The sequence below is a fragment of the Ptychodera flava genome, chromosome 3 (genome assembly GCF_041260155.1).
Source record: "Ptychodera flava strain L36383 chromosome 3, AS_Pfla_20210202, whole genome shotgun sequence".
NCBI lineage: Eukaryota > Metazoa > Hemichordata > Enteropneusta > Ptychoderidae > Ptychodera > Ptychodera flava.
This window is the reverse complement of record NC_091930.1, coordinates 41972251-42044339: the sequence shown is the minus strand read 5'-3', so window position 1 is coordinate 42044339 and position 72089 is coordinate 41972251. Positions and strand designations below refer to the sequence as shown.

General features: G+C 37.6%; 2 protein-coding genes across 4 annotated transcripts; both read left to right on the top strand.

Annotated features, from left to right (window-relative positions):
- The first annotated feature begins 54133 nt into the window (after positions 1–54133).
- On the top strand, positions 54134–59891 carry LOC139130060 (uncharacterized). Its single transcript, XM_070695777.1, has 5 exons — positions 54134–54199; positions 55487–55616; positions 55863–56027; positions 56877–57041; positions 58690–59891. Exons 2-5 carry the CDS (start codon positions 55496–55498, stop codon positions 58956–58958), a joined length of 720 nt encoding a protein of 239 aa, XP_070551878.1. The 5' UTR covers positions 54134–54199; positions 55487–55495; the 3' UTR covers positions 58959–59891.
- Positions 59892–61070: 1179 nt separating this feature from the next.
- LOC139130062 (ankyrin-3-like) lies at positions 61071–70522 on the top strand. 3 transcript variants are annotated; one of them, XM_070695778.1, is made up of 7 exons: positions 61071–61167; positions 61896–62031; positions 62280–62443; positions 64028–64087; positions 65169–65324; positions 67118–67279; positions 69771–70522. In XM_070695778.1, exons 5-7 carry the CDS (start codon positions 65234–65236, stop codon positions 70058–70060), a joined length of 543 nt encoding a protein of 180 aa, XP_070551879.1. In that variant the 5' UTR covers positions 61071–61167; positions 61896–62031; positions 62280–62443; positions 64028–64087; positions 65169–65233; the 3' UTR covers positions 70061–70522. The 3 variants fall into 3 exon arrangements, 2 of the variants coding, with proteins under 2 accessions (XP_070551879.1, XP_070551880.1); XM_070695779.1 differs by lacking the exon at positions 64028–64087; XR_011551769.1 differs by lacking the exons at positions 64028–64087; positions 65169–65324 and having other exon boundaries at positions 61072–61167.
- Positions 70523–72089: the final 1567 nt, after the last annotated feature.

Sequence of the window (72089 nt, the reverse complement as noted above, 5' to 3'; positions counted from 1 at the left end):
TCCAATGCCAACAGCATGTAACGTCGGAATCCATGTTGGAATATTGTAGTTTGGTACACAAATGACACCTCCGTTGAATGGTCCATCACCATCTGTTACGTTTGAAGTATCCATGTGTGCCAGGAAGCTCTTCAAACTTGTGGAGTTGTGTAACTTCGGAACAAGAAACTTGATATCTTATCACGTTTGCCTGATGGAGAAAATGCGTATACTTTAACGATTGAAATTGGCTGACAGAAACTGAAAAAACGTTGTTCATCTCGCCCAAGCAAAGTCTTTTTTCTGGCCATTTGGCTACTTATGGTTCCTTTTTTACGAATGAATACAACCTTATCCATGAATATAAACTTATGATGTCAAATGGAATACAATACTGGATTTTGTTATAACCAAGCAATTAGACAGAGGGCTCTATGGAAACCCTACGGATATCTCCTCGGCCTCAAATGTACAGACACTTTCGGATTAATGCATCCGCATGACAATACAAAGAGCAATTTAGTGAAGCTTCCGTGGTATATTCATATTAGTCCGTTTTACCTCAGCGGTATAGTTTCAAATGATTGTCCCATATTACCATTATGATATAACCTCTCTATTATCTCTTCGCAGGAAGAAATGCGTCCTAGTGATTAGAACATATGACATTTTCGATTTTCAAATGTTAGCAGAGTTCATCGCAATTCGACATTCGATGTCAATAGCAATGTCTTATCAACAACAGTAGTCTTGTAATACCTGAAGAAATTGAATAAAGTAAACCGAAGCTGAAGTAAACAAGATGAAAATTGTGGATGACGTGTAGAATAAAATATATTACCCTTAAATGATACCGTATTTCAGTATATGTTGCAGTTGTCTGCAAATTGAAATGTTTGAAATTTTAATAAAATTCACAAGAGACCAATTCAGAGAATCATTAATATACAAATATGTAATAAGCGGATGTGAAACCACTAAATGCTTATCATTTCTTTGACTGCAGTCATTGAATGATCACTTTACATATTAACTGTAATTCCTTTGGTCAGGTCTTTCAAGCTTCACCAAGTCTTTCAAAGCCAATTAAATATGCAAATTAAAAATCAGCCAACACCAAAAGATGAAATAAGTTTCACTTTATAATTTTATCATGAATTTACATACTATATCATAGCAACTTTCCTCAAGTCCGTCTAAAATGCCTAATTTGAAATGTTCGTTAAATTGCAGCCCATCATTTACCTTATTGGAAATGCAAAGGTTTTTCACTAAATCAATATCCACAATAAGTTTCCTCAACCTCAATAATCTTCTTTCTGTCTCCTTGGTTCAATGGGAAAGTTCCTTAAATATGCAAATTAGTAATTAGCTGAATTAAAAATGCCAAATAAGTTGCAATGATCTTATATCATTGAAGTTTCCATGGACATAGCAAGTTTCGTCAACTTTTATCAAGTCAATCCCGATATATAGCTGATTAGGACAATTGTTTCATATGAACGGATAGTAATTACCCGTCCCGAAACACAAAGAGAAATCATAAATAATGTACTGTTGTATCTTCATTGAACATAGCAAATTACATAAACTTCGATCAAGTCACTCTAGATAATGTATTCCTAATAAGAAAATTTCATTAATAGGACAATATCTTTACTTGAACTAAAAATCCTAAAAACGCTCATATTGGTTGATCTCAAAAGTGCTCAACACTGTCATTAATGTTACAAATTTGTCATTTCTTAACTTAAAAATGTAAACTTTACATTTTTATGTGACTTTTCATAGTGGTTGATTTCAAAAGTGCTTAAACCTTATAATCTCCACGGCTGATATATCGTAGTGTGAGTAATATTTATACCCCTTAGTTCAGACCTTTTTTCCGTCTTAGGAGTCCCTTCACCATGAACTTGCTCATTCCGACCCTCCACTCCAGCTGGTACAGTTCCACTCTCCGCACCCAGGTCAGTTTCATCCCATTGTACCTTTGTTTCAACCACCATTCTTGTTTCAAAAGGCTCATTGATCTTTAATTTTTAGTCATAGCCCTTTCACTGTTTTTTATCACTACTGATTTTTAATTTCGTTCCTTACAACTGTAGTTGTGCTGTTTTCACTCACTGTAATTCCAGTTTTCACAAGTATTGTAATTCTCATTTTATTTCGTTTTTACTCTCAGTTTACTTTTTTATCAGCCCGATTTTTATTTCTGTTTGTGCTCATTTTTATTTGTCAGCTTTTGCCCTGAAGAAGGCAACTTGTGTGTTGCCGAAACGTCGGTATTTTTAAATAAGATCATTAGACAAGGAGTACTGGTTGAACTGCCTTCTTTATTAATTTATCTATGCCATGATCCTGGTGTCTTCCCGCACTCTACGTGTTGCTTCTATGGTTGTAGTTGGACTGACTCTTTTTAGAACACTCTACTTTACAGCAAATCTTATTCTCATCGTATATATCTTTTTTCTAACCAATAATTATGTAAATAAGTATAAAGTATGTAAACCACACTCAGCAATGACTAATGAGTTGTTGCCATATCAAAACAAAATCTTTGTACCAGATTTCATTTCATTCCTACCAGCAGTTCTTGCAATATCGCAGGCAGACAGAAAACATCGCTGCGATACTATATTATGTGTTTTTCAGAGCTAATAGGCGTGAACCTATGATTAGATAATATAAAGTCGTCCCTTCAAGAACACAGGTTAAAAATTATAGTTGATATACCCCTTGATATTTTACAGGTGATTGGCAAGGAGGAACACATTTCTACAAGAGCAGAGTAAAAAAAATGCATCGTGAAGGAAAGGAAACGATGAGCAATACTGACCTTATAAACAACTGCTTCATCGACTGTGAGAGTGACAGACAGTTGCTCATCCTGCCATGGCTTTTATACAGATCGTATCAAAATAAGTGTACAAAGGTTGTCAATCAAAAGTCATTTCTGCGACCTCACTTCTGATTGGGACACAATTTGACAAAACAAAAATGGTCGCAGCTGGAACTGTCAAGGTTGTCAATTAATTGTCCGACATCACCGGAAAGACCGATGGTCATCACAATCACGTGCATGTGCCTCACTGAGCTTGTGTAGAGCAGGAGTAAAGGTGACTTTACCTCGTTTTGTCCCAAATTAACAGTGTATATTATTAACTGTATGCAACGACACGTCGAACGACAGATACTTAATATACCCTTCATTTATTAGACTTAAATAATTAACAAATTAAATGAGTGATACGAAATATCATATTATATATGCAGCTCATGGAAATGTTTTTCAGGAATCTTTTGACCAGTTAGACGCATTTCTTGTACGTACATTATAAGTTTGACAATTGCGCAAGTAGAGCTTTGAACGAGGTCTAACATACAAGGAAAAAATCGTGCATATTCAAAACAATTAATTAAAGCAGCATCGCCTTAAAACACTGAACGGCTGAGGAGTGCACTGAATAAGAAATTTGTCACAATCGCACAACAAAGTCAATGGTTTTTGCAGCACTTTCAATGATGTTACACAGTTAAAGCTCTGAGGTGAGAAATTTCATACCATATTAAGCCTCTTGTTGTCATTATTTTACTGTATAATCATCATTTTATCTGTGTCTCCTCTGTTTGCATTTGGTTCCTGTTTACTAATCAAATAGTGCTCTCCATCGGACTTCATTGGTTATCATTTTGTTGCATTTAATTATTACGTTTTTGCTTCATCATGCTTGAATAAAATAGTGTATTACAAAAGTGACATCCGTGCTGCGAAATAACCGTGTCTCGACAAGCGAAAGTAGAACAGACACGTACAACAGCCACAACCCCTGAAACTCATGTTATAACGCACATTTTCTCTACAAAATGCATACCAAGGAATTGAATAGCACCATTGTCTTTAGTCAAGTTTACAGTGGTCAAGTAGAGCAAGACTGTAACACGCAATTTATGGAAAACTAAATTTGCATTTTTGGCCCAGGGGCGGGGCGATGTTGCCTGTTGGCGTGTGTTGTAACATTTGTAAATGTGTGTATGTGTCTTTGTCTGTGTGTTATTGATATCATGCCTTCGATACCGCAAAGACTTCTTCATCAAATAACGTAACGTAAACAGAATCATCATGGTTCAAATTATACCTAATTAGGATTTGGAAGATATTGGTTGCATAATTAAGCATAAAATGTTTGAAGTAACATATCTTATTGAAATTATCCGCTTATTTGTGTAGCAGGCTGGGATGAACAAAATAATTAGGAATGGAGTACAGAGGACTTGGACAAATAATAATGCTAAGCAGCTTTTGACTCATAAGACTTAACTTCCTTGTATATAGAAATTTTCTGAAACAATTTACATCCGTTTTCATTGCTCACAGGTTCTTCGAAAACAGTTTCAGTATAACGTTCATCGAGTATGCCATTTGTTGACAAATTATTCACTGACACGGTGGGTCTGTTTGTTGCCTTTAGTCCAGGGACATAGATAGTTAACATTGATATAAACATAAAATATCGTAAAGTAACGGCCTGTGGGGGTATTGTATCTTTGAGTATAGCCATAGTTAATAGAAACACATACCTGATGTCATTCGATGTAGCTCACTGCATGAAAACCCAATAATACTTACGGTATTAGTATGGATTATTGTCTATATTTTAGCTGAAGAGTGCATATACAGATTAACACAGTCAATAATCCATTGCTTGTATTCAGCAAGCCTGTATTCTTGTGGATTCATATGTATTATTCTATAATACAGTCAAATTTTTAGTGTGAATTTATCTGTAGTATTGCATTTTGAAGCAGTGTTGCTTGGGAGCAACTATGTTTTACTTCAAGTAGGATAATTGATGAACATTTACGGTGGCCTTGCATGGGCAAGTGATTGGCCTTCTTTACATAAATGACATCGAGAATCAAAATGGTAGTACATGTGTGTTTACCTTCTCTTCCGATAATCCCATCAGATTATTTGACATTTACTGAAAACTTTAACGTCGCTGCACGACGAATGATTCAATGTAAGCGTTCTAATAATCTCCGTTGATGTCAAACATTGTGTGGAACACTGAACTGCTGTTTGCAATTTCCTTGGAAACAGGAAAGAGGTTGAGCAGTTGAAACACTCACAGTGATGGAACAATAAAACATGGTCGGATACAATGAATAGAACATCATTCAAACAAAAGTACCGGGAACATGACCACACCAATACTGTTGAACTATGGTATTTGAGAGAAAAGCCATATGACAATGTACCCTGGGGAGTTGTTTACAAGGAGAAGCCATAGATATTTAGACGTAAGCAATTGATGTTCAAGATGGTTGCTTGATATCTCCTTAACGGGGTTTTCCGTTGGAGGGGGGGTGTCTACATAACTTGAAGTTGACTTAAGTAAAGTTAGTGAAGTTCTCAACACTGTCGATGCAGTATATTACATCGTCCCTATGTCCTGTAATTACATTCGGGTAGTGCGAGATCAGATATAAATATTGTGTGGCACTGAAAATCAGCGTTAGAAATTACGTAACACATGATCAAAATGTTTGAAAAGCTATTTGAACGGATTTGCATGTCCCCATCTTAGAGGCCAATCGTAAAGAAACAGATGGCCGTGGTAGGAAGTGCAACATCTTATGGTTCGACCCTCCTATAGGTAAAAATAAATTTATTCAATTATACTATTATTCTGTATACAAATTATCTATAAATTTAAGTTTAAGAGAAGACATCCAAATTTTCAGGGTTAGGATGGGTGTCAGTTATATGGAAAGTCAAGACATGATAATTTTACAACAAAGGTACCTATGCATTTTGAAAAATGGTCAGATTTCACTGCGTAGACTGCCCTTTTAGTTTTACTCTAGACCTGACATGCACTACTATGTAGTTGTAGACGTTGTTTTGGTGATGTCTTTGTGGCCTTCTTTTCGGATGCGTTTCAATGTCCTTATTATTCAATAAAAACTGACATTCATTTATTTCATATATATTTTGACATCCAATTACATCTCCTGAAAAGCCATAGAGAGCAAAATTTATAAGTTGTGGCCAAATTGATGTGTGCAGTGTCTGAGATCACTTTTTTTTTAACATTAAACCATAAAAGCACAGGCAATAATGACAACAACTGCATTTTGTTAACTGGTTCCAAGACACTTCCCACACAAACCACTTCGCACCATACCATCTCGTCCCATACCATTTCGCACCAAAACCACTTCGCCCCAAAAGTCACATCGCGCAAAACCATTTCGCCCCTAAAGCAACACTAATTCGCCCAAAACTTATCCCCAACCAGTAAAGCTAAAACCAACAATTGATCTCGAAGTTTGCATCACCTTTCTATCATCCCAGGACTGAAATCTTGAAAGTGTACACATTCCGAGAACTGCAATTCCGCGCACGGCATCTTAGTTGTAACATTTAGTAGCTTTTCTAATATACCATTTATGGTTTCATGCAAGAATAATTGGTTCGTGGTAGCCAAAATGTCCTGACACATTAATGCTTTCCAGTTGCAGGTAAAAACATGTCGTGGTATCGTTGATTGTTGTGGTATTGGGATGGTATTATACTGGGGCGAAGTGGTTTTAGCACGAGGGGGTGGTACTGGAGGCGAAGTCGCGTTGGGCGAAGTAGTACTTGGGACGGGGTGGTTTTGGTACGAAATGGTTCGGGGGCGAAGTTGTGTGGGGCGTGCTGGTATTGGTGCGAAGTGTCTTGACCCGTTGTTAACTATCATTTAGTCTTGAAGAAAAGAAACTTTTCCTACCTAAGACCTATGACATGGATGAAAAAAGTTGCATCAACCAGAAGGAAAAATGTCTTGTCATTTTGCTTTTTCTAAAGTACGTAACTGTGTCAAATTTATTGTGAAATGCTTTCTTATACTATATTCTCATAGAGAAAACAATATTAGGAATTTGTCATGCTTTTCATAGTAACTGAACATTTTGCGAAACACTTTGCAAAACATTTTCGCTTTGCAAACATAAAAATATTTCTGACATACATCTCTGGTTTATTAAAGTACTGAGCCCTTCGCGCCCGTAAAGATATTAAACATGAAGACATCTCTGATATAAATGCTTTATATATTAAAGTAATGTGTCTGAAAGGCGCGCCGAAAAATGTCTAATATATTACAGTTACGTGCACGAAGGGCGCGCTGAAAAATATGTCACATGACCCATCATCAAAGTAAAAAAAGAGGGCGAGTCCCCATGAATCTATCGCCCCAAGGGCAAAGAAGCTGATCAGTCCCTAAAAGATTTGAACTTGGGCAAAATCCACCTCTACTTTGTGCAATGACTACTTAGCCTGCAGTTTTCGGAACAATGACATGCAGAATACTCATGTATGTATATTGTGTTGTGAACAGTTAAAGGTATTATTCCTTATAACGTTTGAATGCTGCAAGCATCAAAATATTTTAAAATAGAAAACCATTCAATTTTGATTGTCCCTTAACGAAGGATTATTAGGCAGAAGATGTGCGTCGATGTAACGTAGGCTAAACTTCAAATTGCACCATGAACTGTAACTTTGCGCTCTTCTCGATCATTAAGTGAGTGAAAATGTTACTGTACAGTGTCAAATTTTGTTCATAAAAAGCTAAGTGTGCGACCTCGTCATATCTATTGAAGTAAAAATTTCAAAAATAGCAACACTTTACACTCTGCAACACACTTTGAAATTAACAACTTTTTTTTACAATGCAAATGTCTCTAAACCTGTGTATTATTGTACGCTTGGTTATTGATATTAATATACATGATTAGACTAGGGTGGTTACGAGTCCATGTGTTTGCATGAAATTCGATTTTGGATTTTCACAAAAATGTTGATTCACTTTACATTGCAGACTATGAGAAAAACTACAAACAACACATAGGTTATCATCTCCGAATAGTAATTCAAAGATTGTTCGACCTAAAAGCTACAGTTGAAATTAATGTCACTATGCACTATGCATAGTTTGGTTATTGATATTAATATACATGATTAGACTAGGGTGGTTACGAGTCCATGTGTTTGCATGAAATTCGATATTGGATTTTCACAAAAATGTTGATTCACTTTACATTGCAGACTATGAGAAAAACTACAAACAACACATAGGTTATCATCTCCGAATAGTAATTCAAAGATTGTTCGACCTAAAAGCTACAGTTGAAATTGATGTCACTATGCACTATGCTAAATATTTGTATTTGTTCGAAGTTCTCATGAAATAAAAATGTACATACGGCGACATGAACGTTTGACACTGACCTAGACCTATTGTATTGTCAGTGGACGAATGTTATCAAATATCAAAAGTCTCCCAAATTGTGATTACCACGTTAACACTGCATGAAAACCCAATAATACTTACTGTATTAGCATGGATTATTGCCTGTTAGCTGAAGAGTGCATATACATATGAATACAGTCGATAATCTATCGCTTATATTCAGCAAGCCTGTATTCATGTGGATTCATGTGTATTATTCTATAATACAGGCAACTTATTAGTGTGAATTTATCTGTAGTATTGCATTTTGATGCAGTGTAAGTTGTAACTTTTAGTCATTATAGAGAACAGTTTGGCACAACAGAGGGGCAAGGTAAGTAAAAATCATGACAACCTAAATTTTTTGCCCACAGGTGGCTGCTTGTATCAGCAATAGATTCTTAATAAGCCTAGAATATGTGCTCTGAAGTGCGCGCCGAAAATGGGAATGACAGGTATTGTGAGTGCCGGAAGGTATTTGAAAAGGACTTTGTTATTCAATAAATTTGCTAGGCCTCCCCCGCTTTTGTAATGTCATTTTTTTCAGATCACTCCTGGAATGTTATAATTTTTTCAAGTCTCCCCCTGAAATCTCCCGCCCCTCCAAAGGTGTTTGTGAATGCAGCCTTGCATGAACTCCTTGAGACATGCTAACTCCCAGTTACATAAAACATAAAATCAGTGCATGACGAACATGGACACTTGAATCTTGCAACAAATGAATGTCAAGTTATATCCTGCACTACACGATGAGAATTGTCGGACTAGACTAAGTCCATTGCCGATAAAACTCTATTCCCTTGAATTAAACTCTCATGTGGTCCAGAGATATTATCGACTATCGTGGGGATCGCGAAAACGCCTGATTGCAAGGTGAGTCCCTCCACACTGATGAGATAAATTGACGGTTTTTTTTGCACGGTTACTCTAGCTGGTACTGGTGGTTGGCGGATGTAGTCATAATTGGACGTGCTATTATATTTCTTAGGGCGCTTATAAATGTGTAACACTGGCTTGCCATTCTCCCTGTGCTGCGAAGGGAAAGCAAGTAGAGCCGACTTGCATAGAAAGAGCGGGCACAATTCAATGAACAAGTTGAGCTTATACGCTGTTTGAGAATGGTCGCAAAGACGTCAGGAAAGTCGCCAATCTTCTCATTTGCACGCCAGGTGTCCAGTTGTGGTTGATATTTGAGTTGACTGAGCTGCGAACCCTTCCTTGTTTTTTTGTTCTCTATTCTGAATTATAGATGGCAGCTTGTCTTTGTAATTTAATTGATTCGTATATGTTGCAGCGACGTATATTTTCATGATCGTGTCTATCTTTTGGTATGCTACATTTGCTATAAGGTCGGTGCAGTGAATGGAATATGTTGTCGTTGAGAATTTTTCGGGAGATACTGCGAAAAGCGACGAGTATTTACCATCGGTTGTACGACATGAGTTTTGACCATTTCACTAGAATACCCTCATTTGCGTTATGTTATAGAGTGTTTCTTGCAAAAGATACGGCTTTTTATAGAGTGCTTCTGGTTGCCTTATTGATATCTATATCTGAAATGGTTATCATCTTAATTTGTTAATATGCACGCGGATTCAATTCCAAGCACGTAGATTCCTTAATGTCGTTTGGCTAAAAATTGGCGGCATCAATCATCAGAAAGTTGAAAGTGACTTGTGTGCATGCGGCAACACTGAGTGTCGATTTTATAAGAAGGCAAGAAACAAAATGTGAACGGTATCAACGACAATGTACTTTACTTGCCATTGGATATTTCTTAGGAGATAGCTTATTTATAATTGACTGATGGCCACATATATTGAATACTTGGATGACTGTTTATAAAAGTCTGAACCATTTGCCGGGAAAAGTAATATCAAGCCCCGAAATGCCAACGCAGTTCAAAGGATGAAAATTTTTAAAGTGTAAGTCAACCCCGATTCCGTAGGGTACAGCCTACTATTGCTTAAACGACGCTGTAGATCGCTCGACATAATTTCTCAGACACTAACTTGTGATTGCAGTAAATTGCAGATATTATGGTATGTTAAGGGTTTAATTTTCAATTCGAATATCTTCTCTTCACTCAGGGTTCGTTTTATTTACTCCTGAGGGTATGGAACTTTTAATGTATTTCTTGTTTCTTTGACTAACGTCCTTACTAGATTGTATCAATAAATATTATCACTGTGTGTTTCTTGTGATAAAATTGACATGCATCTTTGTTAATACTTTATTCCCCAATGTAACCTTGTCATGTCATCAGTTATCAGATGGGGAAAAGTCTCTCTTTCTTTCTTTCCTTCTTTCTTCCTTCCTCCCTCCCTTCTCTGTCTCTGTCATTTTCTCTGTCTGTGTCTGTCTCTCTGTCTCTCTGTCTCTGTCTCATTCTCCTTCTCTCTCCCACAACTGATTGATTTTCAGTCCCTCATATTCGTCAACTGAAAACGCCACATTGTACATGATATTTTGAATCTAAATAATGAGCATGTGACATTTGATTTCATCATGTTCGCGGGATATAAAAATTGGAAGAGAAAATACCCTTTCATGAAAACTATAATATAATAGCTTTAATATCTACTTCACAAGTCTGATCGAAACAATTGAATAAGTATGACATTTTAAAAGTAACATTATTATTTCAGGGAAATACGTTACGTACTTATCATATTACTCTCAGTGTCACCAGCTTTCAAGAAAATTGTCAAAGATGGGTTTTGAAGTTTGGCAAAAGACGCGATTTCGTTTTCGTCATAGGAAAACCATGTCCATTTATCATGTCACTTAGACGACATGTTTCAGTGTGTAGCCATTAGCTAGAGATTTAATATAGGGCACTATCATCTTGCAATCAGGCGTTTTCGCGACCCCCTCGATAGTCGACAATACCTCTGGACCACATGAGAATTCAAATCCATGTAATAATGTTTTTGGGCAATATGGACTTTGTCCAACGGGAAGGTATCATCATGTAGTGCAGGAAATGAATTAGCATTCATTTTGTTGCAAAAACTCGTGACACGTGTGCGTGTACATAATGCACTGCTTAATGTTTCATGTAACTGGAAGTCGGTACGTCTCAAAGAGTATTAGTATATAAGAGTATAACACAATTGGAACTAATTTAGGATAATTGGATTTTCATATTTTTTAAATTTCTCAAAAGTGTTACGTGCTTCATAGTCGAATTTTGCGATAAACCAAATTACTCATGAAAACAAGTGTTCAATTTAAAGAGTAAAGCCGATGAGATAACATTTGTAGATTAAATCGACATTACTTCACCATACAATTATCCCAAATTAGTTCCAATCGTGTTGTATATTAACGACATACTGCAACACGTCGTGTGTCTACCTAACTTCGGTGTACTACGTATGCTATCATCAGTCATCTATTAATTACCCATCGGGGAAAGTTTCCAAATCCGTCAATGAAGCGGAAAAACGACATTTATGACCTTGTGTAAGTTATTTTTATCGTGTTTATTGCTACTCTGTGGCTTGTTTTCTCCAAGTATATTTCCTCTTCGCCAGTACTTAGTACTATACAACTCCCTTTTACACTTAAGGGCGATTTTCTAATCAAGAGAAACAAATGTCTCCATGTAAAGTAGTTGATATAGTTGGCCATTAGTACAAGACAGCTCATTTATCTCGTAATTTAATGACTGTTTTAAAATAATTTATGTGTTCCAGGAGTCAGGTTGGCTTGAATTATGTCACAAGCAGACAAGGACTAGCATGTAAACTCGATGATTCATAAAGACCACTTTTCAATTTACCGATGATTTTCAAGAATGAAGAATGCTTGGAATTACTTTAATCAAATTATCGCCAAATCTGTAGACATAAGTCCTTCTGTCATTTCCCACATAAATTACAAGTCATTTGTATGGGTTAAGCACTGTTCTACGCTACGGCGTGAGTATTAGTTTGATAAAATCGGTACAAGAACACATATAGATAAAGTTTGAAAAAATAACACGAGTTAATCTCTCCTGTCGTAACGAAGGGCGACAAGTTTGCAGCGCGGTGTCAAAGCTAAGAAAATACATTTTTTCAACAGATCTAGACATTTTATGTTGTCAAGAGTTACATTTGTTCCTCTCATCTTGAGGTAGGAAAACTAGCAACTGACGTCCCGTCTGCACAGATGTCGGCGCTAACATGAACTTGACAATCACTTTTTCACAAAGAATATGCATAAATTGCCGATCACGAGACAGGAAGTAGACAACTTGAGTCAAGAACAAGTGAATGCCCGACGCGATCGCGCGACGACAGCATACAGGTCTCGATCCGATAGACTATATTTTACACAAGTTTCGACATCTTCATCTTGACCGTGAACTCTGGTAACCACATTGTAACCGTTGAGACAACAGTATACAGTTAATCTACTAGTTCAACGTTCGAAAAATAGATTAAATCGCTAATAACCCTTCTGTGTATGTTGTGTAAATACCACCCACTGCTGGCACTAAGCATTTGCCAGTTCAGTGTATAATTTCTTTCTATTTTCACACAATCTGCAATCCCAAACATATTCTAAATTCCCAAAACTGACGCTAAATATTTCAACTTAGTCCTTCGTGTAATAAAATTTGCAGAAAATAATGCGCGAGTCGGACTTCTTGGCCACAGTGTGACGCATATGTCGTTTACACAAATCGTCGATTTTCCCACTTCCGTTTTTGGCAGTGCGCACGTACATTATTCAAATAAGTGTAAGTCGGCGGAGCCTGGACAGATTAGCCTGATTTTTCACCTGTGGACAGTGAATGAATATATCTGAAAGACTATGTCTCAGATTTCCGATAAAAGGCCTGGAAGTGAAGAAATTGTGACAAACGTGAACAAAGGCCGATGATTTATGCAAAAATCGTCAAGTTGACACTTTGAAGGCTCATTGTGCGAAAACAAAAGCGAATTTCAAAAATCCGGGACAAGGCTTTTTGCCCAGTGTACCCAGCAGTCGATTGCCGTTAACAGATCACCAAGGGCGATTGGAGATTTGTACTTACACTGTTTTGAGTAAAAAAACCTAAAAAACACGTGTTTTTGAGTAAAACAACCGTATGCGCAGTTTTTGAAAAACTAACAAATTTTCTGAACTCTTCGATGACCGAGCAGATAAAAAGTGACACATGTAGGGTGTGTGACCACTTCTACTATGTGAAAATGCGGATTGAAAATACGTATCAATGAACTTGAGTCGCTAATTTCATTATGCAGACACTTCACTCCATTAGAAAAATCCTATTAATGTGATATCAAGCGCCATATTGAACGTCAAACCCCTACGTCTAAATATCTCGTAATTAATTGGACATGTCCACTGCTCCTCCATTGTTAAAATATCTGCCACATCCCCAGGGTACACTGTATTATGGCCTTCTCTCTCAATGACGCTAGCTCGACAGCATTTATGTGGTCACGTTTCCTGAGATGTCTTTTTGTAAGATTGGTGTTCAATTAACTTTAATCCCACCATATTTTACGGATCCATAGCTCTTAGTGTTCCGATTGCGGTATCTCATTCTGATTTCTTGGATCTTCCAATGAGATGACCAATATATTTCCTACAGATGTGCTAAGCAAACTATCTTGACTCGCACCAACTTTGTAAAAGACCTTGGTGTATTTTTAACTGGTAAACTTAACTGGAGTATGCACATTAACCACGTTGTCTCAAAGGCTTTTAAAATGCTTGGATTTATCAAGCGTTCTTGTAAATATTTTAATAGTATCAAAGTTTTAAAAACATTGTATTCCTACGTCAGAAGCCACGTTGAATACTGCTCACCCATCTAGTCCCCTCATCAATTATATTTAATAAAGAAATTAGAAAGAGTCCAAATAAAATTTATCAAGTATATTTGTTTCTGTTCATCGATGGCTTACTCAAAGGCTCTGTATAGTAACCTATGTTATGAATTTCGCCTTTCCACATTGGAGAACAGGCGAAAATTTTTAGACACTCGTTTTCTTTATAAAATCGTTCACTCAGTTTATAGTGTACCAGATGTTCTTGCACAGGTTCATTTTAACGTTCCTGCTTTTACCTTGCGTCGTGCTGTTCTTTTTAGACCAGTGTCAGCACGTACAAATATCTTGAAACACTCATTTTTATCACGATCTCAAACATATTTTAATTCTATCTGTAACAAGTGTTATGTAGGTCATTTCCCCCACACTCATCATGACCTGAGTTCAATTAGTCTAGAACATTCTCAAGGTCACTGCCCTTGATGACCTCACAACCTTGAATTCAATTAGTCATGTTTGGAATGTTCTGGAAAGTTGATTAGTTGTGTAAGGGAGATAATTTTAGAACAGTAATTAGCATGTCAATAAAAGTTCTAGATTGTTCTTATATGCCTTTATAAAAGGGACGTGCTCAGCTTCCAGTCAGACTTTTGGGGATCGTGTCTCATGTGTGTACTAAACTCCAGCAGTAGTCATTCTCAAGACTTTCCAAGACCTTCACTGCCAACGCTGGATTTATACTGTGGACTTTGTGCAGCTTCAAGCCTGCAAGCCAAAGGACTGTTCATTCATCCGACTGACTGTTACAACTCTGAGACTGGAGCTTTGCCGTCCCAGCTGAGATAAGTAGTCTGTACACTTTTAAAGCTTGTACTCTATCCCTGACTTAGCAATTAGTTTTATTTTTGTAATAAATTTTGTTTAAACATAAACTGCTGAGTTCACCCTTTTGTTCGTTTTCTCTGCACGTAACAAAATTGGGGGCTTGTCCGGGATACGAATTTTTTGAGCCGTTTGACAACATTTTGCCAGCCTTTTCAAAACTACTGTATACTGTGAACTCAGCAAAATTCAATCATGGCGGAATTCAAACCAGACGAATTTATGGATGACCTTGATCAGGACACATTTAATTCCCTCAGAAAAGACAACCTCATAGCACTGGCAAATTTCCTTAAAGTAGATGTCAAAAGATCTATGCGCAAGCGAGAAATACAGTTCAAGATTGCAAAACATTTAGTTAATTTAGGCCAATTTGAGGAATCCACCTTGAAAGATTATGAGCCCGAGTCTACCTTCGAACTAAGAAAATTAGAATTAGAAATACAGGCAGATTTGGAGCTTAAAAAATTGGCATTAGAAAAAGAAAAAGAATTACAAATGAAAGACAAAGAATTACAAATGGAAGAAAGACAGAGAGAAAAGGAGAGAGAATTGGAAGAACATCGACTACAGTTAGAAATAAAACGTTTAGAGCTTGGACAGTCAGGAAAATTCTTCCCTTCAGACAAGTTTGACATCACTAAGCATTTCAGGTTAGTTCCCCCTTTCCAAGAAAAGGATGTTGATAAATATTTCCTCCATTTTGAGAAAATTGCTCAGAGTCTGAATTGGCCTAAGGAGTCCTGGTCTATGCTTTTGCAGAGTGCTTTGGTGGGTAAAGCCAGAGAAATTTACATTCAGTTGTCAGTAGAGCAGGCTTCAAATTATGATTCTGTGAAGGAATTAATTCTCAAGGGTTATGAGGTGGTGCCTGAAGCTTACCGTCAGAAATTTAGGGATTGTGAGAAGGTGAAGGATCAAACTTATGTTGAATTTGCTCGAACAAAAGAACAACTGTTTGATCGTTGGTGTTCTTCGGAAAAGGTCAGTCAGAATTATGACAAATTACGACAGCTTGTTTTGATTGAGGAATTTAAAAGGTGCATCCGGAGTGACATCAAGACATTATCAATGAACAAAAGGCAGATACATTGGAGGTTGCTGCACGTTTGGCCGATGATTATTCATTGACCCACAAATCTTCATTTCTCAGCAAACCATCCCAGTCCTTTCCATACAGAAACAATGCAGGTAAATTTAACTCCTCCTTTTCATCCAAGAATTTCTCAAAGGACAGTAGAAAATCAAATGACAACAGTTCACAAAATTCAAGTAACACTCCCACATCATCAGATCCCAAGTCTCAATCTCCTTCTGACAAACAGTTCAGTACACTTTCTTGTAATTATTGTAAGAAAGACGGCCATTTAATGTCAGAGTGTTTCAAATTGAAAAGAAAACGTGAAGGTCAAAGTGGTCAAAGTGGATCTAAGCCAACCGGCTTTATTTCTTCATCAACTCAATTAGAGTCTAATAATGTGTGTAACACATTTTCTGAGGTTAAACCCCTCTCATCCCCAATTAATGAGGTCAAGGTCAATTCTTCTCAAGATAGCATTATGAGTATTTTCGAACCATTTATTCATGATGGTTTTATATCACTTTCTAGTGATTTGTCTTCCGCTACCCCTGTCAAAATTTTAAGAGATACCGAGGCGTCCCAGTCTCTTTTGTTGGCAGATACCCTGCCATTTTCTAAAAAGTCATTTTCAGGTTCTAAAGTTCTTATTAAGGGGGTAGATTGTAATGACTACATTCCTGTTCCTCTCCATAATGTCTATTTGTCTTCGGACTTTGTTTCTGGACCTGTGACTTTAGGTATTAGGCCTTTTTTGCCTTTTGAAGGGATTCACCTTCTTCTTGGAAACGACCTTGCTGGGGACAAGGTCATTACTAATCCACTTGTGACTGATAATCCTAGTTTAGATCAGAATCCAGAGCCAATAGAGGAAGAAATTCCCGGGTTTTCCCTTCGTGTGCAATTACTCGAGCCATGTCAAAGAAAACTTCCGAGAATCAAAATACTCTCAAAAATAATGTCACAGATGTTGACTTAAATGACACCTTTTTCAGTCAGGTGTTTGACACGGATCATTCCGTTATCCCTCGTGGATTTGAAACTTCCAGTAAAACTTCTGCTGACCAAAGTCAGATATTTTCTAGATCAAATCTCATAGCAGAACAACACAAAGACCCAGATATTTTGTCTTTGTTTGACAGGGTAGATGATGAAGGTAAAACTTCAGATAGCTCTGTTTCCTATTATACAAAATCTGGTATTCTCATGCGTAAATGGAGACCTCCAGATGTCTTGGTTGATGACGATTGAGCTATAAAACATCAAATTGTAGTCCCAAAGCCCTATCGTGCTGAAATATTGCACCTGGCCCATGAAACCCCCTGGGCTGGTCATTTAGGAGTCAGGAAAACTTATCATAAAATTCTCAGTCACTTTTATTGGCCTAATCTCAGGCAGGATGTAGCACATTTCTGTAAAACTTGTCACACATGTCAAATGGTAGGAAAGCCAAATCAGACCATTCCAAAGGCCCCTTTACAGCCAATTCCTGCATTTCAAGAACCATTTAGTAGGATACTTATAGACTGTGTTGGGCCCCTACCAAAAACAAGATCAGGAAATGAGTACATGTTGACAATTATGTGTACATCAACTCGGTTCCCCGAAGCCATACCACTGAGAAATATAAAGACAAAGACTATAGTGAGAGCTTTAGTCAAATTTTTCACTTTATTCGGCCTCCTAAATGTGTCCAGTCCGATCAAGGCTCCAACTTTATGTCTGGTATTTTTCAACAAGTAATGGATCAGCTAGGCATTAAACAGTATAGGTCGTCCGCCTATCATCCAGAAAGTCAGGGTGCTCTTGAGCGATTTCATCAAACTTTGAAAAACATGATTAGGACCTACTGTTTTGACACAGAGAAGCAGTGGGATGAAGGAATTCATTTTCTGCTCTTTGCTGTTAGAGAGTCAATTCAAGAGTCTCTTGGTTTTAGCCCATTTGGGCTTGTATTTGGACATAGTGTCCGTGGCCCACTTAAGCTCGTTAAAGAGAAATTCCTATCAGACGATGATGATTGTCTGAATATTTTGCAATATGTGTCAGATTTTCGTACAAAACTCTCTAAAGCATGTGAATTAGCCAGAGAAAATCTTGAGTCATCTCAGCAGTCAATGAAAACCAAATATGATAAAAACACCTCAAAACGGAAGTTTGAACCAGGTCAAAAGTTCTTGTTCTATCTTCCGGTTCCTGGCAAACCACTCCATGCTCGTTACTTTGGGCCATACCTAATTGATAAGAAATTGAGTGATTTAAATTACATCATAATAACACCTGACAGGCGAAAACAAAAACAGTTATGTCACATAAATATGCTTAAGCCATACTTAGATGGGGATAATCCTACTAAGACAAAGCCTGTCAGTGCAGTCAGTTCAAACCATTATTAAGATAGTGATACTGAAACTGACTTAAGTGAAAATACTCTAAACTCAAAGCTGGGCTCGGTCAAGCTTCAGAACTCAGAAATCCTGGAGAAGCTGGAGTCTACAAGTTGGCACACCTCCAGCCAGAACAACAACAACAGGTGAAAGAACTGCTCCATGAATATAAACACCTATTTCAAGATGTTCCAACGAGGACAAACGTCATCTATCAGGACGTTGATGTTGGGGACAGTAAGCCTGTAAAACAACATCCATACAGACTGAATCCAACAAAAGCGAAATATCTCCAGGAAGAAGTCAAATACCTGCTGGACAATGACTTTATTGAACCCAGTAAAAGTAACTGGAGTTCGCCGTGCATACTTGTTCCCAAATCAGATCACAGTTATCGTATGTGCACGGACTTTAGGAAGGTCAACACTTTAACAAAGACAGACACTTTCCCAATCCCGAGGATTGATGACTGCGTCGACCGAGTGGGAAAAGCCAAGTATGTGACGAAATTTGACCTACTGAAGGGATTTTGGCAAGTCCCTCTGACGGATCGTGCTCGTGAAATATCCGCCTTTGTTACACCAGACGGATTGTTCCAGTACAAGGTGATGCCATTCGGAATGAAGAACTCTCCGGCAACGTTCCAACGGATGATCAACGACGTCATATCTGGGCTAGACGGATGTGCAGCTTACGTTGACGACGTCGTCCTGTATAGTGACACCTGGGAGGAACACATCAAGCTCATGCAGAAGTTCTTTGAGAGACTGAGCAAAGCAATGTTGACTGTCAACCTTGCCAAATCTGAGTTTGGTTGGGCGAGGGTGACTTACCTTGGACATACTGTAGGACAGGGTGAGGTAAAACCTGTTGATGCCAAAATCAGTGCCATTTCAAGTTTTCCCATACCAAACTGCAAACGACAACTGATGCGCTTTCTCGGTATGGCTGGTTACTACAGAAAATTCTGTCCAAATTTCTCCACAATTACTGAGCCTTTGACTAACTTACTTAAAAAGAAAGTAAAGTTTGTTTGGTCAGAGCAATGCCAACAGGCATTTGATACACTTAAAGCCATACTGCAAAGTGCTCCAGTGTTGTCTGCACCAGATTTCACTTTGCCATTCAAATTAGCTGTGGATGCTAGTGATACGGCTGCTGGTGCTGTTTTATTGCAAGAGGATAGTCATGGTATAGATCATCCTGTTTGCTATTTTTCACGCAAATTTAACAAATCCCAGAGAAACTACTCTACAATTGAAAAAGAGTGTTTATCTTTGATATTAGCTTTACAGCATTTGAAGTTTATGTTACTTCTTCAAATCAGCCAATAGTGGTTTATATTGATCACAACCCTCTTGTTTTGTAAAGAAAGATTTTTCTTTGAAAAATCTTCTTTTTTTGAAGAGGGGGTGTGTTATGTAGGTCATTTCCCCCACACTCATCATGACCTGAGTTCAATTAGTCTAGAACATTCTCAAGGTCACTGCCCTTGATGACCTCACAACCTTGAATTCATTTAGTCATGTTTGGAATGTTCTGGAAAGTTGATTAGTTGTGTAAGGGAGATAATTTTAGAACAGTAATTAGCATGTCAATAAAAGTTCTAGATTGTTCTTATATGCCTTTATAAAAGGGACGTGCTCAGCTTCCAGTCAGACTTTTGGGGATCGTGTCTCTTGTGTGTACTAAACTCCAGCAGTAGTCATTCTCAAGACTTTCCAAGACCTTCACTGCCAACGCTGGATTTATACTGTGGACTTTGTGCAGCTTCAAGCCTGCAAGCCAAAGGACTGTTCATTCATCCGACTGACTGTTACAACTCTGAGACTGGAGCTTTGCCGTTCCAGCTGAGATAAGTAGTCTGTACACTTTTAAAGCTTGTACTCTATCCCTGACTTAGCAATTAGTTTTTATTTGTAATAAATTTGTTTAAACATAAACTGCTGAGTTCACCCTTTTGTTCGTTTTCTCTGCACGTAACACAAGTAAAATTTAGATATTTTTAATAGCTTCAGTAATTTTCGTCATGGTTTATGTAAGATCCTTTTTTCTGAATAATTTCTGTTATCTGCATGTATTTATGTGTATCTTTCGCTGTTGCTGTTTTTTTATGTAAATTCTCCTGTCTGACAGTTTGTTTACGTTGTAACTATTATATATTTTTCTTTTTTGTTTTATATTTGATTTTCAAACGAACCTGTTATTGGGGCAACCTGTTGGTTCGAGATTAAATGAAATAAAACAAATAAAAATAAAATAAAATTGCAGCTTAGTGTTTCCCAATGCTTGACATCAGCGAAGAGTTTTAGAATGATGACATCGGAGCAAACATCGTGAAGACAGCGACGACAAGATTTTCATAAAATGTCAACTCATGTGATGAGGTTGGAAGAGAAGGTTAACACGCTTGTACTGCCGGTTGATTTTCAATATCATTTATGTAAAGCAGGCCATGCAAAGCCACCTTAATGCGAGGGTACGACGTCAGTGTTCAGCAATTACCTACCTTCCAGTAAAACATCGGTGCTCCGAAGCAACTGCCTCAATCGAATGACATCAGGCAAGTGTTTCCTTCACCATGACTATTACTCAAAGAAACAAGCCAGGTTGTTACTTCACGATAATTTGAACGTCAAAAAATTTGAATTTTATTTTTAACAATGAGACTTTGATATTTTTAATTGCAACTACAGGCAATTTAGCAGATTTTTTATTGAATAATGTTTATTCTTTTTAGTTCTATTTTACCAATGATTATTCTTTTTAGTTGTGTTGTTACTGTCTTTCTTTCTTCATTGTCCCCAGCCAGTAAATAAATAAATTGAAAACTAGCCATAATTTATGTTCATATCAATGTTAATTATCTGTGTCTCTAGACTAAAGGTAACAGAACCCATCGTGTCATTGAATATTTTGTCAAATAATGACATACCCGATGAATGTGACAATAAAGCTGATCTCGAAGAAACTTTGAGCGGATAAAAGCGGATGAAATTTTTTTAGAAATCTCTACCTACAAATAAGTCTTAAGTCTCATTCTGTGCCACTTGTCAGTCTCGTGCAGCGATATTTGTGCCGATAATGTCTTTGTCTTTGTACATCTGTCGAGTTATACTGTGATTTCTGTTATCATAATCTGAAGGTTACCAAATGGCATTTCTTTGCAAACCTACAACATTAACAGAATTCATATAAGAGATATATTTTGAGTATCGCTCATCAATTATATGGCATGTGACTGAAGAGAACTGACATCAGGTAAACATATCATTGTCGGAAGCAGAAGAATGGTGTTAGCAATCTGCAATATATATTTTACGAGGGCGACAACCGCTGCAGGGCACCAGCTAAGCAAACGGTATAACTGAGAAATTGTAAAGCAAGTAAACATGTTATCATTGTACAATGTTTATCAGACACATGTGAAGATAGATGGAATGATACCCTTTATCAGGGATATTTATTTATTTATTTATTTATTTATTTATTTAGTATTTATTACTTCGTCTCGTGTCTGACGCAGCACAAAATGACACTCATTCTGATACGACACAGGAACAGGCAATGTTGGGTAATAACCTCTAAATATCACAGTGAACTCTGTCGGCCACTAGATTCCTTGTTGTATTTCTTTATTGGTGTGGAAATGGCTAGTATTTAGCTTGTTGACAGTGGTTTTAGACGGCAGTTTCCTTTTACAAGAAGTCTCAATAGGGCCGTTCACAGTTTACGTCACTGTTCTCTCATTAATATGCAAAAATAAATATTTGTCCACATTTTTAGATTACGCTTTTGAAAATTACGCATGCAAGAACTACGAAAATACATCTCAGTGGGCGATTGCTAGTGTAACAATGAATACTAAAAAACATTCACGACTCAGAGTACAAGCCGCAAAAACAGCCATGCGTGCAACATTGATAAAATTTGTCCGCATTTCAAGCTGCGGTCCGATGTCGCGCGTGTACAGCTATATTTAGTAACAAACCTGTAACCGTGAACAGCGCTAATAGTAAAAGTAGTTTTTATTTTTGAGAAGTAGATTTTGAAAATTCAGTGATTTATTTCGGGGTTTATATGGAAGATATTATCGTCCTACGTTTCGTCGCATACTATTTCTATATTGTTATTTGGTGATAATACGAGCTATAATCACCTTCACTCCTGCTCTATGAAAACTCAGTGAGGCACTTACAGAATAATGTGATGACCAATGCTCTTTCATATAATTTGTTGAACAGACAAAATATGTCAAGCTTTGCAGTTACAGCTGCGACAATTGTAAATCGTCCAAGTGAGGCCCAATCAGAAGCGAGGTCGCAGAAATGATAGGTTTGATCGACAACCTTTCTGAACTTGTTCAGATACGATCTGTATAAAAGGCATGGCAGGATGAGCGACTTTCTGTCACTCTCACAGCCGATGAGGCAGTTGTTTATAAGGTCAGTATTGCTCAGCGTTTTCTTTCTTTCCCGGTGCATTTTTAGACTCTGATCCAGTAGAAATGTGTTCCTTCTTGCCAATCACCTTAGACATCAACGGGTATATCATTTTGAAATTGTGTTCTTGAAGCGACGACTTCATATTATCTTATCGGGTTCACCCCTTATTGACTCTCGTATTCACCGATGTTAATCTCAATATCAATCTCGCTGTCTTTCTGCGACATTTTAAGAACTATGGGAATAAATGGAATGCAATCCGTTACGTAGCTTTCGGTAGGAAATTGCAAGAACTCATTACTAATTGGTTAGTGTGGCTTTGATACGTTATTTCTAATTAGGCAAAAATTATATGATTTCAAAATGGCTGGCCAAAATTTTATGATTTGCAATAAGTGTCATCCACACTAGGATAAACGATGGCATGACAGTTGAATGATAATTTGCAATTATATTTAGAAATTTATATTTTGATTGACTTGACTAAATTTGGTAGTTCATAGAGGATACTACAGAACAACGTGAATAATCTTTTTAAGCGTTCTTGTGATCAAATAAAATGAAATGTCTCAGCATTTTTTAGATCAAGTTATGACCAATTTATAACGTCAGTGAAACTTTTAAGCCTTCTAAAATCAACTCATATGAAGATTTTAGCTCTTTTGACATCACGTAAAGACTAATCGGCCTATTACCGAACTCTCCATATAAGGGATATATATATTGGCTTGATACAATTTGACGAAACGTGCTATGTACATAGAAGATACTATGATATAACATTGATGATTTTTTTTTGCATTTGAAGATGTGTAATTACTATTTGTTTATATGCTATCTATCTGAATTGACTGCATCAAAGTTGACGAAACTTGCTGTAACCTCCACAAATGTAATAATCTCCACAAATGTAATATCAACCACAATTGTAATAAAATCAACCCACAAATGTAATAAAACAGTCAACAATTAATGTACAACCCGCAACCACAAATGTAATAAACAAATTAACCATAAATGTAATAAAACACAACCGTAAATGTAATAAACTTGAACTTGCATATGTGATCATTTGTTTATCATTGCCCTGAGTAAATAATAACTTTAATAAGACTAGTGTAATGTTATTGCATACTTTCCTGAAATAAGGTTTCCTTTCCGAAACACTGAATAAAATACTTTGAGAACACTATCAGAAGACGGCGAGGTACAGATCAAGCGTTAAATAATTGAAGTGGAACAGCAGTTCTTGACACTGATAATTACATAGTAAGGAAGCGTCAAAATAACTCGTCAACCAGTGATACCACAAAAAGTTTATGACATATGACTAAGAACGAATAAGAGAGAAATAAACAACCTTATAACAGAAACTTACGACACAAAACATGTTGACGAGAAAATGTATCCATATTTAAATCTAGTAAAAACAATACGAACACTACCTTGAAAACTTGAAACCTAGCCGAATTTTCAACCCTGGGTTGGTAACTCTGCTGGTGACAGAATTGTCCCCGAGGTTATCGTTCGCCCAGTTAAAGCGATGTATTCGTTGTTTCGCTCCGAGAAAGTTTGTATGTGCGATGTGTGATAGTGAGTATGCGTACGTGAGTGCTTCACGAACTCTACAATGTGTGGAGCGGTCTCAGTCAGAAAAATGTAACAACTTAGCTGGCTATTGAACCACTCTTTTTTGGGAGTGGAGATTTAGCCGAGCGGTTCTCTCTGTGGCCTCTCCGCTAGGCAACTGATGCCGTATGTTATGGGTTCGAACCCGATTGAAAACTAGCCGTATTTTCTACCCCGGGTTGGTAACTCTGCAGTTGGACAGAATTGTCCCGGAGGTTATCGTTCGCCCAGTTAAAGCGATGTATTTGTTGCTTCGCTTCGATAAAGTTTGTATGTGCGATGTGTGATAGTGAGCATGCGTGCGTGAGTGCTTCACGAACTCTACAACGTGTGGAGCGGTCTCAGTCAGAAAAATGTAACAACTTAGCCGGCTATTGAACCACTCTTTTTGGGAGTGGAGATTTAGCCGAGCGGTTCTCTCTGTGGCCTCTCCGCTAGGCGACTGATGCCGTATGTTGTGGGTTCGAACCCGATTGAAAACTAGCCGTATTGAACACAGTAGGACAAAATTAGACATCCTAACATCCCCAGTGAAGGAACAAACATAAAGTTGGACAACATAGGAATACAGAAAATCTATCGATTATTCCTCACAATTTATCCCTGAAGATGAATTGAGGCGACTGATTAAGAAAGTACCGCAAATTTCGAAAAAAAACGGCGTTAAAGGATCGTAGTAGTGTTATACAGTCTCCTCCACTCTGGAGTAGAGACTGCACTGACGTTCAGATTACAGCTGTGTCTCGCCATGGCCAATCAGTTTTGTACACAAAATAGGGAAACGTAAAATACATTTTCAAATATACAAAACACACACAAGATATGAATAATGTGTAGAGTTGCTTTCCTTATTACAAAGATAAATATTTAAGGGCTAATTCCTCAATTGCAACGACAAAATAGATTAATTAGATTTATGTTTGACATGTATTACATTTATGGGTAATTTTTATTACATTTATGGTTACCATTTATTACAATTGTGGTTGGTGTTTTTATTACATTTATGGTTGATTTTTGTTACATTTATGGGTGATATTACATTTATGGGTGCATTTTATTACAATTATGGTTGATGTTACATTTATGGAGATTATTACATTTGTGGAGGTTACACTTGCTAAGTACATTAGACTCTCGATGATACAAGATCGTTGCAAGTCATTTAGCACTTTTGATTCAACAAATTACTAATTTGCAGATTTTATTAATTTTCCAATTAAATAAAAGGCAGCAAAAATAATAGCGAGGCTGACGAAACTTATAACGGATATTGATGAGAAAATGATATTGTAATAAAGAACTAAATTTTGCATTTGCAGTACAGCTAAATGATGATTGCAATTCCAGAGAACACTATATATTATTATTACTATATATATTTTGAAAACTTATACAGAATGCATAGAGAATCCCATATTTGTGTCTGTCATATTCTATAAAGTTACAATAACAAAACCAAGTATTCCATGTCGACATCACACGATAATATACGCGGACAAGGTTCTACGCATTCAGAAGAACATTAGCCATAAATGGAAAAACGTCAGGGAGAGACTTTGTTTTGTTGTGTTGAATAACTTTTTCAGTTTGTGTCAGTCCAGTTGGATTATTAAGTATATACATTTTCCCCATCAGGCAACGTGATATAACTTCAGATTTCTTGTTCTGAAGATACCGAACCTGGCGAGTTGGAAGAGCTTGCTGGCAAACATGGATACTTCAAACGATACATACAGTAATGATCCATTTGATGAGATTGTCGTTTGTGTACCGAATAACGATATTCCAAGATGGGTTCCCATGGTACATGCTGTTGGCATTGGACTATTGTCTTTATTTGGAATATTAGGCAACCTATGTGTCGTCGTATCAATCTTCATATTCTACAAGACTGCCCTCGTGAAACAGCCACTGACAATATTCCTTGGATATCTAGCTGTTATGGATCTTCTAGTTGCTCTGCTTTACGAACCATTCTTGACGAGCTCCATTGTGCATCACAGATGGCCGTTTGGCTTGACGGCCTGTTTCACACTATTCTCCGTGACAAGTATCTTCATGATCGCGTCTGTTCAAACAAAGGTTAACATCGCTATATACAGTTACTGTAATGTTTGTTGCCGCAGAGATTTTTTCTTGAGACACTGCAATAAACGTCGCGTTTATGTTACCTGTGGAATTACTACCCTGTTTTCTATTGTGGTAGCATGTCCATTGATATTCCGATAAAAATAATGTACGATTACAGATTGAGTGAATGTTTCGTCCTTTCTTCGTCCTCGTACGCATCGATTTCGTCATTGTTTTTTTAATTCAAAGTTTTACAATTGTTTTCTGCTACACTATGATATTTCTTCACGTTCGAGTTCAAGAGAATAAAATGATGAATAGTTGGGCCAATGATGAGTGACGTCAATCAGCAAAACGCCGCGGAAAGGCGGAGAAGACAAAAAGCAGGAAAGGTCGCCCACAAACTCATTCCTACTAACGTGTGTGTTTTTCTTCTGCTATCTTCCCAGTGCACTGGCAATTTTCTTAGGTCACAATTGTCAGAGCATTCCTTACAATCTTTCCGTAGTACTTTCATTACTATTTTACCTCGGATTTTGCATTAATCCGTTTTTGTATTCGTTAAAGAACAAGCGTTTCTTTTACGGTGTAGTCGCAATTGTCAGGTGTAGAATACATCACCACAAGATGTATCTAGCTGGAGCAGCAAAGCAACGCTCAAGAAGATGTGATGAAGCCTATCCATCGCGGGGGCTCATTATTGTCCAACCAAGAGACGATCCAGTTACTACAACATAGGTTTCTTACACATTTAAAATCTATCAATCTTCGGCCACAACTGTGACAACAGAACCTGCATCAGGAACGTGAAAAGACCAAAAAGTTTGTTCTCAAACACGTAAGCTTGTTCATGCTTTTTTGTTCAGATATCTCTGAAATGAAAGGTGAACAATTTTACTGTTACATTAAGGTGCTAATGTTAATAGTTATTGCTGTATTTTATCTTATATTTAATATTAAATTTAATTCATTTCCGTACGGGTAAATGGCAAAGAAATACTTTCTGCTAAAGAAAATACATATCCTGCTCGTGATGTGTTTCATCACTATTCTCTGATCGGCATTATCACTCAGTTAAAGTTATTTATTGTTTAATGACAGATTTAACTTTCTTCTTGTATCTTAGACTTACGTCCTTAGTAGACATTATCAATAAACATTATCAGTGAAATGTAACATGTGCACCATTTCAATATCTGTCATAAAAATATTGACATGCTACATGTACCCTTGTCATGGCATTATATATCGGATGGGAAAATCTCTCTCTCCCTCTCTCTCTCTCTCTCTCTCTCTCTCTCTCTCTCTCTCTCTCTCTCTCTCTCTCTCAAACATTCTCTCTCTCAAACTCTCTCCTTCAAACTCTCTCTCAAACTCTCTTAAACTTTCTCTCTCTCAAAGTCATCCTGTTATTGTCAAAATAAATTAATTTAAAGCCGTTGGTAAAATGTTGCAGACACTGTTGTTTCATCTTTCAATCAAACGTTTTCGCGGTGCTCGCGATAGTGGACAGTACTTCTAGACCACATGGGAATTCAATTCAAGGTAATAAAATTTTTCGGGCCTTTAAACAATAGCGCACGTGTCGCGTGTCAAGACCAATGGGTGAAGGAACTGTGAGTAACTATAAAGTGTATTATATCATTAATACACTAAATAAATAAATAAACCATCATCATCATCATCATTATCATCAACACCAACATCAACATCATCAAATAAAGTTAATGCTGAAAGACATCGACATCGACTCAGAATTACTAGATTATTTCAGTCAAGTGTGTCAAAAAATGTCGTTTTCATGAGCAGATAAGTAGGTAAGATCTTCATCAGTTCTCACTCTTGCCTAAAAAGTCGGAAAGGAAGGAAATTATTCAAAGAGCCTGGGAGGCAACAAGGCGAGTAAATGACAAAACCGAATCGCCTATCAAAGATATCCTTGTTTATATTATGATGAGTTCTTCGCCTACAGATAGACGATTTTGAAGGCTGTCTACGATGTTCAGAAAAGCTGGCACACGAAATATAATTATTGAAAATGCGCAATTAAGTTAATTCTCCTTAAAGTGCCACCTGAACTGGTATATTCAATCAGCTTTCCGTTTACTTCATGAAGAAATGATGGCTCTTGAGGGTAACAGGAACACACAAAAGTAGTCAAATGGACGCCGTGAAATTGACGCTCCGCGCTGCATATGATCATCACAATGCACCATTGTGTTCTCCATGCATTTCCGAAGGATGTCACTTTCCAAAGCGCGACACGAGTTGTTCAAGCGTAAATGACCACCTGGGCATCTCCAAAAGTCAAACGATCTTTTCAATGTTAAACACATTTCCAATAGAAAGTGCTAAACGTTTGCTTGAACTTTTACCATAGACACGCTGTGCCTCTCTCTCTCTCCTCTCTCTCTCTCTCTCTCTCTTCTCTCTCTCTCTCTCTCTCTCTCTCTCTCTCTCTCTCTCTCTCTCTCGCCCTCACGCGGTGAACACATGGGATAAGAGAGCTCCGCCTTTTTTGCCTTTCTGTGTCGTCGGACTTCTGTTTCGGTCAGTATTGATTCAGCTCAGTTGGTTCATGTTTCTATTTGGTTTCTACTATAATTGTCCTGTTTTCTTAAGGATTGAAGGGATTCTGTTCTTTGGGTTTAAGTTGGCATGCCATACCAATATAGCTGCCAACCAATACAGTGTATCGGAGTTCGAAGAGGACGCTGACAGTGCCTTTTCGAAACTCTCAATGAGACATGGCCTTAAATTTGAATGTCTTGAGGGCATATCTTTAATGATTATGTTGAAAGTGTTTTTCGAGTTGTCGATAGCTCTGATATTCTAGTTGCTTCTAGAATGAATAAGTGTGTCGTTGTCTTTCTCAAAACAATTTCAAAAGTGACACAGGTCTGCAATGAAGGTGCTCATGTAAATGGAATCTTTCTGCAGCCAACTCCTATGGTTCGACCTCCAACAAAAGTGATTATATCAAATGTTTCTCCATTTATTACCAACTCACGTTTATATGGACAATTTTTGCAATATGGGAAAGTTTTAGAGCATACTTTTCGTCATATTTCTCTCGGTTGTCCCAGACAAGATTTGAAACACGTAAAATCCTTTCGTTGACAGGTTTATATTGTTCTGAAACCAGAGTTCAAGACGTTTAATGGCGTTTTGCGAGTCAATTACAATGGCAAATATTACCCTTTTACAAATCCACTAAGTTGAGATGTTTTTCATGTCAGTGTATAGGACATGTTCGGAAGAACTGTCCGAAAAAAATTACTGAAGAGACCACTGAGTCTGAACCACAGCCTCTACTTGAAACTGTCAATGGAATCAACAAATCATGTTGATTCCGATGATAACACTGATAACACTTTATCACCCGAGACTCTGACTCAAGCTCCATCATCTCATTCTCAGAATGACATTGCAACATCAAGGGCAGATCTAGGTCCTGGTGACAGTGCTGCCTAAGAAATCGATCTTCCCTCGGATAACAATTCATCAGTTGCACACAATGCAAATGAGACAGATGTACTGCCTGACAACCGGATTTTTGAAACAGATGTCGCAATGGCAACACAATCCACAGAGCCAATAAAACGGTCAACAGACAATGTTGATGACGATAGTGATGAAGACAAATCTGCTGGCAATCAAAATAAATATCTGACCGTTGACTCGGAAGACGACTCTCCAGAACTTCAAACGATCACAAAGAAAACTTCTGAAAAATTGGAATCTCCTATGCGTAAAATCTAAGCAAAAGTACATGAAAATAATAATGAGGCTGCTGATGAGACACTTTCGATGGATGCAAATGTTGTTCCTGACTCCGGTCAGTTTTATGTTTTCAGTACACTCAATGCGGACGGCTCTGACAGTGAATCAGATGACGAGAGTGTAAATTCTTCCCAGGAAGAAGATATAAACAGTGATCAACAACCCGTGTCTCAATGTCATACCGTACCGACACAAGAAAAACTCATGCTATATCTCGAAAATATTAAATCCCTTAAAAATCATGTTGAGAGATGCCGGGAATTCTGTCCAAATCAAAATGATCTACTTGAAGCTCTGTCAAACGCATATAAGGCATCTTCGACTTATAGACCACTTAAACAAAGAATTGGCAAGATTAATGAAAAGATGAGAATGATATGAGAAAAAACGGACTGGCACCTATGTTTTGATTGTTTTTCTCAACCTCCTTCCATAATGATGAAGTTCATCTCTTTACTAATCTTGTTGCCATTGATTCTGGCTATCAATCTATCAATTCTCTCGTCTAATACTCGTGGTTGTAGAGATGCTTTGAAACGCTGCACCATTCTTGAATCACTGAAGTCTCAATACGACAGTGATTGTATGTTCCTTCAGGAAACACACACCACAATAAGTGATGAACCTTTATGGAGAGTTCTATGGCGAGAAAACATTGAATTTTCACACTTTAGCACATCCTCCGGAGGAGTTGCAATATTATTTCATCCAAAAGCACAGGTTGATGTGTTACAAAAGGATGACGTCATATCTGGTCGTCTTATTCATGTTCACGCAAAAATTAACAATCACCAGTACCACTTTATTAATCTATACGCACCGAATGATGGCCAAACACGTCTCGTTACCTTACAAAAACTAGAACGTCTCCTCGATCGAATTCAATCTTCCTCAGATCCCATCGTTTTAGGTGGTGATTTTAATTGCACAGTAGATGCCAAAATAGACAGACACAGTGGGAGAGAACCACTCCAGAGTCCTCAAAGTTCCTCCAAAATATTATTAAAAGGTTCAAATTAGTTGATACCTGGCGACAGCTTCATCCCTCAAGCAGTTGTTATTCATGGCATGGACACAATGCACATGCGCGAATTGATCGTCTCTATGTCAGTAAACACAATACCAACAGAGATCAACTCGCGATGGTCATCACTGTTACTTTTTCCGATCATTGTATTGTTCAAATGCGTATCACTCAAAAACAAATCAAAACTAAAAGTGCCTGCTGGGCTTTAAATACCTCTCTTCTAGATGACGAGGTTTACAAAACCCTTATCACTGATTCCTGGCAAGACTGGAAAACAAAGAAATCAGATTATGATTCTACTCAGCAATGGTGGGATGTAGCTAAAGTACAAATCAAATTGCTATCACAACAATATTGCATTGGCCGTCGCAAAGCGAGCTTGCAGCAAAAAGTAGACTAATCAATGATCTTTCGAATCAGGAAAATGACATCTCTTCAAATAATGTTAACTATGCGGAATATGAACAGAAAAAGGCCAAGATCAATGAATTTCTCAAAATAGAAGCCAGAGGAGAATGGGTTCGCTCTAGATTTCAATTCATCAATGAAAGTGATAAGTCTACACGCTACTTTTTTGATCTAGAAAGACGAAAATGCTCACGAAAAATGATGACCCACTTAAAAATTAATAACACCATTACTGAAGACCCAGTGATTATTCGTTCTACAGCAAGGGACTTTTACAAATCACTGTATACCCCTAATGAAATCGACTTAGATTGCCTCAATGAAATTTTGACAGACGTCCCAAAACTCTCAGATGAGACCAAACAAGCTCTTGATCAGCCATTTACATTTGATGAGTTCACTAAAGCTGTGGGCTTACTTCGTAACAATAAATCACCTGGAATCGACGGGATTCCGTCGCAATTCTATAAATGTTTCTGGAACGTGATGGGACGAGATGTATATGAAGTGTTCCTCGATTCAATTCAAAGTGGATGTTTACCACTGTCTTGTCGCAGAGCATTGGTCACACTCTTGCCAAAGACTGGAGATAACGGTTTTCTCAAAAACTGGCGACCGTTTCACTTCTGTGTGCTGACTATAAGATCTTCACCAAGACTCTTTCCCTGAGACTGAAATTTGCCCTTTCTGAGATCTTTCATGAAGATCAGACGTACTGCATTCCCGGCAGATCAATTTTAATAATATTCACTGTATTCGTGACACTCTTTTCCATGCAAATTAACAGCAAAAGCCTCTCGCTATTGTGTCTCTCGATCAGGAAAAAGCCTTTGATAGAGTTCATCACGGTTATCTTTTTAACACTCTTCAAACTTTTGGTTTCGGCGAACGTTTTATACATTGTATTCAGCTTATCTGTAATAATACTGAAAGTATTTTAAAGGTGAATCACGATCTTACAGCACCTTGTGCTTTCGGTCGTGTTATCCGTCAAGGATGTGCCCTGTCAGGGCAATTATGCACTCTGTGCATTGAACCTCTCTTACATAAGCTGCGGACAAGTGGTAGTCTACAGGGATTTACAGTGTCTGGTCCTGAGTCGAGGAAAAAGATCCTCTGTGGATACGCCGATGACATTAATATTTTTGTCACTCACAATCATGACTTTGAAGGTCTTTCATATTGGCTAAAGGTGTATGAAGGGGCTTCAAATGCCAAAATTAGCTTTCAGAAATCAAAGGGTTTATGGGCTGGAATTTGGCGTGAAAGACATGATTCTCCTCTCTGCTTGCTTGGAATAATGAGGGCTTGAAATTTCTGGGTGTTTACTTGGGTAATAATGTGAACTACACTGCTAAAATTGGGAAGGTCTATTAGAATCAGTTGAACGGACTCTTAAAAAGTGGAAACCATTTGCAAAGGCTCTCTCCTATCGGGGAAGAGCTCTGATAATCAATCAATTGGCAGCTTCTAAACCAGGTATAAGATGTAATGTTTCATATCTCCAGATGGTCTAGTCATTAATATTCAAATACTCTTTGTGAATTTCTTTTGGCAAGGGAAGCATTGGCTCCCTCACGAAATATTGTACTTACCGGTTAATGAGGGAGGTCAAGGTCTTATCCATGTTCAATCCAAAATCAATAGTTTCCGAATGAAGTACATGCGTAAACTACTGTATGACAATTCAGATTACACCCTGTATCAGTATGCAAATTACTTCCTAAGCAAGATTGCTGATCTCAATTATGGAATTAATATTTTTGCTCTTAATTTACCGCCGACAGTAAATATCGATGTCAACATTCCCTCTTTCTATCAACAATTGATAAAAACCTGGAATTTACTCGATGCACAGCGTTCTAAGGATCACAGTAATGTTACAAACATTCAGTCAGAACCATTGTTCTATAACCCACTGATTCTGCACCCTGTGCTACAATACCCTCAAGATTTATGTGAAAAACGGAAATAAGTCCGCATGAAATACAGAGAAATGTGCCTATCTATTCAATTAGAATTTTGGAGAGAGCAATTCTCTTGATCTAGAACGCTATACCACATAAATGGAAAACTCAACTGGATCCTTTATCTGCAGGGAACGGTAACGGTCCAGGTGAAAGAACACCCATTCATTTTAATATTTCAATACCAGATATTAATGTTGATTCTATCTCATTTAGTAGGTTCTGCAGAAAAGATATTTACAGTTATTTATCAAGAAGCTTTACTGCCAGGAATATTTAAATAGACTACCAACGCCATGGCACGACCTCTTGTCAAATCCCGATGATATTAAAAGCCAACTTTAACACAGTGTATTCAGAACCTCCCACCAGACGTGATAGTGATGTCCTGTGGAGAGCAATACATGGCTGCTTGGCAACTGGTCGTTATCTGTGTTTGAGTAACCTGAGAGACAGTGCTGATTGTAAACACTGTGGAGAAATGGAGACACCTTTTATCTTATACTTGACTGGCCAGCAAAACAACCGTTACATGAGTACATGAATCAATGGTTACAGAAAATACTGAACACTGATATAATACCTTTGACTTGATACGTCATCGGAATGCCGAAAGGACAAGCAGTTCATCGCCACCTACATTAGCTTTGTAACTATCTTATGGTCACAGCAAAAGTTTCAACTATATACTGCCGATTGGACGAAGTGCCACGACCACTCAGTATGTTTAAACGACGTGTTCGCAGCAGAATCATAGTACATTTCAACTACTATAAAATGAATGGAAACATTGAACATTTTAAGAAAATTTGATGTAACGACAATGATATCTGTGAAGTGAACACTGACAATAAACTGTCTCTTAAGATATGAATACTGGTCTAGATACTGTTCCTCGATTTAAGAATGGAAAAAAGAACTGCACACCCAGAATCCTCAGCGCATATTGACAATTTCACTTGTACATACATTTATATCTACCTTAAAAACTAGTATGTAACTTTATTTGAGAAAGTTTGACTGTTCTATTTTATTGTAATTATGAACGATTTTGTGACAAGTCAAAATTCTCTCTCTCTCTCAATGTGCAGATTTCAATTTTCCAATTTGCAAACAAAATGCGTCGTAGTAACAAATTCTTTTACAAATCTATCAATGTCTTTGACATTTTGATTTTCCCGTACATCTCGGAAATTACAGAGCAATAGTAAATCTTTAACATGACGCACCCAAGTTGTTTTTTCTAGTTCCAGACATTTAAGTATTGTACAACATATCGTAACATTTTCTTGGGTATCTGTTTGTAGGCATATTAACGAGCTTTGCCCAGTATTTAACACAACTTTTAGCCGTGTACAAAAATAAAGGGTATATTCTACATTCTTTCAAAACAACGACGTTATAGGCGAGCGGCAGACTCACCTATTTTCACACTTAATGTACCCACCTTACATACGGCCACATCATACGTCATTTGAAAGCTTATTATGTGTACTTCAAGAATATTGACGATCTGGAGCTGCCAAGTAGGGCCATACCTCCCTAATTTGCATAATTCACACGGGTATTCAATTAGCATAAATGCGATATAAAATTAGAAATTTCATTGTTAACTACTCTAAACATACTTTTAAACTATCGAGTGATATATCAAATGAAAGGTATTTGCCTGTGGAATACAACATGGTTATTCAAAGATAATTTAAATGGATTTCACTGAAATATTTCCATATTTATTGTGGAATAATTATTTTCCCCTTTTGAATAACAATATTTTAAAAATTTTAACACATGCAGCCACATCAAACAGCCACATCATACGTCATTTGAAAGCTTATTATCTCTACTTTATGAAAATGGACAATGTTTGAGCTGTTTAGAGGGCCATAGCCCCTAATTTACATAATTTACACGGGGGCCCAATTTGCATAAATGCGATGTAAAATTATAAATTTACTGTTAACTTCTCTAAACATACTTTTAAACTATCGAGTGATATGTCAAATTGAACGTATTTGCATGTAGAATACAACTTTGATATCCAAAGACATATTTACATTGATTCCATTAAAGTATTTTCATATTTATATTGAAAAAATATTTTCCATTTTTGAATAACAATATTTTAAAAATTTTAATGCATACAGCCACATCATACAGCCACATCATACGTCATTTGAAAGCTTATTATCTGCACTTCAAGAAAATTGACAATGTTGAGCTGTCAAGTTCGGTCATAGCTCCTAATTTGCATAATTCACATGGGTACGCAAACTACAGGATTTGATATAAAATTAGGAATTTATTAACTACTCTATGCATAATTTAAACTATCAAGTGATATATCAAATGAAAGGTATTTGCATGTACAATACAAAATAGATACCCAAAGAGATATTAAAAATGATTTTGTTGAATTCTTTTCATAATTATATCGAAAAATATATTTCCCCTTTTGAATAATGATATTTAAATAATTTTTACACATACAACTACATCATACAGCCACATTATACGTCAGTTGAAAGCCTATTGCCTCTGCTTCATGAAAATTGACGATATGCAGCTGCAAAATACAGCCGTAATTCTTTAATTTGCATAATGCACATGGGTACCTAATTTGCATGAGTCCGATATAAAAATATAAAAATCCATTGTTATGTAGTCTTCACTTACTTTTCAACTATCGAGTGATATATCAAATGAAAGGTATTGGCATGTAGAATAGAAATATGAATTCAAAACACGCATCTTAAATATTCTTATTGAATATTTTATTCAAATCGCGATATCTTGACTAATTTTTTAATATGCATAAAATTGTGTAGTAAATACGAATAATGCCCGCACTATGCAAAATAAGAATAAAATATATACAAAATAAGAATAATTTAGCTACACACAGAACAAATATCGCTCTGACTGAGATTCAGAGACAATGTATGACTTTCATTGGAATCCAGCACGAGCTTAATAAATTCATATCAAACATAAAAAATGCATCCTACTCTGAAATGTTGAAAGCTCTTCTCAAAAAATCACATCTTTAGACCTCATTATCTGTGAAGGTCATCGATGCATCAAATTAACATTCTCGACTTAAGAACACACACGTACAACCAACAGATACCAGATTCCAGTTTATGCAATCAAACGGCAATATTCAAGGATTTGTGAAAGGCGAAACATTACAATACATTAGAACAATTATGCCACAACAATACGATACAAAATGCAAGATTTTTTGAGATGAAAGTAATCAAGTATAAATAAAGAGTAAAAGTAATTCTAGATCTTGTTTGATTATTACGAACTTTAGAACAATCGGATGACATTTAATTGTTATTCGATTTTCATTGAATTGCCTTCGAAACCTTGGAATCGCAAAAAGTAAAAGGGAACCAAAACATTTTCAGGTCCCCTATAGGCAGATCACCAAACTTTCAAGTTTTCCCCTACTATCCCTCAAAATTTCGATTCCACCCCGAATTCCTCCGCCCCTCACCACCATTATTTGTGAACGTAGCCTAATCACATACATATGAAACAGAAATATAAGCGTTACACCTATGCCAAACAAAACCTACAACAGCTCGATCTCCGATTCACTTGAGCATCCAAAACAAAACTAGACCGAAATGGTAGACATTCTATAGCTTCCTTACTTGAACAAACTTAACTTCAGTGAAACAACGTGGTCAAATAGTGCACACGTTTCACCAACCGAAAATGAATTTTAAGCGACTGACGAAGACAACTATATTCTCTAAAGGTAGCATCAAAGGATTGCAGTGTTACAGTAGTCTTTCCACTCCAGTGCGGGTTCAGGGCAGGATACGTAGATTAGGGGTACGTCTCGCTGCAAATCAACACTTTACACAAAACCGCCAAACATAACATACACAAAATTCAAACAAGAATAAGATATGAACGATGTGTGGAGTTTGCTTTCTCTTATTACACTGTCACCAGTTGTGTCTGCTGTCAAATTAATCTTCCATGCACAAGGCAGCTATAACTGTGGCAACCCTTTCACTCATGACAAAACAGTTTAAGAAGAGGATGATGAATTTGTAGAATTACTAGATGAACTGGAAATGCATGACACTGTATCGCCATGAATGACTTGGATCATGAATTATGCCATAACTTTGACTACAGCTTACTCTCACATATTGTTTCGGCTACAGAGTTACTTTTCAACAACTACACTAGTGTCGTTGGGGATCTTTCTTTATGTTTGAACTTAATAGTAATTAGTGATATTTTCCCAACACATCTTAGGAAAAAATGTCGGCGTTCAAATCAGTAGCAATATATGTTAAAAAATAGTCAGAAGTAGTTAAACAGTTTAAATTCACTCGGATGGAAATAAGTACAGCAATGGTGTAAAGTAACGTCATGCAAGTGCAAGCAATAGATCATGATGGGTTCTCTATGATTGTGTCATATGAATGATGAAGATATGACATCAGGAGGATTAGTTTATAACAATTAATATACAGCAAAGAAAAAACATCATCAAAATCTCCTAGGTGTTCATCAGTTATTTACCAAGGCGACTGTTTCGGGGATTTGAAAACAATACAGTCAACTGCCTTGGTTCCCCAAGCAGTACTGATCAGGTGCCACCTGGTATATATATATATATATATATATATATATATATATATATATATATATATATATATATATATATATATATATATATATATATATATATATATATATATATATATATATATAATATATAATATATATATATATATATATATATAGTGCTGTTGCCTTGGTTACAACATTACAAGAACATGTTGGCATACTTGAGTAACATTAAAAGGTTTTCATATGCTGTGAATGGGTACACTCTCTGACCTATAAAAACTATACATCGGTATCGGATAATAATGCAGACAAAAAGAGCTATTCATATGTTTTGAAACATACATTAAACCAACAAAATATTCATTTCCAGACCTCATTTCAGTTGTTTGTTCTCCGTGTTCTATGCACTTTTGCACATCATAATGCATACGTTGCATTGATATTGCTGTTAAAATTTTAAAATACCGTTGTTCAAAAGGGGAAAATAACTTTTTTCACTACAAATATAAAATATTTCCGTAAAACCACTTTGTATATCTCTTTGGATGTCAATTTTGTTTTTTACATGCAAATACTTTTCATTTGAAATATCACTCGATAGAAGCATGTTTTGAATAGTCAATGAATTTTCTAATTTTATATTACAGTTATGCAAATTGCTTACCGGTGTAAATTATGCAAATTTAGGGATACGGCCTTACTTGATAGTTCAACATTGTCAGTTTTCTTGAATAAGAGATAATAAGCTTAAAATGACATTTGATGTGGCTGTATGATGTGGCTGTATGTGATGAAATATTTATATTATTGTTATTTAAAAGGGGTAAGTATTATTTTCAATATAAATATGAAAATATTGCTGTGAAACCAATTTAAATATCTCTTTCGATATCTATTTCATATTCTACATGCAAACACCTTCCATTTGATATATCACTCGATAGTTTAAAAGTATGTTTAGTGTAGTGAACAATGAATATGTAATTTATATTGCATGGATGCAAATTGGATACCCTTGTAAATTATGCAAATTAGGGGCTATGGCCGTACTTGACAATTCAACATTGTCCATTTTCATAAAGAAGAGATAATATGCTTTCAAATGATGTATGATGTAGCTGTATGTTGTAGCTGTATGTGTTAAAATGTTTAAAAATTTTGATATTCAAGAGAGGAAAATATGATTCTCAATATAAATATTAAAATATTTCAGTGAAATCAATTTAAACATGTCTTTGGATACCAAAATTGTATTTTACATGCAAGTACCTTTCATTTGACATATCACTCGATAGTTTAAAAGTATGTTTACAGTAGTTAACAGTGAATTTCTTAATTTTATATCGTACTTATGCAAATTGGGTACCCGTGTGAATTATGCAAAATCGGGGGTTATGGCCCGATGTGGTAGCTCCAAATTGTCAATTCTCTTAAAGTAGAGATGATAAGCTTTCAAATGATGTATGATGTGGCTGTGTGCTGTGGCTGTATGTGTTAAAATTTTTAAAATATTGTTATTCAAAAGGGGAAAATATTGTTTTCCATATAAACATGAAAATATAATCAGTGAAATCAACTTTAATATCTTTTTGAATATCCATTTTGTATTCTACATGGAAAGGCCTTTCATTTGATATATCACTCGATAGTTTAAACGTATCGTTAGAGAAGTTATCAATAAATGTCAAATATTATATCACATTATGCAAATTGGGTACCCTTGTTAATTATGCAAATTAGGAGGTTATGGCCCTACTTGGCAGCTCCACATCGTCAATTTTCTTAGAGTAGAGATAATAAGCTTTTAAATGACGTATGATGTGGCCGTATGTAAGGTGGGTACATTAAACTCCTAAAATAAGCCCTTTTTGTGGATTCGCCGCTCCCCTATTAGGAGCTTTGCTGGAGACGCCCAAGAAGACACGAAATGCCAAATACTGTATTCTTTCTAAGCAATCATAACTTTTACAAATCCAAATCAGAAAAGAATCAGAAAATAGTGCCACGTCATCCGCAAACAAAAGACAGATGATTTCTACTAAATCTGGGATAAGCTGTCTACCACGCAACCCTTGATTTTGAAGCCCATGTGGTAGTTCATTGATAAAAAACAAAAACAGAAAAGGGCTTAACATAAATCCTTTCCTTACCCCTAAAGGGCAGTCGAGAAATTCTGTAAAAGTACCCTGGGACCTAACACATGCCTTAACAATTTGATACATCGCATGAATAATTTTGAACATCTTTCCACGAACACCTCCCTTTAGTAAAACGTACCATAATCTTTGCCGCTCGACAGTATCGAATGCCTTAGAGAAATCTACAAATACACAATAAATCTACAAATACACAATAAAATTTACCACGTTTTAATGTAAGATATTTTTGCACAATAGTTTGAAGCACAAAAATGTTATCTATGGTAGAGTAACCACGTCTAAAACCACTTTGAGTTTCATCAATCTTGCCAAGTGTTTTCGCCCAATAATTGGCCGATTATTAAGTACAGAAGTAAAGATTTTGCTGAAAACACGTAGTAAAGAAATTCCCCTGTAGTTTCCTGGACAGTTTACCTGACCTTACGTGTGCAAAGGCACCATAATTGCCTTCTTTCACTCAGTTGGAAACTGTCCGGCATTAAATAGTTTATTGAAAATAATATTTAAAAAAGGCAACAAAAAAGCTTCAGAAGATTTGAAAAATTCACCAAGTAAACCATCGAGTTCAGACGACTTTCCATTTTCAAACTGGCGAATTGCTTTTTCAATCTCAGAATTACTGATCGGACCGTTCAAAATGTCCCAATCTATTTCTATATCAGGCGAAATTACGTCGACAGACTCAACGTAATATTTCAGTTCTTCTGGCAAATGAAAATCATAGCTACCATCTGAATTAAATGAAACAAGATTAATCTATAATCGAACCACTCATCTGAGGAGATAGTATTACATACTGTACTTACAACTGACAAACGACGTATAACTGACCAGAATACTTTGACATCAGTACTATATCTATGAATCAAACTAAATTTTCTTCTTTAAAATACTTCCCTTTTATTTTGACCGCACATCCCCTTAAATTAAGATTTAACCTGTCGATATTCGTGTATTATATCAAGGTTATTGTCTCTGCGGAAACGATTTCTTTTCAAATTATCAAACAAACGAGGTTGTCTGCGTAGGGTTCATGAACCTGACGTGATACGCCTTGTCATTCCATTTTTTCGCACGTGACTTAAAAGCTTCTCCAACAAGCTGAATGAAAACAGATACATTAGTACAAGGATCTATTACAATATTTTCTAATTGTCCAACAAAACTTTGCGATTTTAAACATTTTAAAAAGCCTTTGTCTTTCACTGGATCCCACACACACTTTACCATGGCACGATGAAAACTTACATTGGTGCCATCGTTACTCTGGATTTCCCGGTTAAATTTAAAAGACATGGGGTAATGATCGTAAATAGTTGAGAAAGAAGACACTTTTTGATATAAATATCAAGAAACAATTGTATAATCTACGACACTAGCACCATCATTCGCTATACATGTAAATTCTTCACACTGTGAGTCATCACCTATTCTTCCATTTAAGATATGCATATTGAAAGAACAGCATAAGGAAAGCAGAGAGCGGCCATACCTGTTGACCTCTTTGTCTTTAGATGACCTCGGTTCATCAAAATAATCTTTCTTATACAAAACATTTTCCTCGATAACAAATGCAGTGTCATCGTTAAAAATGTAGTCGAATTTTTGACCAGTTCGAGCATTCAAATCACCTGTGATAATTACATAAACGTTCGATAACTTAGCTAGTACATTAGTAAATTCATTCTCAAGAAATTCAATACCATTTCCAGAAGACAACCCTTCGTAAATATTCGAGTAAGCTGGTGATATATATACACACTCCAAAACAAAACATCTTTATCAAAACCAAAAATACTTCCATCAAATAGAAGTAGTATGTTGTCATGTAGCTTACAACTTATGCGTTTCACCTTTGCAGAAAGCGATTTCCTTACAACATTGCATACACCGCCTGGATATCTACCCCTGTTTGCTCTCCTCTGTCGTGCTGAAGTATAAACTTCATAACCAGGGAAACTTTGCTCAAATTCACTAACATCTCTGGCCCATGTTTCGACAAACGATATAACATCAAAGTTAGAAATAAAGATAAAAAAATAGGGGAATACAGTTTACTCTTTAAACCTTGTACGTTACAAGATAGAAACTACACAGATTCAGGGCCATGGCAGAGTTCCTATTTTGACAAAGTTACTATGTTTGGCTTTGCAAGTGTTTGCGATTGGAGACGTATACGGGGACGTTGATAAATGTGTTCTTTACTTTGTGATAATGTCTGTTTAAAACTTTTGTTGTGTTTTTGATTCTGCTCCTGAGGTATGACCAGTTTTCCATTTTTATAATATGCTTTTTTGCCCTGCTTTTTTATTTTAAGAAAGTGTTATTCTTTACGGTTTGTGATATCATTTTCTATGCCAATGTCGTCTTTGCGTAAGTCTTCACGAGCCATTAATGCAACCCTTTTATCGTCAAAATGGTGAAATTTGAACACCATTGGTCGTGGAGAGCCAGTCCAATTCACAACACGGTACGCTCTTACTATATCTCGGTGATTCAATCTTTTTTCTTTCACAATAGTGTTCAGCATATCAAGTACCGTTTCTTTGCATGTATCAAACGATTCACCCGGTAGTTCTTCAACTCCATACAAAGCTACTTTATCTCGTCTATTGAACGCCTCGTTTTTTTTCAACGTCTTCTTCAAATCTGTCCAGTCGTTCTAACACTTCATCTAATTTATCTGCAATAGCGTTAAGGTACAACTCTGTGACAATTTACTTGTCCTAAACTTCTTCAAAATCGCTTTTTAACTCGACAACGTAGTTTTCCTATGTCGACATATTTTTCTTCTAATTTCACATAGGTGTCAGTTAATTTATTTTGCGTTATCTTGAGATCCCGTAGTTCCTGTCTTATTTCTTGTCTAATTGTCGACTTCATTTCAGAAATTAGTTCAGACTTCAGCGAATCCATTGCTTCTATCACATCTTTCCCTGATCCTTGATTTAATTCAATGTCTCCTGATAGAATCAGTAGACGAGGAACTATTAGTTGATTGTAGAGATAAGTGTGGTCTGCACACGACATGGCATACGTAACGGACATGCCTTCCAAAATTTCACACGTTTGATTTATCGCATCAGAACTCTTCTGTGTAATTTCCACATGTAACAAGCTATGCATATAACTCACTCCCTTCTCACATTAAAGCCTTCCAGAATCTTCCATCCAGGTAATTTCTGGTCAAGAGCGTACAACAAAAGACCCGAAAGAGTGTACGTGGCACTCCAGACGAGCAGGCATATCGTTAGTCTGTAGAGTAGCTCATTTCAATACAACCACTTTGTCGTCGAAGAGTACAAACTCGTACCGATATTTCTCCAATTTTTAGATTGTACAAAACGACCAATCCTCTGCCTCTAATTTCCAGGTTGATACCCATGGTTTCTTCAACTTCTTTTTTACTTGTTTTTGCTATCAGCGATTGCAAAAACGTGAAATTTCTGAAGAGCGCAGCGCCTGCCAACCTACCAGTTGAAAGGCGCCCTTACCAACCCTGCATCATATTTTATCTAACCGAACATTCTTTGAATATTTTTTACATGCCGGTGATAGCTGTTCTTACTTTTAACATGTGGAAGTTAATGTGAACTTCTTGTAGTTGGTTAAGACCTAAATAAATGAATTGAAAATGTTGAAAAGGCAAAACTGTAGTTTATCTAGTAATTCCTGTTGCTTGATGTTTGCAGTTTTACATTACTTTTCCTGTATATGACACAGCTATTTTCATGTAGCGGGCAAAAGATGCACCTCAGCATATGTGCATCTTCTCCTTGAGTAAACATTTATTTCTGCTGTGCAGAGACGTACATGAGCCATACGGCACTTTCTTTTCTAAAATACTCAAGCTACAACACATATTGAATGTTGCACTCCATGCTGTTACGAGGCAGGCTGATGAAAGCGACTGGACAGAAATTACAGGGGCGCCGTTTTTTTTTCATCATTCCAACATTTTTCCCATACTCATTTTGACGTGGTGGATTGACCACATTTAGGCAAAACGCGCCAATCAATCATGTCTATTAATAATGCATGAGTTGTCTGATACACAAAGTTTGAAATTGGACAAAATAGGAAACACCAGTGTCAACAAACGTATCCCCTGAGTGCTGATCGGAATTTTGCGATTCCTGGCAATTGTACATCCCCTGTATGTGGCCATCAACTAAAAGATGAGAGATGGGACTTGTATGGGATCAAATATGCGTACCTAAAAAAAGAAAACAAATTGAAAACTTTGTGACTGCAGGGGAACTGAGTGTGATGATGTAGCGGATCAAGTAAGTACTCTTAGTGCGGAACAATTTGTACACAAGTGTTGACGTTATTTGAAAAATGAGATAAAAATATGTTTTCATTATGGGAACAAAGATATTAGCGATGGAAAGTAACAAGCGGTCAATAATTTCAAAAAAATAAATTTAAGTATCAAATATATTTCAGTAAAGAAGACTTCGTCTCGTGCCTTACGCAGCACAAATGACATTCATGCTGATACGACACAGGAACAGGCGATATTGAGTAATAACCTCTAATTATCGTGTATTACATTATTTGCCAATTTGTGTTGCGAGGCTTCGTTCGGATTGGAACCAAGAAAGTACAAAAATCAGATTCGTTTCAGAAACTCGGACAGGAAATCTCGTAAATTTCTCAGACCACAGAGAAACATAAACAGAGTCGTAACGGGGATTCTTTAAGGCGTGAAGCGGTTACGTAACCCATCCATGTTCGCCTCGCCTCAGGTTGCTCTCGCCTCTCTTTTCCGAAGAGTGCCGACCAGGCATCCTTCGGTAATTTCGGATTTTCGCCAATTGTTAAGCAAAAGTATGTTCGGCAAAGTTTGTGTTGTTGTTGTCGTGTGGTGCTGAGCGGAATTGACGTGCTGGCGAAAACGGGAGTGTTTTGAGCTTCAGGAAAGTGAGTTTTAAAAATTCCTCTCATATTTTTATGAATATTTTATGAGTGTGTTTGAACAAAATTTGAAAGTTTTTTATCGATACTCTCTGGTTTTACTCAATTGTTTACGGTTAGTCATACCGTCTTTTACACGTGCGTCAAGGAAGGGGATGTTTATGAAACTGCTGGTGTGTTATGTTTTGATTAGCGTGAAGCAGTGTTTCTGGCCTGAGAGCTCACAAAGTAACTATGGTTGCTACGCGACCGGCAGTACGATATCATCTCGTCGTATTTTTCGCATAATCTCGTGTAATTATCAACCACATACACAGCCTCCAAACGTTTAACACCTTTGAAGCTTATTTTAATATGAAAAGCCAATAGTCTACCGAGACGACCATGGAACAAAAGGCATGCAAGCGTTGCGACTCTCTCTATGTTTCTCTGTGCTCAGACGTACGAACTTTGACCTGTATGCAGATCAGAACTGCATCGCGTCGATTATCGATACGACTTTATCGGAAGTATTTGGACATCCTGGGCCGGACATACGCTTGGCGTGATGAGCGATATTTGGCCCAAAACAGCATCTGATGTAGGCCGATGACGTAGTCGTCAAAAGACGAAAATTGATATGTTATTAAGCATGACGTATACTTCTCTCTTCCGAACGTTATATCCAAAATTTGCCCGGCGTACCGTACACATTTGCCATCGTTGGGTGCAGGGTAGAAGCCACAAAACCAAACCATACGGCCCTTTTCAGGGCCACCAAAATTTTCAGAAAGACAGTACTGATAATACATTTTCTTCTTCCGGTTTACTGAGATTTATCGACTTGAATGTGGTCTGATCACGTATTTTATCCTTAGAAATGCGGCGGGTAGGTACAAAAGTTGGAGAACTGTGAAGAAACTATTGCGCACGTCTTTCGACACTGGAAATCTTGACACATATTTTATGTACTTTAATCGCCTTTAGCAGAGAAGGCGAACGCTAACGGACATAAGTACATATCCAGCTAGCTCGTGTCTTACTTTGCACAAGGTTTGATTGACAGTGATATTCAAATCCCCATGGGCGTCCCTTGGGTCGACGTTCTCACTGGCCACGCACAATTACTCACTAAAATTGTCCCGAAAACTTGTCGGTTTGAAAAATATGGAGTCATCATGCATTGATCAGATATTCACCTGCTGTAGAGCATTACCATTTCGTGATTTTTCACTTAAAAACAATCTCTGGAGTTCTCAGTTCAAGCTACTCATACTGTGTCAGTTTGCAAAATAAACGTCCTTTTAGGTAATCTAGTATTTATAACCAACGGGCGCCTTTAAGAAATACCTAAGGGGCACGCAGACAAAACTCTGAAAGTTATTAGTACGTGGCTTAGAATACAATACACATTGCTCTATAAATTGAAAAGCAGTAAAGCAAAATATCATATGAAACTGGAAAAACATTTGGTTATATCAACTGATATGTACCATAATATTCATGTTAAATATTGCAATTCATTGTAGCTTTCGTCAAAATGTGATCTCCCTTACGATGGCAAATTGCCTATCAGGTTATCAGCGAGTGACCTATTTCTTTCAGATGAACTCTCATTAACACCCATAGAGTTTGTAGTGTCGATAAAATAAAGATCACTGCAATTATTCAGATCACTTACACATTTTCATTGCAGCAGCAGGTTATTGTCCCAATTGATTTTTTTGGGCTCTCCACGGTTAGCCAATATCTTTTGAATAAATGTTGGCTTTAAATCGATTTTTGTACGAATTAACATAAATGATACAAGATACTGAAATATATATTGGCCGGTTGATGAATGGAGGCCGATAAGTCGATAATGTCACAGTGTGCCACAATAAGTGTACAAATGACTTAACAAATGCTGCCCTCCAACATTGTAATTTGTGTGAAAGTGGGGCATTACTTGTTGTATAAGAGACAGCGTATGGATGAAAAATGAAGGCATTATGACCTTTCTTAGTCAACGAATTCACATAATTAAGTTCTTCTAACCCATAGTATAAATCAATGATAGAAAAGTACGAAGTAATCAAAGGATTGCCAACAACCTTTCTTCCCGTTTTCATCATTTTCAACACTGAACATCGCAACCTTAACATTTTATTCCTCTCACAGAAACCATTCGTCTCATCAAAAGTGTTGCAAAATACTGTTCCGTATAAAGATTCTCTTCTCAAACTCGACCAGAATGACGTTCAGATATAGCGAAGATCGCCAGCAAACGAAGATCTTTCCATCAAGTCAAACTACATTTCGCACAATAACTCTGAGAATAATTCCCTCTCACTTGGCAGAAATTCTGAAGCTAAGCAGTTATCGTACACCCATGGCTTCTAGACACATGCCCAGTCACGTGATTGTCTATACCGTCATACTGAATATATAACACGATGATTGATGTCGACGGATTACTTCAAAAGATAGACATCACGGTAGTCATGAAAAAATAGGTAGGGGCCTAAGCGTACGAAAACTTACTCCCCCTCCCACGCCGCAGCAAGACGTGTCTGGTCAACGGCAATGCGACTCATGTATGGCATCCGATTTTCTGCTAAATTTACGCAACTTTCTTCAATGTTCTATAAAACGATGGGAATCAGTTTATATTTTGAACATGTTTTTTTTTCAATACTGCAGCCTCTGATAAGTGCCAAGCATTCCCTGTATCTCGCAACTGCAAGCTTGTCCAGGTTGTGATTTAATTCCATTGGACGCTTTTAGGCGCTGTGACCAGCTTTATCAATGTACAAATGGAACGTGCCGTTTGAATGAGGCGAGAGGGAGATGAAACAGAGTTGACGGGCATTTGGTATACTGCTACAGTATAACTCGATTTTGAAGCTCTGATCTGACGACCTTTCAGCAACGCCTCAGCAAATGACCTTTCCAACCACTGCCTTCTTTATGGTGACCAGTCTTATGAAGACTGTGCGAAAATTATATCCATTTAGTATTTCTTATATGTCACGTTCACTACAACCTCATTAATAGATTCCTCATGGCGAATATGGATCCATTGAAGGACTTTACGGCCATGACGTCGACGCATTGTCACGTCATTGAGGCCCTTTCCTGCGTTCCTAAAATGCTGAAATTCTTTGGCGCTGAAATTGTGGAAAAAGCTGAAACAAAATATTATACTTCAGCCAGGTTATGAAACTTTTTACGCGATTAATAACAAGTTTGTCATCCAAAGATGGGTTTTATTTTAATTTTAACCTGGTATTCAATTTCAGTCATAAAGTAGAGATCAGAAAATAAATCCTAATTAACCTTATTTACTTATTGCTATTTGTTGCCTCGTTCGTTTCACTCATTTCGCCCACGTATCCATGTACTTTTCTATTTATAACGTAAACGCTGTCCAACAAAAAATAAAGATCCAGAACAAGTTACACAATAAATAAATTCAGAGACTAAAATATCTGACAGTTGATCTTCCATTAAGAAATATGTGCATACTTACAGTACAATGCACATATACACATAGGTACAAACACAGATGTACATATACACACTTATACATACATACAAGCATACATAAATATATACAATTAGCTACATATACATAGCTACATATATAGCTATACATAGCTACATACATACATACATACATACATACATACATACATACATACATACATACATACATACATACATACATACATACATACATACACGTACACGTACACACAAACTTGTCACCACAGTTACCACCCAAAGTAGAAATGAAATTGCCCTCTCTCCATCGGCGCCTCTCCTCTTTAGCGGCCTTGCAACTGAAGATGACGATTGCGGGTTACCAGCGGTCAACCGGAAATGCATGCAGTGTACATGAAGAGTTCATGTATTTCTTGACATGCATATGACGTAACGATAGTAGATTGACGACGACACAGATAAAAACGCTACGACAGAACAAGCTAGCCAGAATGAAGAGATGACCGAGTTGCTATCGTCACTGAGTCAGAATAGTTCTCCTTAACGCTATACTTTTACACGAAAATGATGAATGTCTCAACAGCTGATAACAAGACGGAAAACTATCAACTCTCACTACCTTCGGTGTTGGCAACCCAGATGACAGGGACCATTGAGGTAATATTCTCTGTCATCACACTCTTGGCAACTTGGTTTTGTGGCTGCCGTATTTTGAAGAAAAAGCTGAGAACATTCACGAATATTTTTCTGGTTAATCTCAGCTTCACCGACATCCTCACTGTTCTTCTGGTGTCATCTTTTTCAATCGACTCATTTTTTCGCCGTGGTTGGCACTTCGGACAAACCTTGTGCGCTATCCATATTACCCTGCTCGTGCAACTCACTTGTGTTTCCTTGCACTTGACCGCTTTCATCGCAATAAATCGATGTATCTATGTCTTACGTCGTAACACGTACAGCCGCGTCACCAACAAAATAACGGTCGCTTTTGCACTGCTATTTGCCTGGTTGGTCCCTCTCGGAATGTTCGCCTCCAGTATTCCGCAACAGGCCAAGTATGTTCGACCACTTCTTCGTTGTCAAGCAAGCGACGCCGCCGGGCGGATGGTAATAATCTCTTTCTATCTTCCGTGTCTGGTCACACTCATTTGCTATACCTTGATTTTCATCCACGTGCGTAAGAGTCGTCAGCGAGTTCAATCTCATCTTGGCCAGAATACCAATACAAGCCCATCACCAAGTAAACAAGAAGTGCAAATGATGAAAGTTTTGGTTGCCGTGTTTTTTCTGATACTTCTGGTTATTTGCCGTATTTGGTCGTCGTCAATGTTCACCTTGCGCTTGGCATGCCCAAATCGACTGAATTCCTCGTCTTCGTACTTCACCCATGGATACACGTCGCTGGCGTTCTGAATCCTATCCTATACGGTGCAAGCAACAAGGATTTCCGTGACGCGTACAAAGAGGTCCTCACTGGAAAACTTTTCCGTTCCAATACACCGACAGTCGGAGTAGATGTCCCGAGGCATGGTGGTCGACTGCATCGGGCGGCTTTTGCAACATCTGCCGATGTTAGTGATGGCATCAGTCGATTGACACCTGCCACAATGAACCCGTCAAATAATTTATCTATCTTTACCCCATCTGGAGAAAGAGACGGTATCGTTGAGGTAGAGCCGATTTCTAGTTATATTTAAGTTTGTGGTGTTTTTCAGAATAGCTGATAAATAGTAGATTATATGATAAGGATTATTTTAAATGATAGTACCCAGCGTCATTAGCCAGTTAATTTGCATGGAAAAGTCATTATTTTAGTTATTATCGAAAAGTATGGATTGAAATCTGTATAAGTTCACACCATTCTCAAACTTCTTGTACACTTTATTGAGATTCAACTATCGCCATTATTGGCATCCGTAACGAAGACAACGAGAGACTCTTGAATATCATAAATGTGTGGATATGAAGAAGGGGGAAACAATAAAATTCACCAACTAATCTTTATAAGACAGCGGACAAAGAAACTCACTGAATTTGAGGGGGCAGTTTTAGATTAGTTTCAAGTTTTACTACACTGTGAATGCTTCAACTTCAAAAGTTTCACTTATTGTACTGATATGTGTGCAATACTTGACTGACTGACAAACATTGAACCATGTTGATTTTTCACAAAAGCATGTGTCAACTTCTTAAAATATTGGTGAGTACCTAAGGGACTGGTCAGTTTATTCGGCTTGGGGGGCCGGCGGATTATTTTTGCTGACGTCAAGAAATGGCTGACCCCTCTCCTTCCAGCTTTCGATATATATATATATATATATATATATATATATATATATATATATATATATATATATATATATATATATATATATATATATATAATATAATATATATGTTTGTGTGTGTGTGTGTGTGTGTGGTATAGATATGTGTGTGTGTGTTTGTGTTGTGGTGCGCGTGTGTGTGTGTGTTGTGTGTGTATGTGTGCGTGTGCTTGTATAGAAGACATGTCATGCGGCCGGAGGTCGTGCAAAAACTGCAACTGAATGATGAAATTCGTTGCTGGTATGCTTTACTACATGCAAGTATGAGCCCATGTTATAAATAAAAAACTGCACTTGCCTCAATAACATGGTGAACCCATCATTCCCCGGCCAACCCCCAGGCCGAAGTAACTGACCAGTCTCTTACAACGTAGTAAATGTGACGAAAGGAACATCTTTTTTTATGAAGTCACGAAAGAAATCTTTCGTTTTCATTTACTTGGCAACTACACACATTTACTACAAATTGTAGATTTTAATTGTTAATAAAGTAACAGTGGTGTCAGGAAATGTGGTGCTTCGATTGTATTCAACGTTCAAACTTTTCATGTGACGTCTTAGAAACAAATTAACTTAATAAACACAGGTTTAGGTCAATATTTAACTCCAACGTGTGTAATATAATGTATTATCGACCACAAAATTTCAATCTTAATAATAACTGTACAGTGGTGTCCATAGGACATGTAAATGCTATTAACATGATTCAGTGTTTTTGATTTTTTTTCTTTCTGCTACAAGACAAGATTTACTAAGAACCATTTTTTACCCTCTTTTCCTTCTGAGTTTGTCATTTTACAACCAATACTGTTATCACTTACAGATTTTGATATCGGAATAAACAAGCAATGTAAGTTATTTTGCATTGATGCGTTCTTCATCATTACGGGACACTTGCATTTCAAAAACAGAGCATTTTTAGCCCCCTTTCTGCACTGACAATATGCGATCTTAAGTAGTTATATCAGATATTACATAACGCTGTGTCAGCAACTTCAAGGGCAAATGATTGTCTGTAGGAGTAAAGTGTATGAGGCGTTGAGCTTTGCTCTACACAATCACTTATCACTATCACTAATCGAATACATAGTAAACAGCTTACAAGATGGCAAACAATTTTAATTAGGATGGAAATACCCGACTTCCTAGCTCATAAGTCGGGTATTTTTGCACTGTTTTTAGATGGGAGTGTCCCGTCATGTTCATTCCACGAATAAGGTTTGAGTATGTTATAATCAGATGAGCAAATTTATCATGGAGAGAGAGATTCTAAATAGCGCAGTTGTAGAGATGTTGCCCGAAGAACTAGAGCTAGGTTTCACGTTACTATAAGAACGGAAAGCTATTTATCCTGTGATGCAAACATGTGTGACGACAGAAGGATTCGCTATTCGAACTCTTTCTCCACGACGCTCAAAGTCGACGATCGACGCAGCATTTAGAGGAATCCAGAAGGAAATAATGTAAAACGTGTCTGAACAATTAGAATGGTAAGATATCGGTCTATACGTTAATTTATGATGAAAGACACAAGTGGTATCAGTTAGCATGTAGTAATATTTTGTTGAGGACAAAAACATCTGCTACGACACTGGTGACAAAACATGTCATCTTGGACAATTTTGGTTAGTGATAAGACCTTGGATGCTTCATATGACAAAACAAATGCAATAGCTCTCAACCTCCCCCCCCCCCCCCGCAAAAAAAAAAATAATAATAATAATGATATTCTGTTGATTCATGAAACTAGCTAAACATGTGTCTTTTCAGCCATGTTAAGTATGAAATTCATCTATTACCTACAATTTCTGTTTGGCTTCTGTAGTGTTGTGTGTTTTACCTAGAGAAATGCAGCATTCTGAAAGCATGATGGACCGCCTTAGACCTTTATGACTTACCTCGGTGACAAAACGGTATAGCAGCTGCCGTATGAAACACCCGCAGTGCAGTCCGGGTAACCAAGTGTAGTTGTTTGTGTGCCGTATATAATTACCGGATGTGACGTTGAGAAAACTATGTATAAGTACTATCATACTTCTCTTGGGGCAGTATGAACGTAGTCATACACGCGGGTTTTGAAAGAATTTTTTATCAGGCTATAATATGTTTTGTTGCTATCATCGTCCGTTGATACTTTGTGTAGGAAATCTGTTTGTTTTGTGATTTAATTATATATGCCACGCTTACCAAACAACTATGACGTTAGGGTAAGGTTAGTTTTTTCGGCGGGGAAGGGGCGATTGGTGAATTTCGGCGGACATCGAAAAGTGACTGACCGCCGCTAATCGAAAGTTCGAAAACAGGGTGACCCCTCATTCCGACTTTCGAAAACAGGGGGACCCCCGAGACAAAAGTCAAATAAAAAGGTAAATATATTATAATATATTATATATTATACAAAAGACTTTACCATTCAGATATTCCTGCAATGAATATTTGTTTTATGTTACGAAGTTTATTTGTAAAAACGTCCATTGAGGGCTCGGCGGCATTTCACGCTTTATAGTTAGCGCCCTCACTGGTACTTTCGTTTAATTTTGTCATGAAAATTGCAACCTATCGAAATCCGTCGCATTGAGAGAATTATTTTAACATTATGATATTAAACATGCAAAGTAATATTAACATAGTCGACATCATCACAATTGAAAATACTTATTATTTACACCTCAGAACGTCACTGCGAGAACATAGGAAACAATATGTGTAAACATTTTACAACTTCCTACGGGCATGCACATGCCTAATGCAAGTAAATACGAATATGCCCCAAGCTTGTCTATCTTTAATGTCCTTTTCTGGCTTGTAGTGTAATCATTGTTCCAGTCAAGTAGACGGGATGCCAAAAGTTACACTATATCAGCGTCTACGAACGTCGCTCGCCGTGTAGGTACTGCACCATGCTGTCCCGAGAATGAACATTGTACTTGCGCATGCGCGGGTCAATCAAATCTAGCCTGTAACGAGGAAGTAAGACATTGGGGACATTTCCCTCATTATTACCCTGGAAAGGTAAGGAGTTGTTCAATTCTGCGTATGCGACGCCCTCAGTTGCAGACTCATGAAATGGCGAAGGATAAGACTTGTGTCACACTTGCACAGCTCGAAAATGAGGACTCTCCGTACTTTGATCTTGCACGACCTGCTGCGACATTACATTCAGGGTTGCACTTCCTGTTAACTTGTTTCATCTGTATATGAATTTGACCACAGTAGTGACAGATTAGAAGAAAAGTCAGCGAAATTATATCAATATGCCATATTTGTGTGGCTTTAAACAAAGGCATATAATCCTTGAAGTGGGGACAGAGGTTAATCCAGTGTAACCGTATATAGGCCAGCCCAAAGGTGACTCAAGGTCGTGAGAACGAGTGAGGCATACAACACACATCTCTCTCTCTCTCTCTCTCTCTCTCTCTCTCTCTCTCTCTCTCTCTCTCTGCAAATTAACATTACTGTTATCGTAGGTGCAATAATACTGAGAAAATCAAAACCAACGGTTTCATCACAGGTGGCCCATACACTATTAATAAGCTTATTGTTGAGTTTTTCTCAGTTTTTTCTGTCACTGTCAGTCACTCTCCTTTTCTTCATGCTCTGACTGATCGTAGTAAATAAATAAATGATTATATAGCCTAACCTATAGCCTCTTGACTCTTTATTTGTTTTACACCCCATTACAAGGACGTTTGTCTCTCACATACACAACTTGTAATTAATTAGTCAACATAACTAATTATGCTAATCCGTGGGCTTATCAAGGGTTGGTCAACATTGCAAAGATAGCTTTTGCGATGTTGACCAACCCGTAAAATCCCTGATAAGTCCACGAATTATAAGCATAATTACTTGTGTTGACTAATTAATTACTACATGTGTGTATGAGAGATATACGTCCTTGTAATGGGGTGTAAAGAAAATAAAGAGTCATAGAGGCTAGGTTAGGTTATATAACCATTTATTTTATTTACTACGATCAGTCAGAGCATGAAGAAAAGGAGAGAAAATGATAGAGAAAAAAGTGAGAAAAATTCAGTAATAGTTTTTTGGCCGCCTGTGGTTTCATTTGGTAGTTTACACGCAGATTGTAGTAGTACGCTACATCAATTTTGTTTTCTATGGCATTGTATCAAGTGTAATAGTCTAAAGAACACGTACAAGGTCGCGACGAATGCCGTCAAGATGTGAACTTAGGTCGCAGGTCAAAAGTCACATATTTGTTGTCGTCTTTTTTGAGTTTATTGATTTCTGCAAGCAGTACCACTCTAACGAGACTCAAATGCAGTTGCTTATCATCAGAATCCGAAGATGTCTTCAGGCCACGTCATGATCTCTTACTGTTGGAAGAACAAAGACATTGTTTGGAAAATTGAAGAGGCGTTGAGGACAAGGGGAATAAATACATGGATAGACAAGAGCAATATTGGAAGTATGTGTTGTATCACTTTTTAGGGTATGACTTTTTATGGTTTCGCTGTTTACGATCGTAAAATATCTTTAATGAGAAGAAAATGACGACGAACACGTGAGTTAGCGAGCCTGATAGACGGAGATACAATGTCAGGCAGAAACTGTAGTTTTACATGGAAATATGGAATGGCTATATAATTTGGAAATTTGATTAACGTAAACTGGCACACTAACTGGGTTACTGGGGTTCTTGTTTCAAATTCAGGTGAGCTTTATGAAGGTATGGCTGCAGGCGTTGACGGTGCTAATGCAGTCATCTTATGTATATCGGACGATTACTGCAGAAGTGAAAACTGTGAAAGAGAAGCAAAGTATGCCGGTGACAAAAAGAAAGTTATTATACCTATCAAGTTAGAGAGGGCTTCAATAGGTAAGTCGTATTCATTAAAGTCTTTACCTATGCGTCAACCTCTGCACAACCGTTCCGCTTCAAGCACTCGCTCCCACATGCCAAAAATGCCACTTTGCAAATATTTACGCTTATCAGAACTCATTTGACAATGCAGATGATGGAAGCAATGCAGTATGGGAGAAATAAAGACAAATCGATTTAGTCAGATGTGTGAAAATGTGAAGGACTGGGGAACTGTGAGGGATTTTTTTATGAAGCAGGATCTTTTGAGTTCAAGTGATGGAGACAGAGGCGGCGGCTGTATTTCTTCAAACTTTATTACTACAGCTACGATGAACTACTGCTACAATAACATAATGTATCAGTGGGTGGATAAGTGACTACCAGTTCCAGTGGTGAGCGATGCGCTCTGAATATACCCATACACATAATCTATACTGTACACAAACATATACTAAAGTAAAGTGGCTAATTCAGGCTGTGATATAGCCGGTTTTGGCGGGAAAGTAAGAAGTGTCTTTGACTTTGATTGGTTAGAAATGAGTCACGTCAGAAAGAATTAAAACTATGTGTAAACACAGGGTATTGGGAAGGAACTGTAGAGATGACAATCTGTCTTCATTGTCAAGGAATTAAGAAGTAGCGCTCTCTGTTTAACGTTCAACAGGAACTTAAATAGTGAGATGAGAGGTGGAAAGGGGAACAGCCGCCTGGCTGCGTCATGAGAGAGAGAGAGAGAGAGAGAGAGAGAGAGAGAGAGAGAGAGAGAGAGAGAGAGAGAGAGATCTATATCGTCGTACCCTGCCATTTACTTACATGTCACATCGACTCCTGTGTCAGTTCTCCACACTCCTTTATCCATTTCAGCTCCCTGGATTAAACTGCTCATCGCTGGCAAGATATACATATCTTTCAGCGATGGTGACAGCGGAGAAAAATTCAATGAGAACATAGAGAGTCTGACAAAGAATCTAAAGGATCAGCCCGATGATGATCTCAGAATAGACGGTGAAGTCCGAGCAGCGGTATCAGGTACGAATTTTGACATTTGAACAAGACTTTCCCAAAAACTGTGTGATTCTTTACGTCGCGCTCGATAGTGTGTACTCTCGCCAACATGGAATCGGGGCAAGAGAATCACAATGTGATTTTTCCGTGAACTCTTCCCGAGAACTTCACGTACCCTTACTTGAAAGTTGCTTTCAAAAACTATTTTGGGAGAATCGGATCGTCACATTATTCAAATTTCTCAAAAGTGTTAGGTGCCCTATAGCTGAGTGTTGCAATATTACAAATTACTCATAAAAACAAGTGTATAGCTTAAAAAGAGAAGTAGACGAACAAGCATACGATGTTGTATGTATGTATGTATGTATGTATGTATGTATGTATGTATGTATGTATGTATGTATGTATGTATGTATGTATGTATGTATGTATGTCATGTATGTATGTATGTATGTATGTATGTATGTATGTATGTATGTATGTATGTATGTATGTATGTATGTATGTATGTATGTATGTATGTATGTATGTATCTATGTATGTATGTATCTATGTATCTATGTATCTATGTATGTATCTATGTATGTATCTATGTATGTACTGTCACTCATCGGCCCTGGCGTTTTGAAAATCTCCCAGTAATGCCAGGGGCCCTAAGTTAGAATAACAATATAGAAATCCTTATGCGGTTTTGACGCACACAAGGAAGAATGTCGATGGTGTTTCAGCTAGCACCGTCGCCTCCCCCTGGCCAATACCTGAATTCCAATGTTACAATCACGTTATTGTAAAGGTAAAAGCTTTGGTTTAGTCGGACGATAGTTTGAGACATTATTATACAGTGTATTGTACAACACACACAAGCTTATTTCGTATTGACATTGTGTTGTGGCAAATGGTTGTGAATGAAATGTGTGAAATCAAAAGAGATATCAAGTTTTAATAGTAGTGATGTTTTTCATGGCCAAAACGTTAATGTCAATGAGATTTGGAAAAATCAAATGATTCACCCCTCCTGGTTGTTGCCTAGTTGCAATGGAAATATTTATGGGGGAAACCGACATTACAAGTTTTTCACTTTGACTAAAAGTACACTTTATGTAAGTCTTTGACGAATCATGTTAACCTAGTTTCCATGAACCTTTGGAGAAACCGATGATATTTTTTTGTCGGAATATGCGGCATGAAAAATTATAATACATGTGTATTCATAGAAATACAGGACATTAAAATTTAATGGAAAATTAGAATAACATGTTGAGCCCCTAATAGTTGCCTTAGAAACGTATGGCGAAAATGGAAATGATTTTTCTTTTCATCCTAAAATGTCCTTATTCAGAAATCGTCGTAACAATCCTAGTTGTTTGCTATTAGCTTTTAAAAAAACCACTACAGCTGTAGATCCAAAATGGTTGCAATTGTAACAGATGACGTAAAAATAGCCTCAATTTTGTTTACTGCTATACAAAAATATTTTGTATTTCTAACAATCATTTTTCAAATGGAATTTATGGACAATCGATATTTTTCACGCCTAATTGGTTGGCAGGGAAACATGAAGCATTAAAAGAGGCGTATCCTATTATAAAATTTCATGAAAGTCGAATATATGATGATGATTATTATTATTATTATTATTATTATTATTATTATTATTATTATCCTCACGCAGACACACCACACACGAGAGTCACCGAAGACAACTTAGACACCGTAGTAGATAATATCGGCAAGGATTGGAAACGATTGGGGCGAAAATTAGGTATTACAGACCCTGACCTCGATGTACTCCAAATGAACAATAGTCACGACGTAAAGGAAGCTATCAGACAAATGCTGAGACAGTGGCGAGAAGACAATGGAAAAATGGCTACAAAGGAGAAACTGAAGGAGGCTCTTGTCAATGCAAAGCGAAGAGATATAGCCGATGAGATATTGTGACTGTATTGATTCACGTAGAACTCTGCCTTGAACTATAAATAATCATATTGAAGGGACGTAAGCTGTAACTTGTGGCCAGTTTTCCAGTATTCTGCTTCTGTATATCAACTGCCATGTCTGACCCCAATCCGTTTGTCATGCTGAAATTTTGAGTATTATTTTTGGCAACACAGCTTGTATATGTGTAGTGATCATTGTTTATTGTTTACAAATGAATTCTAGTCCGGACTTGAATACAATTTTCAACAATAACAATGGAGATTATACTCATATAGGTTGTGTTGATATGCTAAATTCTTGGCATTACAGTTTAGGTATTCAATGCAGAAAGTGTAGGGAAACCACAAAACAAAAGTTCTGAAAAAACTAGCCAAAAGATACAGCTTATGTAGCTTTAAGGGAGAAAACATATACTCTTTGTGTAGCATTAAACTTTTGCTGAATCTCCCCCTTACAGTACTAGTACACATTTTGTTTTATACTCCTGTAAGATATAATAAGGTGGCCGACGCAGTCTGATCTTGATTAATTTTAAAAGGGATATCATGAATTCATTTGCTTAAAGTTTACAGATACGCAGCGTTCATTACAAGCTGGTTTGTCTAAAAGCACCTGGTAAAACACTAACACTTATTAAAATTGTGACACCTAGTATTTAGTCATCAAAAAGCCAGAGACTCAATTTCATTAGACCCGCTTCTTCGCCCCTTTTACGAAAGTCGTTGTAATACTGTAATACGTATTTGTGTACCTGTGATGCTTCTTTGCTGTGTGAGAGGCCAAGGAAGCGTCACAGTACACAAACGCGGCCTCGAACTCTCAGCGCGCCAAGGGCTAATGTAAGACATTCTGAAGCTCAAACACTACTTGGCAGCTTAAAATAAACAAGTATTCAAGCATTTCTACATATCAATAAAGCTGTTGTCAATCAAAGTGAGAGCCTACACATTTGTTTGGTTAATTTTTCGGTCTTTCGAAAAAAACAAAACGTATTTCCAAACCACACAAATCCCACACCCATCCCCCCAGTTGAAGCTTGAACGTTAACAAGTCATTTGTATAAGTCTATAAGAAATGCTGAAATATCATAAAGGCCGACTGAGCATGTCAGTACGCTGCCACGTCAATTCTGGTTGATAGATTCTTATTATTTATAGCAATCTAAGGAGTCTGAAACTGGCCCATTTTCTTCCAAAATTTGGCTTGTGGGAAATAATCCGATATGAACCGTTAGATTCAGCCAACCATTTGGACAAACGCTTGCGAGACTCAGCACATCAGCCCTCGTGTCTCCCTAACAGATGCTGATGATCTGAAAAAAAATCGAATAATTGCTGATTTATCGACATTGATTTGTCGACAAACGTCTACACCGTCGATTGCCTGGATTTTAATCCCGTGATGATTTTAAACATCTCAAGTGCATAGTGTAGTAAGTCGTTCAAACACCGATACCTTTTTGTTCCCCTAACCTAATTTGAGATTGCGTCTGAAGTAATAGTATCTAGACGCCATGTCATGGTTGTATAAACTTGTATACAACTTTTACGTCAATTTCAATCCAGCAACAATTTGAATTTTGTACCACGTTGAATTTCTAGTGTCGCAGCCTCGTTATAATAAGCGTGTTCTGAATTCTTTGTCCATGAAAAATGCCGACTCAGTTACGGTACTAAACATATTTGCAGAAATTTGGTTGAACAAAATTCATTAGGCCTAATTTACTACTAATTTCTTCAGACGTAATCAGCTACAGATGGGTTTGCGGGAAAAATGAAAACTATTATATTGATATGCATGGCCCCATCAAGATGATTTTTCTCACCGGTTAATCATGATCAAGTATATTGTTGTTGACTGCGCACGGGTGCATCATTTTCCGTCTGTGCATTTTGTTCGTTTCTTAAATTGGACTGTTAAGCTAGTGCTTTGTTAGTATTAATGTTGTTGCCCCCTCTCCGCGAAACCAGTGAGACCGTATCGTTAAGCAAGCAACTTTACCCATGTACTGCGAAGACAAGTTATTGCCCAATTGTAGTCAGCAACAGGTGTTCGAAAATCATCCAGAAACCCGAGCAACGGGCGCCCCCACTGCTTGAGACAAACTTCATGACTCACAAACATTCGTCTACGCATGCGCGGCCAATCGGCCTTTAACGAGCAACGCGGAAGTTACATTGGATATTTTGCCGATTCATAGTCTGGAAAGGTAAATAAAATATGTTGCTACGCATTCTTTTTTATCGTGCATGGAAAGTCTGGATGAAGGAAAATAGCTAAGTGAGATCGGTGACGGGAAAATGAAACACTGGATTGCATGAAAAAGGAAACTCTACTGGTCATGAGACTGCCCAGTACTTCCTGGTCACCAGTGTCATTTGTAGAATACCAGTTATCCTGAGGAATTTCAATCAATGTATATTTTAGATTTATCAGGGATCATAGAAGAAACTTCTGTCAAAACTAATCTGTCAATTTTGGATGGATGATTACGCGTCCCAAATACAACAGTTATACGATTTTCGTGAGGGTCGATCGATGGCGTATGTTCTGACCTTGACAGTACGATAACCTCCTAACAAACATCCCTCCCCCCTCTCTCTCTCTCTCTCTCTCTCTCTCTCTCTCTCTCTCTCTCTCTCTCTCTCTCTCTCTCTCTCTCTCTCTCTCTCTCTCTCTCTTTCTCTTCTCTCTTTCTCTCCTTTTATCGAGAGTGAAGTCATACCTAGGGCAAGCACAGTGATACTTTAATTTCACATTTGTTAAACGTTCAATATATTCAAGTTGTGTGCATCTCAAAACCCGGGAGTCCTTTTAGTTCGTTAGTCTTAATGTGGACTCTTTAGCTGATGCTTTGTTGGTATTGATGTTGTTTCCCCTCCGCCGCGAAAGCAGCGTGACCGTATCGTTCGCAAACTATCGTTTTAAATAATATAGGGTCCCGATCTGAAGATGGCTTCAGGGCATGTTATGATCTCATACTGTTGGACGAACAAAGACGTTGTCTGGAGAATCGATGAGGCATTGAAGAAAAATGGGATAAAAACCTGGATAGACAAGGATAAGATGGGACGTATGTATATTTATTTCAATGTCAAAAGATGGCTTTTTATTATGTATTATTTACGGCAGACTTGTATCCTTGATAAAACGAAAAGACGAAAGACGATAAGACGCAAGCTCGACAGACAGACCAAAGAAGGTGGACGAAAATCGCTGCAGCTTGCGTGAACGCACAAAACTTCCTAGCACGAGGAATTGATCAGAGCATGTACATTTGAAACACGGGCACTCATTTTTGTTGTTTTTTCTGACACCAAGGGAAACTTTATGAAGCGATGGCAAGGCCGTGGACGATGCTAGTATTGTCGTACTCTGTCTATCAAAGGCTTACTGCGAAAGTGAGAACTGCAAACGGGAAGCAAGCTACGCTGCCGACAAGAAGAAGATTCTGATACCCATTAAGCTGGACCAGACAGCAACAGGTATGCAAGTAACTTGTGAATGTTTGCTACCACCTCTTCACTTCATATAACAAGTATTATAGGGATGACAAAATCGCTACATTGTATTCGTCCTTCACAGGATGCTAAATCAAAACGGAAAATAGAGTTGTCAACTTGAAAGTTTTCTCTGTTTTCAACACAACCCTTTTAGCGCATTAAACAATATTTCATTGCATTTTTTAAACTTAAATTTGAATCACCAGTTTCATCCAAGTTTAGCAAAATTATCCCTTCTCGGCCATGAGACAGAGGAATGACAAGTTTCGGGTCAAATCCGATCACGCCCTCAGTGTCTACACGACAGGGATAATTCACATATTGAAAAAAGGCGCTTTGAGACTGGTGCAACTATGCGGCCGACTTGTGTTTCTATGCCAACGCGGCAGGAACGTGTTACTGTAGCTTAGATAATCTTTACCTACAGTTCCTCCACCACTGGTCTTGAAAACCGCCATTTTTCTTGTAATTGAGGTGTAATATACTTTATTAACTTGGATAAATAAGATACCTCAGGGTTTGTACAGTGCAGTAATTCTGTCAACACTCAAAAACACAACTCAAATCGAAGCCTGAAGTCTGTGAAAGGTTAAAAAGTACTTAGAATATTTTACACCAGAATCATTGGAAACGTGAAAAGTGTTGTAGTATAAACCTGTACATATGGAATGTAAGCACATTCACAAAGTCGACTAAGGAGTTAATTGTTGTTGAGCCATATAATATCAAGTATTGACACAAAGAAACCAGTGGCACGTTTCCAGACCGGAGGAAGGGGGACTGTGTCTCATTCTACATAATTGTCAGCGTCCCAGAAATCAATCGAGCCCTACCATCCTCGACTCAAGAACATTTTACATATTTTTGGCATCGGTGCAGGGTTAACGCGAGGGGCTTTCATGAAATCCTCCAAGAATTGGTCTCAATGTTAAAGGGCACACGCACACCTAGCTGTACGGTGGAACCGCAGCTATCTGTTGGCGGGGTAGCATGCGTCGCTATGCGGGTGATCAAAAGGTCAACCCCGCCAAGGAGTACTCAACATTTTTACTCTGAACGGCCGTCGCGTCACGCTATTCACGTTCGAACGCGCGACGTCCTTATATCAATAGAAGTAAAAGTTCGCTGCTGGAGTGAAAATCTTGAGTACTAGTCCGGGGTCAATTGTCATTCCGTGTGTTTTGAGTGAAGATTTTTGCCAACCTAGCTCATCGATTTACTTAATGGCCAAGTTTTTCAAAAAAAATTGTTGACATTTTTTCTGACAACTCTGAAGGTCATTTCAAGGTCATTTCCTTAAAATCGACAAAAATAGTTTTTTCTTAGCCATGAAAAGACTTTATGGTCAGTTTGCAACCATATTACCTTTGGAAACATGCATTTTAATGTGGATTATTCCTTGCAATCATTAGCATTGAGGTTTTTTGAAAAAAACCGGTTATTGTATTAAAAATAGTAATTTACCAAAGGTCAATTGAAGGTCATTATGAAATTTCTTTCTAATTTTCGTAGAAATGCCTTCCATATCTTAAAACATCACAATGATTATCTTGTATACAATTTCAGATTCATAAAAACTTATACAACATTCTCAGGAAGTCAGATGTCTAACATTTCCTGTCAAAGGTCAATGACTTTTAATGCCATAATCTCTAATCTGAAGAAAGTTTTGTTATAAATGTAATACGATCAGACAGCAACTTCAAAACTTTGATAACTCTGCATGAGTGACTTTCAAAAAAACAGACGATTTTCATGCTTAAGTTGTTATTGTAATCATTATCAAAATCATCAACAAAAGTGTCACTTATAGGAGGTGAATAGTTCTGACAATAATTTTCATCAGCCTCACAGTGACACATTTCCGTGCATGTGATGACATTGCATTCGTCTTGCAAGAGTAGATATTTGTTTTGCATATATTTTGTTTACAAGAACATCTAATCAAATGCACAACAGCTTCAGGGGAAGGAGTAAGCATGCTTACTATGGGTATGAATGTGTTTTCCTCCAGCTTCCACCTTTAGTTTGCTGGAGGTGGCAAGTCGGGTTAGGCAATGATATCATTTTCCATATCATTGTTTGATATTAAATGGGCTCTGAGAATTGCTTGGATAAGACTGCCTTTGGTTGGTGTACTTCTTGAAAATGATATTGCTGTTCTCAAAAGTTTGGTAGCTTTGAACAGTACTCTTACATTTTCCTCCGTACTTTCCTCAGCAACTCCCTGTATTGCTGCATCTTTAGTAGCATTTAGCAAAGCCAATTCTGGTTCACTGTGTCGTGCAGATTTTCCAAATTCCACACTTTTATGTGATCAGTTATAATTTTCTTTAATTTCCTATTTCCAATTGATGGGTTTACAATTCCATGTTCCTTACTTATTTCCAAATATGAGTCATGTACTTCACCCAGGTTTAAAACTGAATCTTCAGCTAAAGAATTTTCCAACAAGGAAAAAATTTGATATCTGCAGCATGCATGGTGGTATTTATCATTACCGACATTTGCAGATCCAGTCTCACACAACGGGTCTGCATTTGTGTTTAAATTTCGCAATAAATTTTCAATGTTTTTGGTCCAACATCTTTTGTGATATTTAATGTCAATGGCTGTAGCATCCTTTTGATTTTTTGCACCACTGAGTCTGACTTCTAACAGGTCTGATTTTCCTTGGTTTACTGCTTTTTGTGGCTTTTTTGCCCAGCATTGAATGAAGAAACCTCATGGAGAGGACCCAAAGGAAATATATATTGTTGACAGACAAAACACATGCTTTTGTCGTATGTACTAGCTGATGATCTAGTGAAGGCAACTTTAGGTTCAGATGAACCAGCACTTTACATGGTAGATGGCGGTAAAGGTAAAGTTGGTTTACTATACAGGGTTATCACCTTGCTCTAACGCTTTTTCATAGCGCAATTTTGCTCACTGGAGTAGACCTTTGTCGCAAGTATTTGCATAGCATTCCCTATATGCCAGCTAGCACCACAATCTCGAAGTGAAGAGGAATCATCATCCTTGAGTCTTGAACATTATTGGAAAGACATCATCACAAAATTCACCTCTCTGGTGAACAAACTCCAGCACTGTGTCATATTCAGTGGGATATGTGACGCAAGCTCACGACTTGCTTCCTGACATATCAGGCATAACGTCCTCTTTTCGGAGGAATGAAATGTTTTTTTACTGAAAGTTTTGACGAAGTTAAAATTTGCATGCAATGTCAGTTATGTGAAATATGTATATGTGAAATACAACCACTCAATGTCAAGATTCTATAACAATAAAATATCGAGTAAATAGCCTTTGGATAACGGTTTCTGAGAAACTAATAACACCGTATATGACTAATCTCGTCGTTTTTAACCCTAAATAATCTACGGACTTCCAGTGTCTCACAATAAAGGTTCAACCCATTGTTAATGAATCTTTTTTCGTACTCAGTATCAATATTTTAACAATGGGTTTCTTGGTATTAAAGTACAACATTGTGTGTGCTGGAGTTGATTTTCAAAAGGCACAGGTAATAGCCTATATTTCTCAGCGCAGAGGCTTAGTTTTGATACATGGCTTCTGCATGTAGCCTATGATTAGCAACAAGTCTCTAATCCCTGCTATTGTTAGGAAAAAATACAAATCGTTTTATATGACTTGGAGAGAAATGCGAGGAAAGGGATGACTTACTCTCAATACAAGCAGAGAGTACACACTGCTAGCTGCACAGCAATCCTGTCTACACTAGTGAAATTTTGCACAGAGGTCTGGAATTTACAACCTACCAGAGTTGGTAATACTGTGGATGGCTTTCGCCGAGATGCAAGGAAATTTATGATGTAGTTGTCAAGCACAGTGCATGCCAAAACCGATCTGTGTCATTATTTAACACAGTGCATGGAAAAGATGTACAACTGCAATACAAGCAAATGCTTATAATTGCATATAAATTCATATAAAATTGTAAAAAAAAACAAAAACAATAAGGTTTTTTAAATCTATTATGAGCTGTGAAGTTCCCTTCCACCACTGAAGGTATTATAAAGTCAATGGTCAATGAGTATAGTCATTTTGTATGCACTACAATGCTTAATCAATGGAATTTGTGGAGTAACGAACGACCTTGACTTTGACCTTGAAAAGTGGAAAGGAAAAATGCCAACAATTTTTTTTTGACTCTCCAGATATTAAGGAACAAAATGATATGTGTTGACAAGAGTCTTCACGAAATGCACACGGAAGCCATAATCATGACAAGTGACCCCGGACTATACCCCTTGGACAATCAGCCGAATTACGTGAACGAACCAAGATTTTGTTCAAAAAAGAAGTTAGGGAATAAGCAATATGCCTAATCAGAGTTCTGGCAGGTATAGATCATTTTATTGAATTACACTCACATTGGTTTATTTTACCGTTCTAAGTTCCGACACAAATGGTGTCGTCGTAATGGACCCATTTTCGCCGCAAGTTGGCCCGCAGCTATCCGTGGCGGAGGTTGACCTTTGACCCGCATAGGGACACACGCTACCCCGCCAACAGATAGCAGCGTTTCCACAGCTAACGCACACCAATCAGCTCACGCATTCAAACGCAAAACGGTGCCGCTGTCATCTATTGTCAACATGACATTTTTACTTCACCTTTGAACTCTTTCAGCCCCTTGGCTAGAACTGCTGATTGCTGGCACGATATACATACGTTTCAGCGAACACGACAGTCAGGTCACATTCGACGAAAACATAAAGAAACTGCTTAAGCATATACACGATCGGCCAGAAGGCCATCTCCAAGAAGACGGATCAGGTGCGCCTGTATCAGGTAAGACTGTATGGACTCTGAACTTTTCTTCTTCCAAGATTGAGTAGCTTATCAACGCAAGCTAAATCTGGTATATATATATATATATATATAATATATATATATATATATATATATATATATATATATATATATATATATATATATATATATATATATATATATATATATATATATATATATATATATATATAATATATATATATATATATACACAGTAGCGGAGTCTTCCGCCTCTATTGTCTATTGTAAAACTTGGCGTTGAAACTCGAGTGAGTCGATATGTCACTACGAGCTCACTGCGACGTCTCGCGATCGATGATTCGACGATGTCTAAAATCTGAATTGTCGTTTTGTCTGCCCCCATGCATGGCCTCATTGTCTGTGGTCGGCAGGGCGTGTTTGAGCACTTTGTTGTCAGTGCGCCTGTGCATAGACTGCTTTGTTCTGTAACCGAAATTTTTTTATCGCCAACGTTGGCAGACAGCGAACGTGAAGGAATGTTGATCTTTTCTTCCCCAGGTAAGGCAATCACATGCTTACGAACAGCATTCACACCGTATAAAGCAAACGATAGAGTAAGTTCATCGACGTGCGCATGATATATGACACGCAGAGGTGTTCGCAGCGTTGCTTGGATAGCCCATTGAAGGCTGGAGGTCAAACGTACTAGGTAATAGAAAGAAAGGTTAGACACCACTGACCGACGAGAAGTCCAAAGCCAACAAGATAATTAAAACATCCTTTTCAACCCCCCCCCCCCTAATATCAGCCTGGCGAAAATACATGCACCTTAACGAGTTCAAATATTAATTCGGTAGAAACTGCTTTTGATGGATTTTTGTTGTCACGCAAAAGCTGAGCAAAAATTCACTGTCGGGCAAATCTTCATTTTTACGTTGCCAGTCACAGTTCCCAATTAGGAAGTGTAAAACCACGCCCATGATCCCTTATTCTTGAATAATTGACCCCGAGATTTCTTATAGTTGCAGTGACGGACTGACTATGTGAAGGCGCAGAATTACCTTTCAGTGTGGATCTTTCGCCAGTTTCTCAAACAAGTAAAGTCTTTGTTGTCACCTAGGCATTTCCCACGAATGACTACACTCCCGTTTTCATTTGCCTTGCAAACACTGCCATGAGGGTATTAAATGAAACTTTGGTATTCAATGAAACTTTGACCTATTTGAAAAGAGAGGTCAACGCACTATGCTGTTATGCGTCAGTTTCGCGGCGAAATAAGAAGGCAACGTGAATGCCGATTAGTCCTGTAGGAATGCAACTTGATGTAAGCGAACTGACAAAAAATAAGAAAGTAAGAAATAATAAAAATAAGAAATAAGAAATGATTTGTGTTTTTTATTGAATAGTCAATCATCAGAGCTGTGCCCACACCTTGCCTGTACACACAAACTACTGATGACATAATTTCCGGTTGTTCGAATCCATAAAACATTGTTAGTCTTCTTCATTTATTCTTCTCTCTGCAAGTAGGGATCGAAGCAGGTAGAGATTTGAGGACTGTAAAGCTGCCATGTTTCCGTGAATAGAACAACATGAGAAATTACGGCTAGTTTTCAATCGGGTTCGAACCCACAACATACAGCATCAGTCGCCTAGCGGAGAGGCCACAGAGAGAACCGCTCGGCTAAATCTCCACTCTCAAAAAGAGTGGTTCAATAGCCGGCTAACTTGTTACATTTTTTTTTTCTGACTGAGACCGCGCCACACGTTGTAGAGTTCGTGAAGCACTCAATCACGCATGCTCACTATCACACATCGCACATAAAAACTTTATCGAGGCGAAGAAAACGAATTTCATCGCTTTAACTGGGCGAACGATAACCTCGGGGACAATTCTGTCCACCAGCAGAGCTATCAACCCAGGATAGAAAATACGGCTAGTTTTCAATCGGGTTCGAACCCACAACATACGGCATCAGTCACCTAGCGGAGAGGCCACAGAGAGAACCGCTCGGCTAAATCCCCACTCTCAAAAGAGTGGTTCAATAGCCGGCTAAGTTGTTACATTTTTTTCCCGTAAAACATGAAATCAACACAACCCAAAATTCGTGAAACGATCGCGACTTTGCCCCTTTCGTTGTGATACCGTACACCATGTCATCCAAACTCCAAAAGGTCGATGTCGTTGTTAGTTTAAACAAAATCTCTCTCCGATTAAAGAAAGATTTATCTTTTTAGTGAAGCTGAAGCAAGGACATTTGGAAGTCATAGAGAAGCACATTTAACTATAAATTTCAATAAAACTTAGGTATTGATATGTAGCAGGACATATCCAAACAAGTGCGTATAGGATGACTTCCTCCAGTGTCGCAGTGATGCAGGATTAAAATACAGAAACAGGCGCACACAAATGTGCAGGGTAAGCAGATAGCCACACAGACTGACGAACATGCTTACAGACTAAGACAAAGAACGGTATCAGACTTGGATTAGGACTTAGTAATTTTTTGTGTTCTGTTTTCATTAGCACCGTCAAACATGCAGGCGACAGACGGGGATTTCGACATCGTGGCAGGAGATAATGGCGTCGGGATAAGATGGAGGATCCTCGCCAGAAACCTTGGCTTCGCAAATCCAGCCATCGATATGCTCGAAATGGACAACAAACCCTATGGGATGTCCCACGTGATCTTCCAAATGCTCATAAAATGGCGACAGCGGAACGGGAAAGCGGCGACAAGGGATGCGCTGATTGCAAAATTAAGGGCGAGCAACGAAGGGATGGTAGCTGACCTGGTTCAAGAGAACCACACCTGATCATTTTCGTAGCATTATCAGTGAATTTAAAGAAAGGACGCGGAACTCAGGGAGTAAAGCTGGCTTCTTATACTCTTTCTCTTAACCAGGCTTGATAAGACTTATAAAATGTCAATGTGTGCATTTCTCTTTCTTATTTTTGTTTTTAAACGCTTTAACCGTGCGAAAGACATTCGCCCGTATCACATGTTTAACGCCGTATGAGGTACAAACTTACATGTATGCACTGTCAATAGAGCATTCATGGCGGAAATATAATATGATAGGCTGTAAAGAGACGAATCGCAAATGAAACATTGAAGAATAAATCAATAGATCTATTCGCCAAAACAGTTACTCCCACATATCTAACTCATGTAAATTTAGTTTTATGTTATGTGTTTTCTGAAATAAATTTTTATTTGTCAATTATGAAAGTAAAACTAGGAATTAAAACACTGTATTTAAAAATGAATAACAGAACTTTATGTAGTTATTTCTTCTTCGTGTTAGTAAAGACCGTTGCTAATAATTTTAATTCCAGCAAACCCAGATCTAAAGCTTCGACGAGGGTGGGGGTTGCATCACAACATGTGTAGTTCCCTCGGCTATTGCTTCTCCTCGCTGATTGGTTGGTCTTGGTTGACAAGCGCCCTTTGCTGATGCATTTGTTCGCTTTAGGCACCATTTCCGGTTCAAGTACCTGCTACCACATACCAACAATACCACTACCACCTGGCATATATTTACGGTTATTACAACTCATTTCAAACTCAGGTGATGGAACCGTGCACTATGGGAGAAATAAACCAACTGCATTAACTCAGAAGTATCAGCATGCGAATGACAGGGAACTTAGAATGAGAGGTGGAAACGGGAACAGCGTCGTAAACAAAATACTCAGAGAGAGAGAGAGAGAGAGAGAGAGAGAGAGAGAGAGAGAGAGAGAGAGAGAGAGAGAGAGAGGAGGAGAGAGAGAGAGAGAGAGAGAGAGAGAGAGAGAGAAAGAGAGAGAGAGAGAGAGAGAGAGAGAGAGAGAGGGGGGGGGAGGAGTGTGTTTCCATGACCTCGTACCCTGCCATTCACTTACATATCACATCGACTCTTATATCACTTTTTCACTTTCGTGTAACTTTTTTTCAGCGCCCTTGGTAGGACTGCTCATTGCTGGCTAGATATACATATATTTCGGTTAGGGTGACAGCCGAGACATATTCAAACAGAACATAGAAATCTGATTAAGAATCTAAAAGTTCAGCCTGATGATAATCTCATACAGACAGTGCAGGAGAGGCGGTTTCAGGTACGAATATTACTTTGAACGAGTCTTGCCCCTAAACTGTTTTATGTTTACGTTCGCACTCGATTGCACGTACTCTCGCCAACATTAAATCCGAGCAGGAGAATCACAGTGTGATTTTCCCCGTTAACTCTGCGCGAGAACTTCATGAACTTGGCTGGAAAAGTTAGTTTCGCGAGGTATAGCGAACTTGGACAGTCCGCCCCAAACGGTGTCCGCCCCAAACGGTACCTCTGACACATACATCTACGTATGGTGATGGCTGGTTGGCAACCCCGTGTTTATAAGTACAGATTACAGACGCCTGAGGTTAACGTCGTTTTTATATTTTTAGATAAAAAATAATCACTGCAAATAAGTTGGTCACTAATGTGGTTTTACAGGACCTTATAATGTAACTTTATTACGTCTTACGTTCTGAAGCTCAGCGACTACGGAGCTGCAATAACTAAACAGGTACTCAAATAATTATACATATTAATGAAGCTTCTGTAAAACAAAATGAGAGGTTACTTGCTTGATTGATTAATTTTTCGGCCTTTCAAAAACAAAACTGTATTTCCAACCAGCCCCCTCCCCGTGCAATGGGCGTCCCCCAGCTGCCTGACGTGGAGCAGCTTGGTTCCATGATTAACGAACATGCGCAGACCAATCGGCCTTTGGCAATCAACGCGGAAATGACATTGAACATTTCGCCAATTCATAATCTTGAAAGGTAAATACATGTTGCTCCGCATTCTTTTATCATGT

Excerpts from the sequence above, each read along its gene's own strand:
- LOC139130060 (XM_070695777.1), top strand. The coding sequence starts at position 55,496 with ATGTCTTCAGGCCACGTCATGATCTCTTACTGTTGGAAGAACAAAGAC. Across the intron at positions 56,028-56,876 it reads GTTAGAGAGGGCTTCAATAG|CTCCCTGGATTAAACTGCTC; the intron begins GTAAGTCGTATT and ends TATCCATTTCAG. Across the intron at positions 57,042-58,689 it reads AGTCCGAGCAGCGGTATCAG|ACACACCACACACGAGAGTC; the intron begins GTACGAATTTTG and ends ATCCTCACGCAG.
- LOC139130062 (XM_070695779.1), top strand. The coding sequence starts at position 65,234 with ATGCTTTTGTCGTATGTACTAGCTGATGATCTAGTGAAGGCAACTTTA. Across the intron at positions 65,325-67,117 it reads CATGGTAGATGGCGGTAAAG|CCCCTTGGCTAGAACTGCTG; the intron begins GTAAAGTTGGTT and ends GAACTCTTTCAG. Across the intron at positions 67,280-69,770 it reads ATCAGGTGCGCCTGTATCAG|CACCGTCAAACATGCAGGCG; the intron begins GTAAGACTGTAT and ends TGTTTTCATTAG.